This window comes from Fukomys damarensis, unplaced genomic scaffold (genome assembly GCF_012274545.1).
Source record: "Fukomys damarensis isolate Sample0158 unplaced genomic scaffold, DMR_v1.0_HiC HiC_scaffold_1, whole genome shotgun sequence".
NCBI classification, from domain to species: domain Eukaryota; kingdom Metazoa; phylum Chordata; class Mammalia; order Rodentia; family Bathyergidae; genus Fukomys; species Fukomys damarensis.
Genome location: NW_022900913.1, coordinates 72,888,767 through 72,960,855, shown reverse-complemented (window position 1 = coordinate 72,960,855; position 72,089 = coordinate 72,888,767).

Genomic DNA, 72,089 nt, shown 5'->3' with positions numbered 1-72,089 from the left:
CCTAACCTCTCTTCTAGCCTGTTTAGTGTTTTTGTTTTAATATGATCTTTAATCCATTTCAATTTTAGTTTAGTGCATGGTAAGAGATATAGGTTTATGTTTAATCTTTGGCAGTTGAAAGCCAGTTTTTCCAGCACCATTTATTAAAGAGGCTATCTGTCCTCCAGTGAGGGTGTTTGCCTCCTTTGCCAAAGGTGAGGTGGCTGAGTGAGTCTGGAGCTGTGTCTGCATCTTCTAATCTGTTCCACCGATCCTCAGGTCTGTTTCTTTGCCAGTACCATGCTGTTTTTATCACAGTGGCTTTGTAGTATAGTTTCAAATTGGGGATTGTGATACCTCCTATCATGTCTCTGTTGCCTAAAACTGCTTTTGCTATTCTAGGTCTCTTCTGGTTTCAAAATGAATTTTTGGATTGTTTTCTCAAGGTCTGTGAAATATGCTGCTGGGATTTCAATTGGGATTGCATTGAATCTGTATAGCAGTTTTGGAAGTGTGGCCATTTTCACTATATTGGTTCTTCCTACCCAGGAGCAAGGGATGTCTTTCCATTTTCTGATATCCTCTTTGATCTCTTTTGTCAGAGTGCTATAATTTTTAGAGTAGGGGGTCTTTGATTTCTCTTGTTAGATTGATTCCTGAGTATTTCTTTTTCTTTTTTCCTTTCTTTCTTTGATGCTATTGTACAAGAAGTTGTTTCTCCAGTTCCTCTTTCAGTGAGTCTGTTGTTCATGAACAGAAAGGTATTGATTTTTGTGTGTTGACCTTGTATCCAACTACTCTACTGAATTTGATTATTAAGTCTAGCAGTCTTTTGGTGGAGTTCTTGGGATCTTCTATATAGAGTATCATGTTGTCTGCAAATAACGACAATTTAACTTCTTTAGGAAACTCCTTCTTACACAAGCTGCCTCACATATGACAGCCTGTCCTCCTCACACAGGCAGCCTGTCCTTGTCACACAAGTGCCTATCTTCACATACAGCAGCCCATCTCCACACACTGTAGCTGTCTTCCTCACCCCTTCCTCACCCCTCCTCCTCCCACAATCAGCTCATGATCCTTACACAAGGTGCCCATTCTCACACAGAGCCACTTGACTGCCTTCCATAGGCAACCCACCACCCTCACATAGAGAGTCCACCCTCTTCACAAATGCCATCCTATCCTCTGCACACAGGCAAGCTCCTCCTCTTTAGATGGGCTGACTCACTCTCCTCAGACAATGGGGGTGCCTATCTTCCTCACACGCTGACCTGTTCTCACACAGGAAGCCTTCCCCTCTCACACAGTGTGCCAGGTGGATGAATGATTGCCCTGCCCAATATTCTCACACAATTCTAAGATGCTTTGTCCTTGATCCTTCTATTTTAGGATCCTCAGCACTATCCAGAAGTTCTCAAAATGATTTAACACTTGTAGGCTTTTATGTCTTTTGTCTCCCTCTATTAAAGTAGTCAGTTGTTGAGCTGGGAATATAGCTCACTGATAGAGCACTTGTCTGGTGTGTGGGAGGCCTTTGATTGATCCTCAGCACAACAAAACAAAGGAACAAAAATAATGAGTTGTTTTGTTTTTGCCTTGTCCGTTGGTTTTCTTTGCTGTTGTTGTTTTGCTTTGGCTTTTATTAAAAGTAATGCATGCACATGATAAGTTTCAAACAAGACAAAAATAAGTAAAATACTTTTGAGGAAGTGTGAAAACTACCCCCAGGAATCCCTCTCCCCCAGGGTAAACTGTTAACCATTTCTGCTGGATTCTTTCAAAAATACATCCATCCAGATTTAGCACATGCACAAGTAGCATCATCCTGTCCACCCTTCACAGCCCCACTGCAGACAACCATCCTGCTAAGGTGTTACCATGTACCTCTTATACAGCAGGTGCTGAAGCAGTGCCTGGTTTCCCCCTGAAGTCCAGTTTGTGGCCCTGATAGCAACATTGAAGGATGTCTTACATATTCCAATTTTACTTGGATACACTTCTGGTAGCACAAATCAAAAGTATAAGGGTAAAAATAACTTGGGCCAAAGGGAACATGCCAGGTAGTTCCTCAGGAGATCTTGCCAAGATGCTTTGGAAAAAATTTATATATCTTGTAGCGGGGAGATATTACCAATACTTTTAAATGAAGAAAGTATCATCCTATTTTCATTTATTATGCTAAATTATGAGCAGAGTAGAGCACTTTTAAAAATATTTTTTCCCATTTTTCTACAGGTTATTTTTTTCTCATTGATGCACAAGAACTCTTAAGTCATTTTGGAAAATAAGATCTGTGTTGCAGATATTTTTCCCTGATTTGCTTGTTTGTTTTACCATATCAAAACTTTAAAGTGTTTTTCTGGGCAAATATATAAATTATTTTAAATTTTGTTTGGTGTTACTTAGAAAGTTCTTTATTTAAAAACTCACATTTACTTCTAATAAATTTATAGTTTTATGTTTTTTACTGAATTTATTTTACATCTCGGATTGATTTAGAGAAAAGTAACTTTATCCCATCAGAAACCATCCTTCCCTTTCATGTGGCTGATTTGGTATCACCTCACATGAATTGTGTGTTGTTGCTACTCAGCCCCTCTGCCTCCTGCTGAATCTCCAGGTAGACATCTAGTTCTGGACTCTGCCTTGTCCGTCTCATTTGATACCAACCCACCCTAACTGCACTCAGTGATAAAACAATAATGTACAATAGGACAGGCCTTTGCATTGCCCTCATGTTTGTTTGTTGTTGTTATTGTTGTTTCCTTAAGATGTTTCTGTCTCAGAGATAGCCATTTGGGCTCCACCCAATATATCAAAATGTTTTGTGACTGTGCTGCAGGATATACCTGCTCAGTGTACCAAAAGTGTTTTGGCCAAACAGTGTAACTGTTAGTACGTGATGTTTCTACTTAAGTTTCCCCACTTCCAGTTATGTCTCCACCCTGAAAGGTTCCTCTCAACTTCCTTTCCCCAACTGCGTATAAACAGGCTGCAACTGGGGGCTCAGAATTTGGAGTGGGCAAACTCCTCTGAGCCAGCTGGTTAATAAAAGATTTTTCTCCATCTCTTCGAGTAACTTTTCAAGTCTTCAAATTGCTGGAGCTGTAGCACTTGGCTGTGACACTGAGCTGTTTGCTTTGCCACAATAAGTGGATATATTTCACCATTTGTTTCTTTCTGTTTTTTGGTACCAGGGATCGAACTCAAGACCTTGTGCTTGCAAAGCAGGCAGTGGAACCACTGAGCTAAATCCCTGGCCCATGCTTCACCGTTTGAATGCAAGTCTTCTTGCATCCTTCTTAGGTGACCCAAAGTATCCTCATGCAGGTCCTGAACATTTAGTAAGATAGTTTCTAGATTTTAAAATTTCAGGTATTGACTTTGTGAAGGAAAATCTTATTCCATGACATATTTATCTGCAATTTATGTACTGGAGAGCCCTGATCTCTGTGTATTATTTTTATTAGTAGCAACTCCACAGAATTCCCTTATTGTAGCTGACTCCTTAGTTTCCCTTGGCAGTCAGTCACATATCTGCATGTGTGGCCACTCTGCCTTCCATGTCTCCTCTGCTCCATGTCCTCCTCTTGACTGGCTGCCTCCAGGGCAATCTCAGATCACAATGGGAGCCCTGGCCTTCTTTGCATTGCCAGTGCATTCTCAGTGGTCTTATATCTGTCTCTCTGTTGGACTGGTGCATATTTGTATGCATATCCATCTAGTCCCTGTCTAACTAAGGTTGATGGCTACTGAATTATGTCAGGGCCTTGTGGAGCACATATTAAAGCTTATGGTTTCCATTTTTCAGCAGTTAATTATGGTCATTAATGTATTTGCAGAGATTCATTGTATTTGTCTAGCTACAACCATGCTTTAATGGCAGGGATGCATTCTAGGAAATGCACCTTAGGGTGTATTCATTGTTTGAGTGTCACAGTGTCCATGCGCGGCCCAGGCTGCACGCCAGTGCTAGACCAACAGAGGCTGTGACCGTGGTGAACATGAGGCTGCATGATAGCTCTCAGTGTCCTACAGGGAACTTTTTTGACCAGTAGAATAAATACTGCTTAAAAGAATAATAATGTAATAAGCTATGACTATAGTGGCTGGCTATGATTTTCAAGCATTGTGCACTGTGTTTAGTTGTACATGATATACTTTAATGTGACCAGAAGCACAGTAGGTTTGGCTACAGGAGCATCACACATGCTTCAGTGTTGCATTGCACTATTACACCATGGTTGTGACATCCCAGGCAACAGGAACTGCTCTGTTCTGCTACAGTCTTATGGACAGGCACCCCCATGGATGATGAGCTACCCACTGATGACTAAATGCCCTATGCTATGCATGGCTGTGTTCGACTTTATTGGCAGATTAGGCCTGGTGGTGTCATCTTTATTTCTTTATATCTTCATTGACACTGTGCTCATGTTCACTTGTCCATTTCTACTGTTCCTTCCCACCCCACTGCCACTGACCTTCTCTTCTTGTCCTATGTAACAGTTGCTTCCCTGTCTGGGCTGATTTCTTCCAGGGCTCTAGTGGTAGGGGATGGTAACCTGGCCACGTGTGATGATGGCTCATCGCCTCACCCCAGGGGCAGGGACTCAAAGACTCCTTGGGTCTGAAGGGACTGAAAAAACTGTTATCCCAAGGAGACTGGGGAGCACCCTGCCATCTGCATGGGGTCTGAGGAGCATCTTCTTATCCATGTGTCATCCTCCTTGTTAACTTTTCATTAACTTTACTATGCAGAATTCCAAACATACACAACTGCAGGCAGAATAGAACAACACTATCAGCAGAATAGGACATCTGCACTTGGCAGGTTAGGTGCTAATTCAACATGCTCCTCTATCTTATATAGTTTTGCCCATGAGTCAGAGGACTTCAAGCCTATCACACTGTGTGTCTCAGTAGAGGTGTTTTAGTGTATCTGTAAAAACATAGATCAGTCTTCTAATCCAGGACCTCGTTTCTGTAGCTGGACAGCTGTAGGCTTTCTTCATTATCTTGTTGAATTGTTCCTCGGAGATGTAGGTGCTGCCTAGCCATCAGTACTCTTGCTCTTAACTATGCAGCCACTTAATCACAGCAGCTAAAATAAGTTCATTGAATAAGCCACACCTGGCCCCATCCTAACCCTGAAGGCATAGTTTTCACCCAGGAAATTTCAGATCTCACCAGGAGATGTGTGGTCTTGAGTGATACCGTGGGTGGGAAGTGGGCACAGTGGGCCTCATTGGGTAGGAAGCCCGGTGTGACACTTTGATCTCATCTCACAGTGACGACAGGTAGCATTAGTGGAAGTCAGACCCTCTGTGACCTGCCACTGGTCATCCAGGAGTTGCCCTGATGTGACAGCTGTTCTTGTGGCTGCTGTGGGCCTCCATCATGACTGCAGTTCCCATAAACACAGGCAGCTCAGTGCAGAGGAGAAGGCTCTGGGCTTCCTGGGAAGGAGGACTCAGTCCAACCTAGTCAGAGGACTGATATCAGCGCAGTTAGTGCCACAGCTGCACATCACACACATCCAAACATCACAGTCCACACACCATATACCAGAGACACTACATTTACCACACACCACATGCCACACATCCACACATCAAGACACCATGCATCCACACATCACATATCCCTTACATACATACATCACATCCACACACCACACACAGGATACATTCACACATCACAATACACATACCACATGCACCACACATCCACACAACACAAACACCTTACATTCATACACCACACATCCACACACCACACACATCACACACCTATACACATATACTTACCACAGACATATATACATTGCACACAACACAAAATATACCACACAGTAGGTGATATGAAGAGCATGTGGCTGTTTTAAGATCAATCCCCACATAGGTGAGTAGCTATTCAGCTTTCCAGGTTGTGGCAGAGACGGGGACACTCAGCTGTGTCCTGCAGGCCCACGGATGGGCTGAGGACTTCCTCCAGGGCAGGTGAAGGACAACAACAGGGCCTCCAGTGGCAGTGAGGACTCACCTGGCTGAGAAGGAGGGCGGCATCTCAGCATGTCCCTCCCTGGTAGTCCTGTGATTCTGGGCAGCCCCTGGGCCTTGGAGGTACTCCTCTGGCCAGAAGGAGCAGGGCTGGGGCTGAAGGCTATGGGCTGCACCCATTCCCAGGATGGCTACCTCCGCTGACCCTTGGGACAACCCACACAAGAACTGCTCCTATTGTCTCCACACTGTGAAGGGAGCCAGGCTCAGGGGTCCTGAGGGCTCTGCTTCTGAATGACTGCTGACCCGGGTGGGTTCCTGGCCTGTTAGGATCTGGCTTCTTCCACCTGACCTGCATCAGATCAAGTGTGAAGGGAAGGGAACCCTAAAGTGGATACCCTCAACACCCTCATGAGCTGAAGGACTTGAGGTGACAGGGCACTTCCCGTCATTTCAGGAGCCTGTGCCTGGATGCCTGGCCAGGTATCCTGGTTCACTTGGTGCCGGGGTCTGGGACACTAACTCCTTTTTCAGAAAACTGCTGTCCTTCAGCAAGGAGGACTGGACATTATCAAGCGACATCTTTTCAGAGCATATTTGATTTTCTCAACATGAAAAATATTCTCACATAGGTGACTCTATTGCTGTGGGTCCTCCAGGTGCTGTTCTGGGCTGGGGCCAGCAGCCATGACCACTGTCCTCTCTTGTGGGACCAGAGGCTTCAGGGAAAGAAGGAGGCCAACTGGGGGGCATGGCTGGTCCACAAGCACCCATGGCTCCAGAAAACCCCACAGAGGTCATCCTGAGGCTACCCAAGCAAGGAGGAAAGAGGGATATGAGTGACCCCAGGGCATGGGGTATCCAGAGTAGGGCTGAGGCAGACCAGTACAGTCACACAGCCTAGGGAAGAGATAGAAGCTCCCAAAAGGGAGCAGATAGAGGACTAGTCCTGGCTGGCTGCCCGTGTCAGTGTCCTCTGTCCCTGGAAGGCCTGACAGAAGCCTCCAGAGCCAACCTGGATCACAGCAACCCAGCCACCCCTAGCAGGTGTGGCCAGACACACACAGTTCATGGTGATCTGGTGAAAGGTAAAGGGGACATCTAATGGGAAAGGATGGGACCCTGCCATGGGGTGCCCCAACCCTGTCTGGCGTGCTCACAGGGACCCCCATGGCAGGGGAGTAAGAGAGCATGGACCAGGCAGAACATAACAAGCAGAGACCACAGGATGATGACAGATCTGGGGTGGCACCCACCTGGCCCAGGCTAGAAGAGGAGGGGCTCTAGCTGGGGACAGGCAAGTATGTGTTCTTGGAGGAGAGCCCATGACTGGCCCAGGCTGGTGCTTCTGTACCCACTGTTTATCCTGAAAACTATCAGGTTGGAAGTTGGAAGAATCGTTCTAGTGGGCTTGGGATATTAAAATGTGAATACCAGCTGCCTTTTCCTTGCCATGTCTTTGCACACAGGTGCACACATCTACAAAGTTGAAAATATCGTGGCCCTTTATCCCTCAGCACCTCAGCTACCTCATGCAAAGATGAGCACATTTCCTTGTAGAACTTTAATTCCATTATTATACCTGAGAAAATCAAGAAGCATCCCAAAACATCGTGTAATCTCTTTGAGGCTCGGGTCTCCAAGAAGACTTTAGAATAGTTTTCATAGTCCTTTTAAAAGCCAGAATGCAGTCTGTGCCCACACTGGCAGCCAATGTTGACATTGCCATTTGTGGATGGCAGACTGTGCCCCCTTTTCCACCCCTCCTCTGTCCTGCACACTGGAAGTTAGGACTAGAGGCGTGGATAGATTCTTTATGACCTTGGGGAAACCTCCCATAGGCAGGGGCCTCCTTGCTGTTACAGAGGGCTCTGTAGACCCCCTGCCCTAGCCTCAAGGTTAATGAGGTACTGACTCCCCACGGTAAATAACTGTTTCCTTGCAGGAAAATCTTTGTTTGTGGGATTGAGAGAGCAGAGCCCAGCAGGAGTTACAAAGGAGAGATGTAAGGATGCCTGGCCAACTAGGGAATCAGGGCACCTGTGGGCAATTGTACAGAGAGATCTGCAGTGGACAAGTGGAGGCTGAAACCCAGCCTGTGCCACACACCATGACAGCACCTAGCTCAAAGCTGGTGAGATCCAGGCAAAGCCAGCTCTAGCCCTAGAAGTCCTAGTGAGGGAGACCTTATTGCTGGGGCTGTACTCTGCTCAGTTTTTCCCTGGGGAACTGGGACAGGTGCCCCAAATCCTCTATTCCCAGAATCCAGGTCCTACACAGTGGCTCACAGGGTCCAGCAGATCACACTTTGCAGGGGAGAGATGGATGCCTTTCCCCAGGATGAAGTGCAGGCAAGAAGGCAGTCAGGATTTATCACTGCTCCACCCCAGCCATGGGGACACCTTTGTGGAAGTATACTGTATTGGTCAGCTTCCCTATCCCTGGGACAAATACTTGACACAATTCAGGGGAGGAAAATTTTAAGTCCCTGACTGGATGGCTCTAAGGCAGAAACATCATGGCACAGAGGTAAGGTAGAACAAAACTGCTTGCTTCATGGTGGCCATGAAGCAGAACACACAGGCCACACAGCAGAAGCAGAGTGCCATCAAGAGATACACTGTCCAAAGTCACATCTCCAGTGACCTGTCTCCTCCAAATGGGCCCCACCTCCTAATAGCACATTCAGCTGTTGACTCATCAATAGTCAAATCGACTTAGGAGGACATAGCCCCCATGAGCCAATTAGTTCTCCAGGAGTCTCAATCCAGTCACACTGGCAATAAAGATTAACTCGCACAAGTCTACCCCTTGTCAACTTGATACCTAATTGTGCCTCCTTAAACCACATTCAATATCCAAATAAATACAATAATAAGATCATAATTCTGCCTAAAAGGATGAACTATCCTGCATACAACTGAAAATGCATCAATCCTTTCCCCAACAATTTTAGCCTTGCTCAAAAATCTAAGAAAAAGTTTCCTCTGAGACTCAAGCAAACTCTTTGCTGTGAATCTCTGTAAAATTCAAAAAGCAAATTACTTAATCCCAAGATACAATGCATAGGGTAAACTTCAAATTCCAAAAGTGAGGAATGGGTTAGAAAAGAATCAGACCAAAGCAAGACCAAAACCCAGCAAGGCAAAAACTTAGTCCTGTAGCTCCATGTCTAGAATCCAGGGCATGTCATAGTGAGAGGTCATTTCCAAAGGCAATCTCGCCTCTATGGCCTTGATGATTGCAACCAACATGGCCTTTCTCTTGTGCTGGCTTCACTCACTGCCTGCAGCTTTCCTTGGGAGACAGACATTACATGTCCCTGACATCTCCATCTTCCTGAAGTCTCCACTACAACTCCAGCCTAACTCCCACAGTCTCATGCACTGCCTTGTCAAGGGTTCCTGGGAGGAACTACAACACTGTCATACATGTTTGCCAAGCCTCCCAGATCTTCCTTTGAAAATTTGGGTAGAAGCCTCCATAACTGCACAACTCTTGCATTCTGCATGCCTGAAAAATCAGTACCTCATAGATGAGGCCAAAATCTGCTTCTAGCAAAAGCTATAGTCAGATCTCCTTTGACCATGGCAGCCATGGATTTATCTCAGCGTTTCTGCCACCTGCCTTGTGAGCTCAAGGGCCTGAGTTTGATCCCTGGTACCAAAAAAAAAAAAAAAATCCAGCTTTAAATTTTTTGTGCCCTTAAACCTGAAGCGGGTGGAATCTGACTGATTCCTGAGATGCTCTGAAGGCATCTTCTTGTCATGTTGCCCATTTCTTCAGCAACCATGCCTCCTTTGGCCCTAACTTTATACATGCTTCCTTTTGGGCCCAAATTTGTTTTTCAAATCTTTCTGCCTTGCTTTTTGCTCCTGATTTTCACTGTGCATCTGGCTAAAATCACCCATCAGTACCCATACCACAGCCTGAACCCTAAGCTGCTTGAAATTTTCCCCACCAGATCAATTAGTCCATTGTCCTTTAATTCAGCCTCCTGCAAATTCTCAGGAAATGGACAAAATGTAAACAAGTTCTTTGTAGGAATGTAAAACACATGGCCTCTGGCCCAATTCCTGATAGAGTCCTTATTCCCAACTGAAACCTTGTGAGTCTGGCCTTTACTGTCCACATTCCTATAGACATTCTGTTCTTCTGAGCCTCGACCAGAACCACCCATCAGACTCTGCTCAAAGCACTTTAGGCTTACATCAGCCTATTTCTTCAAATTTATACAAATCCTACTGCAAGCTAGTTCCATATTCTTCTAAGCTGCAGGATCAGTTATAGTCATAGTAATGACCCCACTTCTCTGGTACCAATTTTCTGTATTTGTTAGCACAGGGCTGAGGGAAGGGAAAGGCCTCAGAGTCTGCAATGTACTCTGTGGGTCTCTTTCCTGTTCCTACTCTACCTCACCACTCTGCTAGAGGCAGCAGGGCCACCCAGATCTTGATACCTGTCTCTCTCACACTGGCAATATGCACACATGTGTGTGCACACACACACACATTGTACCATTCCCTTTATACACACACTGTGTACACCATGCATCCATGTTCTTGGGGATAGTTGCTGGCACAGGTGGGAGTGGTTAGCAAGAACAAGGACAGGTGGGGCAGGGGAGAGTAGTTGTAGCTCCTGTCCCTAGGCGAGGGCCAGAAGCAGCAGCAGACAGACTGTTTCAGAGACTTGGGAAGACGCTAGGACTAGAGAAGGAAGGGCTCTGAGAAGCATAGCATGGAGGGTTGAGAGGAATGGGAGCCCGGTTTCATGTTCTCTGACCTTAACATGCTCATCCATGAAATAGGGCTATGATGGGAAGGAGAGAGTTTCCAGAGGAGGGAGCAGTCAGGAGGGCTAAGGTCAAAGGGCATGGCAAAAGGCTTGGTCCCTGCCAGCCACGGCACATCAGGAGGTGGGGCCTCATGGGAGGTAGTGGGTCACTGGGGGTGTGACCTTGGAGGGGACAGGGACCTGGCCTCCTCCTGTGTCTAATTCTGGGACACTGTGCATGAGCAGCCTCCTCCACACACCCCTCTTTCCTGCATGACATGCTGTGATGAGTAAGGAGAGGACAGGACAGCCATGGGGCCCAGAACTGGACATACTGAACCATGAGCAGCACGAACCCTCTCTTCTTTCAGGTCCCTCATCTCAGGTACCTTGCCACAGTGATAGAAAGCTCAGACAGAGGGACACTAAGAAGGATTTAATAGTGGAAATACCAGGTATTTGGCCATAATCATCAGAGACCCCAAGAGGTCAGGTGACAGCCTACAGGGTCGTATGGGGTCACAGAGGGGGTGGTGGTGGGCAGGTGTCCTGAGCACCAGAGAGCAGAGCCAGACTCAGAGCCATAGCAAGGAACACAGCAGAGGAGAGGAGGGGAGGGGACAGTCAGGTGTCCTGAGCACTGAAGAAGAGGGGACAGAGAATTATCAGGGCTCTCAGAATGGAGTTTCTTCCTTCCTTCCTTATTTCATTAGCATTTAAAAAGTTGAAATAATCTGTACCCACACCACCCTGAATGTACTGATCTCATCTAAAAAGTTGACATGAGTTGGTTTTTATTTGCTTTTGTTTCGTTTACAAATTTTTATCCATTTTTCCTCATTAGTACTTCTTTATCTGTTTTTATATTAGCCCCTTTAAGCGAAAGTATGCACAGAAGGCAATGTACATTTCCTCTAAATGCCACTTCTTTGCATGAGACAAGTGTGTTCCCTTGTGTTTCCTCACTGTCATACTGAATGACTTGAAGTATCCCTGTTGATTTTAGTCATTTAGGGGAATGCTAGTAAATTTCCAAGCATACTATGTAAATGTTTCTGAATTCTCAGCTTCCAGTTCAATGCATTACAGTGAGAGAGAGTGAATAGTACGGTAACCTCCCTTGAGATTTTCTAAGACTGTCTTTCCTGTGACTTACTATTTTTCACGTAGCTAGAGTGTCCCTTTCTGACATTAACAGCTAACGCTGAGAGGGCAAATCAGTCAGTTTCTTCCTGCTCCTGACTGCATCATCCCATGAGCACCCACTCCTGGTCCGTGCATCTTAGTGGAGAGGTAATGTCAGTGCCCTCTTTGTCCTCACTGATGTGTGTAACCTCTCATTCTGTTCTATCTGCTGTGAGATCATGTCAGCCTTTTCACACCTTGATCTGGCACATTCCAGAAACATCTTTTATTCCTGGACCTTTCTCTCTGATCTGGTTTTTCATTCAAGGGGAATCCAGTTCCACTTTGCACAAGAGGAGAGTGGCTGGGAGTATGTGTGCTTGTGTGCTTGCAACTGCCTTCACACACATTCTTACACTCACACCAGTGACATTCATACATACCACTCACAGTTAGTGTGCACATACTTGTGCACACCCTATCACACACTCAGGCATTGTACAACGTGCAGGAGATGAAGGTGATGACCACAATTAACGTGGCTTTTGGTACCCAGGAGTCAGTGGGCTTGGGGAGCCCCTTCTAGGGCATGGTTTCCTCTGTCCTCCTGGGGTGCTCTCTGGGTTCGGCGCAGGGTATAAAATGCTGGGGTGACCTTTCCTTCCCTCCTCCCTGCTAGGAAAATGCCAGCCCTGGGGCAGGTGCAGCCAGCTCCTCAGCCCCACACCCAGGACACCCAGTTCCACCTCCGGTGTCAAACCAGACAATTTAATTAAGCAGAAATTGAGCGGCCAGCAATGTGACATCATAGTTCCTGGAAACTGAATTGAAGCCATAACTCTACAAGCTCATTATGTCCTTCAAGAGTTTTAAAATTTTAAAAACAGCATCTCCTTCCAGTGCTGTGTGTGGCATCTGATCGCCTTCCGGGGCACGGGCTCTGGCCACCTGCTGGTGAGCAGCCCCTCCCAGTCCACAGTGATCCCACTGGTCATTAAGCCTGTTAAGGGGGGAGCTTCGATATCAGTAATTCAATCTCCCCTGTTTACTGATCTCTGCCATTAGCTGACTTGAAAGCAAAATGTTTTAATTAAAAAGATTGGCAATAAGTTGGTGTAATGCCATAATTTGCACAGGGCCCCTTCTAGAAAATGACTTAGCCGGGTCTCAGTTGCTATGACAACTAATGGATATGCTTGTTCCAGTGTGAGAAGCTGGTGTGGAGGGGACAAGGAGGGGACTGGGTTCTGCAGGGGACAGAGGCACTGGGGGTGGGGTGGGAAGGCCAGGCCTCCATGAGCTCCAGAGGGTATTTTCAGAGAGAGAGCGAAGGAAGAAAATAGAGTTGGGGGGGTATCTCATATGATCCCTCAGTGCCATGGGGCCTCAGTCCAGCTGGAGCACAGGGGGACTGGCATCCCTCACCTTGGAGCACATGGGCATGCATCCTGTCTTTGAGCAGGGTGGTGGGCAGGGCCGGTGCAGGCTTCAGGGAAATTGGGAAGGGACCTCACCCCCACCATGTAGGGATGGCCAATTCTACAGCCCGAGGAATGGACTCTGTCCCTGTCTCCCTGCTCCATGTCCTTGGAGACACTCAGGGGGCTGGATACTGGCTGACGGGTGGATGTGGGAGTCCTATGCACTGCAGTTCTCCTAGAAATGTCCCCAGCTGCGGTGGGAAGGCCACAGCCCTTGGGGTCCCTGAGCAAACCCACTGTCCTGATGTGGGTGGGTCTCTTGGGAAGAGGGACCCCATGGAGACAGAGGTCTCAGAAAAAACCCAGAGGCTCTGAATTCTCCTGCTCCCATCAGACACGGGAACGAAAGTGTCCTTCTCTTGGAGTCACTCCAAGGCCTGGAAGAGACCCTGGCTGGTCCAAGAGTTCCCTGGACCTTCTGGTGGAGAGCATTGAGTAGCGAAGTAGTTTAAGAGAGGTCTGGCGAGAGCTGAGACGGGGTGAGCGTCCTGACTCGGCGCAGCTATGGGCCCCATTGTGCCAGGCTGCCAATACCAGGTCTCTCCTCAGGCACCGGTGGCAGGACTCTATCCTGCAGGGCCTGAGGGTGGTGAGCTCAGGTGTGGGCCCAACAACACTGAGGACACAGGGCAGCAATGGCTTGAGGTGACCTCTGCACCCTGCTTAGCTGGGGAAGCCCAGGGTGATGGACAGGGAATCACAGCTGGCCTGGCTGGCCCCCGCCCTAACCTGGACTGCAGGGACCTGAGCTGCTCATGACATCATCTCCTCCTTCCTGAGAGTCCAGGCATGGGTAACAGGACGTCTGTGGTGGGACAGGGCGCTGCTGCCCCAGGGCCTGTCTGACCTGGCCACACTCCTTATCAGCAGGGAGGCTATCGATCACCACACTCACACACGGGTGTGGAGGACAATGAAGCTGGATCGACCCACTGCTAATCAGTAGCAGAGCGCTGGGTTGCAGAGCCAGGCATGGAGCAGGCACTCTGAGATAAGGACAGGCTGGTTCTGCAGCTCAGGACACTGTGCCATGAGCCCACTATCACTGGGGCTTGGTGCCTGGGGCCCAGGTCAGGGTGCAGCTTTCTTCTGGCTAACAGGTGGGCACGGGGCCACCTTACTGGGACAGATGGGCACATGCAGCTTGGCTTCCCAGCAGTGGACAGGCAGGACAAGAGGAAGCTTCAGCCTGTCAAGGGGGAACAGGGACAGGCGAGTGGTCCAGAGCCTGCTGTAGATGGCAGCACCAGGAACTTCTGCTCTCTACACATGGTCTTGCACCTTAGCTGGGGACACTGCTGCTCTCCAGTCCTGTCCTTCCTGCTCAAGTTCTCCCTGCCTTGCCCTTCCCTACCCCTTTCCCTAACCCCGGGCTCCACTCCCACCCATGCCTACTCCACACCCTCTTGACTCAGAAGCCCTGGTCAAAGCCAGGAGGCGCCTGGACAATGAAAGATGTGCCTGCATGAACTGAGTTCACTGGCACTCAAGTCAAGACCCTTGGGGGACTGGCTAGGTTCTCAGACACAAGGACCTGAGAAGGCTTTGCTGTTTATTTTCACAAACAAAGGCATCTCACAGCAGGAAGAACCTTAGCTGGACCCTGCTCACCAGATCCCTCCTCACATGGGCCTTGCTCACCTGATTCTTCCTCACCTAGACTCTTCTCGCCAGATCTCTTTCTCACCTGACCCCTCCTCACCTGGACCCTGCTCACCTGATCCCTCCTCAACTAGACCCTTCTCACCTGATCCTTCCGTCCCAGGACCTCAGCCTGCCCCCTTGTGTACTGCTTCTCCTCTGCTGCACTGTTCCAGCCTCTACCTCCCTGTGTCCCACAGTGGTGCACTGGGTCCCAAGGGCTGGAGCCTGGCTGACACACTCTCTTTGCTGTCCTCACAGATCCTGCAGCCTCCAGCACCACACTGGCCCAGGTTGGATGCTAGCTCCAGGATGGACTTCCCTACCCAGCGCATCTTAGCAGGGCCTCCAGCTGCCTCCACCCCTTGCTGGCTATACTCACCCTCATCCTCCCTTCCTGCAGGATCTACTTATCCCTCATTCTACCTCACTGCATAATCTACTTCCCCTCATCCTTTCCTCTTGCAGATGCCTCCTGTCCACTGCACATGCCCTCAGCAACCCCCTCCAAGCTCTTGTGAAGAGAGTGGCTGTACAGGAACTGCCACCTTAGCAGATGTGGGTGTCCATCTCCATGCCCAGGTCAGCCTCCCATCTGCCCCAACACCCAGCCTCTCACTCATCTTTGCACCTCGTGCCCACCCCAGAGATCTGCACCCCATCATGCCCTAAACGCTCTCCCTGCCTTGGTTTCCTCGTCTATAAAATAAGGCAAACAAAGGACCCCTACAAGCTGTGATAAGGAGTGGAATGCACGCACATGCTCCAGCCCATGGGATGGGATTGGAATGGATTTCACAGAGGTTGGACTGGTGGATCTGCTGGGATGCTGCTGCTGGGGCAGATGGTGACTGCCTGAGCAACACAGTCCATGCAAAGTAGAGCATGCTGGGAGTAACTGTGCTCTTTCTCACCCCATGCTCAGCCCGGTTCCTCACCCCTTGAGATGGGGCAACACTGAGGGCCTTGAGGGACCGCTCACAATCCCACCCTGAAGGCCCAGGCCCAGATCGGGCTCATGTGGGCCAGCCCCTGAGCGGACCCACACCTAGCCTATCTCTTCAGGAGTAACTGTAGAGAGCAGTGCTGTTGTTGGGAAAGAGTTGCTCAGCAATCCGTGGCTCTTTATATCCCTGTATCCTGAGGACACGTTTACCCAAGCACATGAGTCCTTGGGGAAAGGACTCATCTCCATCAAGGCCCAGACAAGTTAACAGTCATTGTGGGGGCAGGGCCAGGGGGTCACCATGTCACAGTTCTCTAGGACTGCATGCAGGGCAGGGGCTCTGCACATCCCATCTGACCTACACCCACCTGGGGAAGGGCTGTGTTGGTCCATTTTACAGAGGACACAGAGAGGGGCACCAGGGCATGCCCAAGCCCACATGCAGGGGATAAGGGTAGCTGGGGCCTCCCAGGAAACTCTCACATGCACTCAACTTCTGCGTCCCCCACTGGCTAACAGCCCATTCTGCTCATGGCTGCACTGTCCTGGTGTCCTGTTTCCCCAGCAGCCTAAACCTCTGAACTAGAAGGCAACACAGGCTCCCCTCTTCCAGATCCTAACCCTGTGTCTGAGGTGCTGCAGTGCTGTCCCTGCCCTAGTGAGACCCTGCCTGGCCTTGCCAGCCCTCTGCGCCCGCTGCATGTCCTGCTCTCCTAAGAGAAGGTGTCCATGTGCCCCAGTCACAGCCGCTCCTCTTGGACAACTCTTCCTTGCCACCCATTCCTGGGGCTGCACCTCCCATGGCACCTGTTGTGTTCTATAGAAGTTCTTGCTTCTTGTGAGCTCCACAACTGGGCTGGGGGGGCCTCTCCAGGCAAGACAGAGTGGGTATAAAGGGTCAGAGTATGACCCTCACAGCCTTGCTTCATACCTACTCAACCATCTCCTTTATTCATTCCACAAAAGTCTGTGGAGGCCACAGAGGTGGGGTAGCCATGTGGGGTTCTGCCTGAGGTCCCAGGGGATCGCTGAGGCTCCTGGAGAGGGCAAGGTAACCACAGCAGGCAGAAAGAGCACACAGGACACAGGGCCTGCTGGGGAGAAGGACAGGAGAGCAGAGGTCAGATTCTGGGCATTTGCAGAGACAAAACAAGACCTTCAGGGTATGGGTGGTACGGGATGAGGGTCCTGGCCCTTAGAGTGGAGCCCAGACCAAGTCCTGCTATCTGGAGCCAGAGCTGCTGCCAGCAGGGTATGGACTGTGCCTTTTAGCAAGAAATGTGTGATGAGACCCTGAGTCTTGAGCCTGGCATGGCATGCCTGCCCTGGCCCTGCCCCTGGCCTCCTCAGGGCCCATGTGCCATAATACCCAGGTCAGCCCATGCATAGCCCTATTCCTGGGAGGCATAGGTAAGGGTGTCTCCTGGCCTTGGTGGTGCCCCAAGGGCTGGCCATTCCCTTTCCCTGTCAGCACTTGTCCCAGGACCTGCAGGAGCGGGCATCCTGGAGGCCGAGGCCCTGGACCCCCCACCCAGCCCTCAAAGTTCAGCAGGACTCCCTGCTGGGCACTGCTCATGAAGGATTACTTTCCTCTCTCCACAGCCTGTGGGTTAATTCTCGACATTTATTTCTCAACTTGGATCAAAGGTTGTTGAATTCCTCACCCACTTAATGATCTGTGTTACAGCCTCTCATTTCCTGACTGGCTGTCAGGTGAAACAGGATTCATAATGGCCTCAATCATGCAGGGAGCACCCAGGGCAGAGAGCCAGGGGCCGCTGGCAGAAGGCTTCTGCTGTGAACTAGGTCCAGCTGCATGGTACTCTGCTGCCCAGCAGACCTCACCGTCAACTTGAGGCTGGAAAGAGTTGATGCAGGTGCCTCATACCCTTGTCATGTCCCTGGCACACAGATTAATCACATACTCCTCCCTGCTGAGACCCCCATGGCCATCAAAGAATCACAGGATGGCTTGGATGCAGATGCTCTCAGCCAGCCACCCTGAGAGCAGCTGCTGGTGTCTCTCACCACCCAGACTATCCTGTCTGCAGTGTGTTCATGAACACTGCTACAGTGTGTATAAAGGAGGGGACTGGAGCCACCCACCTGCCCAGCCTATAATCCTGTACCAGGAAGATAAGTGACCCAGCCTCCCATCACACAGCCATTGTGCAGACAGCTTAGGCTCCAGGGACAGCTAGGCCTGCAGGTCCACTCTGCTTCCATCCGCAGCAATTGCCAAGAACAGGACATCCAGGAGCAAGGTTGGCCACGTTGTCCTGTGTTCTTCCCCATGGCGTGATGCCTGCTTGGATGTCATCTCCCAACTGTTCCTGAATTGAGGTCAGTGCAGGACCTGCTTGGGTCATGGGGCCACCTGTCCCATCCTCTTTGTTCTGGCCACGGAGTGGCCATGCGTGGGGAGCCAAGGTGTCCGCATACCCAGGTAGTGGGACAAGGGAGAAGCCACCCAGGAAGCCAGGACCTCAGGGTCAGCCCAGCTCGCCGAGACACTGCCAGGAGAGGGAGCCAGGTCCAAAGTGATGCTCAGGGCCATGAACAGGATGCCACTGGCTGCCCACTGTCCCGTCAGCAGGGGCATACACATGGCTGCCTGGACCTCAGCTCCCTGGAGCGGCAAGGATCCCTCCCTCACCCCTGCCTCCTCGACCTGAGCCTTTTAAGCAAATCAGCAATGTAATTATTGATCTGTAAAAGAAAAGGAATTAATATGGCCGCCCACATCCTTTGAACATAAGAGTATTTAACAATGAACTCTGCTTAAACTTCATAAAAGCCTCTTCAGCAAATCACCGCACATGCATCGATCTGGACTCTGCCACGAAGCCCGGCTCTTGGCCCCTCTGCGGAGGACCATTAGTGTCTTGCTGGACGCGCCCTCTACGTTGATGGGCTGGCCTCACCCCCCGGGACGCCTGCCTGGGTGGAGGGGCGAACCGCCCAGTTTTGCTGAGACTGGCTTTCCTGGAGCCAGTATTGACTGTCATGGACGCCAGGCGGGCGCTCACAGGCTGGGGTCCTCTGCACTCAGATACTGGCTGCCCTGAGGCCCCAAACCCACCATGCATGGAGCCAGAGCTCGGTGTTTGATGCAACACCCTCTTCCCTCTCCTTCAATTCTAGTGGGGGCACCCTGCTATACCTGGAAAAGAAGGAACAGGTCACCAAGTTTCACAAATGGGAGGCCCAAGCCTATGTCCTGAGCAACTTCTCTCTGGAGATGTGAGTCCGGGGGCACAGCCACAAGGGCAAGTGTGACCCCACCCAACCCCTGAGCTCCAGGGCTAGACCACCCTCAAGAGGCCTGAGCAGGCCCCGGAGAAAGCCAAGCTGCAGTTGGCAGAGCTTGAGTGACGTTTGCCCTGGGCCCTGCTGTGGTCTCCTCTATCCCTTCCTGCTGGTATCTTCCTCTCACCACACCTGACCTCTCTATGGATACCCTGTCTCTGGCTCCATTCACAACCACCAGCATGTGACGTTCTCTGGTCCAGGATGAGTGGAGTCCACATGCAGGTGTCAGGCACTCAATTGTGGCTGGTGGCCTGCCTGTGTGACAGCTCTGGACCCTCTGCTCCCTGACACTTCTGTCATGGCAACTGGCTGAACCCTCCCAGGGGGTACTACAGAGGCTTCCAGCTCCTCCAGGGCCAGCACTGCAGGGCCCCCAGCTCTCCTTGCACGGGCACCCATGGCAGGGAGCAGGTAGAGGCACCTGTGCTGGAGACAATTCCAGGGAAATTGAAGCTGGGTGGTGCTGCACGTCCCAGTGTCCCTTCACACCTGCTCTGCCCTGGTTTGGAGGGAAGGTCAGGATCCAGCTAGCAGGGACAGCTTCCTGGACTTTGCCTCTGTGAAGTGCTGACCTGGGAGGGCCCAAGGCAGGTCAGGGAACAGTCAGAGATGACAGAAAGAGGCAGCATCCCCGGGCCTCAGCCGTGGCCTTGAGGACTTACAACATTAAGGACAAGCACAGACACTGGCTCCTGGGGGTATCTTCACTAGGCCAAGAGGGAGAGGGATGCCAGGGACACCAAGGCTGGTGCTAGGACCCAAGCTCACCCAGCCACTACCAGCTGGGGCCTCTCCCAACTCAGGCTGCAGGATGGCATGCAGTCACAGGCAAGGGCAAGGCCTTGGTCCCAAGGAAGAAGCAGAGTGGGCTGTTGAGGGGCTCGGGGTCCCACGGTGATGGGGAGACCTCAGGAGTCTTAGGCCTGGCTGACACACACTGAGGTTAAGTAAGTTCCTTAGACACCTCCACAGATGCCCAGCCTGTATCTTTCCAAGACCTGACCCTGCAGCCCTGGCCTCTGCCCCTGGCTCTGAGAGAGGAGCTACGCCACTACTGCTGGGAAGGGGTCACCCCTCTTCTTGACCCTCTGCTTCCTGCAGCCTGAGATCAAAGGCAGTTCCTGTTCTGACCTTAATGGGCCTCAGGTCAGAGCCCCAGGGGATCAGGGAGTGGAGGGGGTCCAGGGAAAAGGGATGGGGAGCACTCATACAACCACTGGCCTGCCCCCACCTGCTGGACTCAGAGCTTCCTGAGGGGAGAATGCCAGAGGCCCAATGTGCTGCTGTTTTGTGCCATGAGCTCCCCATATCCCTCCTGGTAATAGCACCCAGATCTGTGACACTGGAGACACACTTGCTAAAGAGCCAACCAGGTCCCTGGCCAGGGAAGGGAGCCAAGGCCAGCATGGAGACAGCCACTGTGACTCTGACTCCTGCCGGCCCGGTCCAGCCTGGCCCAGTCCCACAGCAGGGCAGCAGGTCTGGGTGGCACCAGGCCCAGGCCAGACTCTGCACACCAGGAGGCTCCTGTCTGTCAGCTCCCAGCACTCAGCCCTCTCTGGCCAGGCCCTGGGACTCTCACCATGGGAAATGGATCTGCTGTTGTTGGCAGGGATCCTGTCTGGACAGCCATGGCCCAGGCACCCTGAGCGGTGCTGGTAGAAGCACCAGGGCGGTATGTTCCTGAGCAAGCAGGGTGGCGGGGGGGCTCTGTTCCCAGACTCCAGATTCATGCAGGCAGCTCAGAATCTGGGCTGGCAGGAAGGGCTGCACACTGAGTCCAGGGTGAAGTCCAAGGTGACCACTAGGAGCCTTGGAGAAGAAGGGGCTATGCTGTCCCAGGAGGAGCTGGTCCAGGCCAACTGCAGGGGCACCAGAGGCACCAAGGGCACAGCTGAAAAGGGCTTCTGAACCTCACATCTGCCCTCCACACCACCGCTCTGGACCACAGGGCATAGCTCCAGAAAAGGCCTGAATCCTACATGTCACAGAAGTGGCCTGGAGAGACCAGCCAAGGGGATGATCCCCAAAAGGCTGGTTCAGACCGCCTCGGGTAAGGGATCCACCACCAAAAAGAAGGAGCCATTGCCACGAACCTAGCCAGAGAGAAGGTCCAGAGGGGAGAAAGGTGGGGTCCCTATGAGGTTTCCACAGCCCTAAGGATCCTCTCTATCTGGGCTTCCACAGTCCTGAGGATCCTCTCTATCCTTTGCAACTGAGGACTCCTCTGCCCAGCTCCCACTCTGGGCAACTCCAAGGAGTAAGCTGAAGGCAGATCGGGCACCCTTCATATCCAAAGACCCCAAACACTGTCACATCTTCACCTGATTTCCCCTCACTTTGTCCTTGTCTCTATGGCCATGGCTCCGCTGCCACTGGAGATACAGCTGGGCAGGACAGGGCTACTGTCCATGGTGATCACCATGGAACCTACAGCTCAGAGCCAACCCTCCTCCCTCTGTTCCTTGTTCTGTGAGTGTCACTTGCCCATGAGAAAGTTGTGACATGCTGTCTGAGGTTTCTCAGCAGAGTGAGCCCAGTGGGGAAAAAGCTGGAGACTGTGGAGTGGCCACTTATCCTGGGGTGTGGTCCCAGGTAGGGCAGGTGTCACTAGGCAGGGCAGGTCTGGGTAGGTGGTGGTGGGCTACATACATCAAAGTCCTCCTGGGTACAGGGACACAGGATTGTTTCACCCCCATGGGCTGCAGGGCACAGGTCCATTGTACTCCTCCTGAAGGCAGGGGCACAGGGCTGTCCCACCCCTCCTGGGAGCAGGGACACAGGGCTCAAGACCACCATCCCATTTGCCTGCTCAACTTTCAGGCATATGAACTGTTCTTTGCCTCCCAGAGCTGCCAGAGCTGCCCCCTCCCACACCTCCCACACTCTCCTTCTCCCTCCCTGGCTCTTGAGATGCCTATTGACCTGTGAGTGGGCAGATAGGATCCACCAGGCACCGGGTCAGGTGGGCTACTGTGTGTAGGAATGGCCATGCTTCGTCAGCAGCTGCCTCATGCAATATGCAGCAGTGTGTTAACTCACCCCCCAAGACAATGGCCCCGCCAAGCCCACCTGCTTAGCTGGGCTAAGCAGAGACACTTGGCTGAGTGAGACAGGATGCCTTCTGTTGAAACAAGGCAGACACCACCATGTACTAGCCTCCCCGGTGGGCACCAAAAGCCACATGCAGCCCCTGCCCACTGAGGCCAGAATGATTCATAGGATCCCCTAACATAGGACTCCAGGCCACCCTGTGGGGATCAAGGTCAAAGCAAATGCCACTCCCAGCATCCCAGCCCTCAGTGCTGGAGGTTCGCAATAGTGACTGTACCCAAAACCTACTCTCTAGCCTCCCCCTCCCTCCAATATCCCCAGCTCTGCCCTGACACCTGCCCAGTGGCAGGAAAACAAAGCCAGGTGGGCGTGGCCATAGGGGATGACACAGGACAGGCCGAGGGACCCTGTCCACACTCCAGGGCACAAGCCAGAGTGGGATCTGGCATTGCGTATGCCATCTAGATGGCTGGAGGCATCTTTCTAACCTTTAGATTCCCTGCTCAGCTTGCCAGGACCCAAATCCCCAGCCTGAGAGGCACCTGCAGCTTCTGACGCCTCTATGGGTGGAGACGGCCCCTCAGCCTCTCAGAGCTGACCTGTGACCATCGCTCACAAGACTGAGGCTCACTTCAGAGCAGACCCTGATGGGAAGCCACCAGCTCCCCTCGTGCTGTCCCCTGCTAGGGTGTGAGACATGGACACTCATTGCCACGGAGACTGCCAGGTGGAAAATGGGACAGTGGATGGCAGTCCACCTCTGCTGCTGACTGACCAGGTGAGGGCAGGCAAGTGGCTTTGTAGCTTTGAGCCTTGGTGGTCTTGTGTATGACAGCACCCGTGATATGGGCATCCCAGCTATGGGGTCCCCAGATGTGTGTGCTGCAGATACCAGGAGCCACACACTGATGTTGTTAACATCCCCAACCCCCAAACCCCAAGCTGTGATGAACACAGCTAACCCTCCTGAAGATCCTTATTTCCCAGCATGGGCACGCTATTTTCTGAGGAGATACAACTACTGTCAATCAAACAGCTGGTGTCTTCCCTAGCTTTTGTTTAAATGTTGCCACGACAGCTGGGGCTATAGATCAATGTGAAGGCCCTGGGTTCCACCCAGTACTGAAACAAACAAACGAACAAAATGAATTCAACGAGATTGCAAGATAAAAGATGAATAAATAAAAATCAACTGCAGTTCTATATACTTGAAGTAAACAATTTGAAAATGAAATTTTAAAAACTTCCACTTACAATAGCATCACAAAAACAAAATACTTCAGGATAGATTTAACAAAGGATGTACAAGACTTGTTCACTGAAAACTATGAAACATCAAAAAACTATAAAAAAATTAAAGACCTACATAAATGCAAAATGATCCCACATTCACAGACAGAAGACTCAGTACTGTTTAGATATAAGTTCTACCCAAATGATGTACACAGTCCTTTGAAAAATTCCAACAGTTTTTCTTAAGAAATGGGAAAAAAGAACCTCAGATTCATTTGGAATAGCAAGGATCCTCAAGTAGCAAAACTATTTTGATAATGAAGAGCAAAATAAGTTTCACCCTTCTTGATTTCAAAATTTCCTAGAGCTACTCTACCCAGAGGAGTGTCAAACTAACACCAGGATAGATGTAAACCTGTGAGGTAAAACCAAGTCTTTCTATGGTCATTGGGTGTCGGCAGGGGTGCTGAGTCCATTCAAGGAGGAAAATATGGGCTATTCAACACAACAGGGCTGAGAAAACCAGGTTTCTGCATGTGAAAGATGAAAATGGACAAACTCCTACCTCACACCTTAGGTGAAAATTAACTCAGCATGGACCAATAACCTAAAGGACATGAAAAGGAAAACCTAAATATAAGAGCTAAAACTATAAAACTCTGACGGAAGCACAGAGATAAGTCTTCATGACTTCAGCCTAACAATGGACATAATAGCGTGTAGGTCAGCTTTCCATCCCTGTCACAAATACCTGAGATGATCAACTTACAACAAGAAAAGATCTGCTTCAGTTCACAATTTGGGAGAGGTTTCAGCCGTGTTCAGTTGGCTCTGTTGCTCTTGGGCCTGTGGCAAGGGAATATACTATGATGGGAGCACTTGGTAGAGAAAAGCTACTCTCTTCAGGGAAGCCAGAATGCAGAGGGGAGAGAAAGAAACAGAGAATAGCACAGAGAGCAAGGCCAGGGTCCCAGGGTCCCCTCTAGGTCACCTCCTCCCACTAGGCCCCACCCCATTAAAGTTCCCCCACTTTTCAAACGTTCCTATATAGTGACCAAGCCTTCAGAACAGGGGTTTTTAGGGGACATTAAGACCCAAACCCTAACAGACACCAAAAGCACAAGCAGCAGTAACTATGGCAACAGAGAAATTGGGCCCTATTAACTTTCAAGGTTGGAATCCTCCTAGATTGCCGTTGGGGTTGTCTGGTGGTGTCTGGTATGTAAGACAGTGTGGCTGCTCCTAGAGAGCCAAAATGCAGTCTCCATGTGACCCAGGGAGTCCGATCCTAAGTTTGCACTCAAGGGAACTGAAAAGAAGGACACAGAAAGCACTTTACACACAGCGTGCAGCAGCAGTACCCACAAGATCCAGAATGTGGAAACAGCTGAGGCCCATCAATAGACAGAAGATGAACAGGCCAACTATGCTCCACACGGACCACAGTTACCAGCAAACAAAGGGACGTGTAGCATAACACAGATGCACCTTGAGAACCCATGCTAAGTAGGACAAGCTGGTCCAGAAGTATGAAAATTGAAGTGTCTAAAATAGATAAATTTATAGTGATAAAATAGGTTAGACCTACCGATGGCTCAGAGTTGGATACAGGAAGCTACTGTTTAAGGGGCACAGAACTTCTATTTGGGGCTACAAAAAGATTTGAAAACAGCAATTATGTTGTACAATGTCATGAATATCATTAATGTCACTGAATTATGAATTTAAAGTTGCTAGAATGGCCATTTTTATGTTTTAGTGCAATAAGAAAAATTTAAATAGACAGTGTCAAGCAAAAGCATTGGTAAATCTGAAGGTAGAGCTACGATAGCACTCATGGTTCCAAGGAAAATAACAATGATAATTTTCACCAGTGAGAACAAGAACCAGCAACCAAGAGTGGAGCATTAGATCCTGGGTCCCAGGTGGGGAGCAGGACAAAGTTGCCAGCTGAGTTCAGCAAAGACTGAGCATACTAAAATTTTAGGGATATTTATTAGAGTCTTAGAAATAGAAAGTCTAACTTCTATGTTGGCTTTCTATGGCTACTAACCCCAGCTACTGTGAGTCTCAAGTCTGCAGCAGGAGCCTGAGCTCCCCAGTCTGGAGCCACAGGACTAGAAACTGGGTGGCAGTGAGCCGTGTCCCAAGTACAGCCACACCAGTCTCCATAGGCCCTGTCCCATGGTCTAGGGAGAGCCCCGCTGCTTCTCCATCCTGGGCTGGGTCATGGCGTGGGTCAGCTGAGGTCCCATTCATGGGTTCCTGGGATCAAGATGTGCATAGACCTTTGTGACACATTATTAGGCAGTAACAAATTCCCAACCATTAGGAGGAAGAAAGAGAGTACTGAAAACCCCATCACCCTGACAGAAATGAGGAAAGGAAAGGGAAAATAGATGTCTAGAAAAGCCAGGACAGAAGACTGAGTGGTAGAGATAAATCTTAGTAGATCAATAAAAACAATAATCATAAATGTTCTGTACAGAGACGGTCAGAGTGGATGCAGAAGCATAACCTGGCCAAGGTGCCTGGCAAGGTCCCAGTGCAGAACAGAGGCAGTGGCTGTGTCCGTTCAGGAGAAGAGGCTGGGTTGCCATGTCATCCCCAGATACACACTAGGATGCACAAAATGTCCCTGGGGTAGAGTGGCGATAAAATGGAGATGTAGGATGGTGAGGTGGTCAGAGCTTCTAAAGAAGACAGTGTTTCCCTGACACTGCCTTCGGGCCCCATCTATCCCCCTGTGGTGGCACCCAGGACATTGTCTCCAAGGGCCTGTGTCCAGAGGGAGGAAGCCCAGGCACATCAAGAGCCCACCACTGCATTAGGATAAGGCCAGGTGTTGGAGATTTCAGGGAAAGCAGTGAAAGCCACAGCCCTGTGTGGTAAGGTAGGTGAAAACAAGGACAGGAGGCCAGAGACTGGCTGGCCCTGCAGCCTGGGCCAGGAGCAGGGAGTCTTGACTTCCCTTGGGGTGCCTGGGGATCATCTGTGCCAGAGGCCTGGGCCATGTGAGCTGCCCCTTCCCTGCCAGGGTGCCTCAGACCACATCCTCCAGCCTGCAGGGCCACATGGGATCTCTCGTACTCAGAAGGTGACTGAGGCTGGAGTCTCTCTCCAGGGTCCCACAGCCTCACCCACCCCACCCTGCACACTCACCTGTGCACCCACACACATGTGAACACTCACATACATACACACACACACATACCAGGCATTTGAACCAAGTCCCACAAACTTCAGCATGTCCAAGAACCACTCAGAAAGTTAAGAGTTTCTGTTGAATCCAGGAGCTATTTTGAGACTGCCCTGTCTGGAGTCTTGTGCTGACTTGGAAGTCTCCACAGTGGCTCCAGGGAGCCTCTTTCCTCTGTGGCTACCCTCTCCCCATGAGGGCCCAACTTGGCTTTGGCCTCCTATTGCCAAGTCCGCCAGATGCAGAATCCACTGTGAGCCTGGGCAGTGAGGGGGGCACTCAACCCTGCAACTTTGGTGGGCAGTGTGACCATCCAGCTCAGGTCCCAGGGGCACCTCTGCCTGGCTATAGAGCCCCAGGTGGCCAGCCACCCCCCAGGCCTAGGACCCTTGTCTGGTCACAGTTGGCAGGTGGCCATGTGAGGCAGGGCTTGGTGTGTCTGGGGCAGCTGAAGCCAGGGGCCAGAGCTCACTGGCCACAGACAGTGTACAGAGTACAGAGGACATGCCACTGAGTGGCTCTGTCCCCATTATTTTCCTTTTCTCATATATTTTCCTTCCCCTTCTTTCCTTTTCCCTACCCTTCACACTTCTGCTACCCCATTTATAAATTTTCTTCCTAGTTACTTGCTGCTTTTACTTCTTTGTCTTAGAAATGTCTGTTCAGCTGTCATGTCTCTGTTGCCCAGAATTGCTTTTGCTATTCTAGGTCTCTTCTGGTTCCAAATGAGTTTGTAGATTGTTGTCTCTAGTTCTGTGAAATATACAGTTAGGATTTCAAGTGGAATTGCACTGAATCTCTATAGCAGTTTTGGAAGTATGGCCATTTTCACTATATTGATTCTTCCTACCCAGGAGCAAGGGATATCTTTCCATTTCCCTATATCCTCTTCGAACTCTTTTTTCAGAGTGCTGTAGTTTTCAATGTAGAGGGTTTTTGCTTCCTTTGTTAGATTGATTCCTAGTTATTTCTCTTTCTTTGGATGTTATTGTGAAAGGAATTGTTTCCATAATTTCTTTCAGTAAGTCTGTTATTTGTGTATAAGAAAGCTATTGATTTTTGAGTGTTGACCTTATATATCCAGCTACTCTGCTGAATCTGTCAATTAAGTCTAGAAATCCTTTGGTAGAGTTTTTTTGGGTCTTCTATGTAAAGTATTGTGTCACCAGCAAATAATGACAGTTTAACTTCTTCCTTCTTATTTTTATTACTTTCATTTTTTTCTCTTGTCTAATTGCTGTAGCTAATATTTCCGGAACTATATTCAAGAGGAGTGGCAATAGTGGACATCCTTGTCTCGTTCCTGATTTTAGCATGAAGATTTTCAGTTTCTGACCATTTAGTGTGATGTTGGCTGTTACTTTTTCATAGACTTTATCAAGTAAAGTCCATCTATTCCAATTTTCTGTAAGATTTTTATCATGAATGGGTGTTGGATTTTGTTGAATGCTTTCTCTGCATCTATTGAGATGATCATAAGGTTTTCGTCCTTTGCTCTGTTAATATAGTGTGTTACATTTATTGATTTCCATATGTTGATCCATCCTTGCATCCCTGGGATAAATCCAACTTGGTCAGGGTGGTGGTCTTCTTGATGACCCTCTGTAATCTATTTGTCAGCATCTTATTGAAGATTTTTGCATCTATGTTCATTAGAGAGATTGGCCTGTAGTTCTCCTTTTTGGTTGGATCTTTCCCTTCATTTGAATCAAAGTGACACTTGCTTCCAGAAATGAATTTGGAAGTACTGCTTCCCTTTCAATTTCATTGAAGAGTTTCAAGACGAATGGCAATAGTTCTTCTCTAAATGTTTTGTAGAATTCAGCAGTGAAGCCATTAGGATGTGCGTTTTTCTTTGTTGGTGAATTTTTAATTTTGTCTTCAACTTCACGGATTGTAATCGGGGTGTTTAGAATTTTTATATCTTCTTCATTCAATTTTTGTAATTCATGTGTATCTAGGAATCTGTCCATTTATTCTGTCTTTTCCACTTTATTAGAGTACAGGTTCTCAAAGTAGACATTGATAATCCTCTGGGTTTTTGCTGAATCTGTTGTGACTTCACCTTTTCATTCCTAATTGTATGGATATGAGCCTTTTCTTTCCTTTGCTTGATGAGGTTGGCTAAGGGTTTATCAATTTTATTTATTCTTTTGAAAAACCAACTCTTAAATTCATTGATTTTTTTGTATCATTCTCTTAGTCTCTATTGCATTGATTTCTGCTCTGATCTTTATAATTTCCTCCCTTGTACAAGCTTTGGGTTTGTCTTGTTCTTCTTTTTCTAGGAGCTCGAGGTTCAGCATTAGGTTGTTTATTTGAGCTTGCTTTGTTTTCCTAATATGGGTATTCACTGCTATGAATTTCACTCATAGAACTGCATTCACTGTGTCCCATAGATTCCTGTATGTTATATTGGCATTATTATTTAATTGTAGAAACTTTATAATTTCTTCTTTAATTTTCTCTGTGAACCAGGACAGTGTTATTCCATTTCCATGTATTTGCAGAGTTCTTGCAGTTTATTATGCTATTGATCTCCAATTTAACTTTACTATGGTCTAATAATATGCAGGGGATAACTTCAATTCTTTTGCATTTACTTAGACATGTTCTATGAGCTAGTGTGTGGTCTACTTTGAAGAATGGCCCATATGCAGCTAAAAAGAATGTATATTCTGGTTTGGTGGGGTGGAACAATCTGTAGACATCTATTAAGTCCATTTGTTCAAAGGCTTGGTGCAGTTCTAGTATTTCATTGTTGATTTTTGTTTTTTTTGGTCTAGATGATTTGTCTATTTGTGATAGTGGGGTGTTGAGGTCCCCCACTACAATTATATTATTGCTTATTTGTATTAGTACTAGTTTCATGTCCATTAATATTTGTTTTGTATAGGTGGGGGCATTAGTATTTGGTGCATATATATTTATGATTGTCATCTTTTCCTCTGGAATTTGTTCCATTTACAAGGATGTAGTGACCTTCTTTGTCTCACTTAATTAGTTTTGGTTTGAAATCTACTTTGTCTGCAAATAAGAGAGTTACCCCTGCTTTTTTCCAGGTTCCTATCACATGGAGAATTGTTTTCTATCCTTTTACTTTCAATCTATCAATTTCTTTTGACTTGTGAACTGAGGCCATTAACATTGATGGTTATAACTGATATGTTTTGACTTATCCTTGTCATGTTATTTTCCTGATGTTGGCTCTGTTGTTTTTTATTTTCCCCCCTCTCCCTTTAATTTCTTGCCTTGCCTGATGGCTTTGCTCTGTTGGGCCTCATGGAGTTGTGACCTTCATTGTCTTTTTCTAGGATATTGTTTAGAATTACTTGGAGGGCTGGTTTGGTATTTATGAAGTTTCTCAGGTGTTCTTTGTCATAGAGGTATCTTATTTCTCTATCAATTTTGCAAGATATTTGGAGGTTGTTTTCTTTTAGGGCTTGAAATACCTCACTCCCGGCTCTCCTTGACTTGAGAATATGTGTTGAAAAGTCTGCTGTGATTCTGATGGACTTTCCTTTCTATATTCTTTCTTTTCTCTAACTGCTTGTAGTGTTTTGTTCTTCTGTTGGGTTCTTTCTGTTGGGATCTTGACTACTATATGTCTAGATGTAGATATTTTTTATCATGGCTAGTTGGAGTCTATATCCCTCACTTATCTGTATGTCAAATTATTTTTCTGTTTGGGAAGCTTCTCTAAATTCTATGAACAGTTTTTTATGTCATTTGTACTTTCTCCTGCTTTTTCATGGACCCCTATCGGTCTTACCTTATTCTTCTTTGTATCATCTAGGAGCTGCTGGATTTATTTCTCATCGTCCCTTACTGCTTTCAAGAGACCTCTCCTTTCATGGTCCCTAATCACAATCCTGTCTTCTGTGTCTGATATTCTGTTTTCACATTGGCTCATTCTGCTGTGAATACTTTTAATAGAATCTTTAATCTCCTGGATATCTTTTTGAATCTGTTTCATGGATTCTATTTCTTTCCTGTGTTGGATATTCATGGTTTTCATTTCTTTCCTTCATTGCTTCCTGGGCTTATCTTTTTTTTTTTTTTTTTTTTTTTTTTTTTCTTTTTTTTTTTTACTAATCATGTCTTTCATTCTGCTCACCATCTCTATAGTTATCTAGGAAATTACTTCTGCTTTGAATCTTTCTAGAGCCTCTTTCATCTGTTTTGCTACTTCCTGTGCTATCAGTTCAGGGTGTCTAGGTGGTTGGTTATCAAATTTTTCCACCTTGTTTTCCTAAGAATTTGCCTTTGGTGAGATGGAAGTCTGGGTTTGTGTCTTGCTTAGGTATCTTCTCATTTCTATTTTTATTGTTGGTGATGTATTGGGTTTAATTCCTGGGTTGATACTTCAATATTGCTTACTGTAAGTACCTTAGTTGCTTGTATTTAGAAGCTTTATGGAATGATTGCTCCTCAGAGGTGTCTTCTAGATACAGCTGTCTTTAGTTTTTGAGTCTCTAATGACTCTTAGGCAATCTTGTTTTCAGTATACCAGGAAGGACAACTGATTAGATCAATCCCAACACCCTAGCCCAAGTGATACAATCAGCAACAATAGCAAGGGCAGCTTAGAAAATGACAATTTGTGGTAGTTATTAATCTGTCACCTTTAACCATGTGAATTGTATCAAAATTGAGGGCCAGCCCAAAATATGTTTATAGTGAATAAACTCTTTAATATAGCAACTCTACCCTTCTGAATGAGGACATAGAAGGAGTTGAGCGGGGTGGGGAAGCAGATAGGTAGAAGGAAATAACAAAGACAAGAACAGAACAAACTAACAGCAATAGGGAAGGTAGACACTGTATTCACTTTCCTATTAAATTAATGACAATCAAGAGAAGGAAAAAGAGGAAAAAAAAAGAAAAAGAAGAAAAAAGAAATCTGAATTAGGACAAGAACAGGAACAAAAAGGAAGACAGATGAAGAACAAAGTGAGAGAGAAAGAGAGAGAGAGAGGAGAAAAAAGATGAAAAAAGATTAAAAAATTGAAAAGAATAAAAATTTAAAATGAGAGAAAAAAACTAAAAACAATTTTTTAAAGGGTCTCCAGGGTGTGTCTCTGCTGTCACAATAGAAAATGTAGGCAGGACTACCTAGGGACTGCCAGTTGCCAGTGACCGCATTGTCATGCAACAACAGCAAACACAATATTTATTCCAGAGATCACAAGGATCTTAGAATGTGGGTGCCAAGCAGGAAATGCAAATGAACAGTTCATGTTATCACTCCCACAGCACACCCCTGTTCTCCAGGCAGGCCAGCATGGGCTCCAGAGCTGCTTCCCATCTGCAGCATGCCCACAGGTGCCTTTGAGTGTTGTCCCTCCTGATACTGAAAAAAAGCAGAAAAGAACATCGAACTTCTAAGCTTTATGGGACAAGGCTGCAATCTACAATTATTTTAAAGTGGTTTTTCCTTCCATCCATCACTCATCTTTCCTTGAATAAAGAAATACGTTGGTCAAGGATGTATTTTGTACCTTAAGGCTAACAGTTATACAATAGATCTGTCCAAAATGCTTATTGTTGCTTTACTTAAAGAGTAACATTAGTCTTCAAAGAAAATACAGCAAGTGGAAACCTACTGCTTCAAGAACATGCTCTGTGTTTGAAGCCAAGAGCACAGTCAAGTATGCTTTGTCAGTTCTTTGGATCCAGTAGGTCCCGGCTTCTTAATTGTTGGCTAACTTTCAGTAAAGTAAGAATCAGGGCAGCTTCTGAGGTCTCTAACCTTACCCCAGAATGCTCTGTTCACACCTTTGCTGCTGAAAGCTAAATCCTCAAAACCGAAGAAGTGGACTAGTGATTCAGTAAAGTAAATTGATGGCTTTGCTACCGGTGCTTATGCCACCCATCTGATACAAAAGAATTGGTGATGAATGGATCAGTAGCAGCCATGAATACATGAATTCAAACTGTTAGACAAGTGTGCTGCAGTTGCCTATGAATATGAGTTTCAAACATAAAGTCTTAATTTAGACTATTATTGTTTTAGAATTGTCACTGCCTTAACATTCAGACATCTATTTAAGTCATCCTGATAGAGGAGGAATGAATGTTTGTTTATGGTTTGTTGTAAATATAAATGCAGTGATCCATAACTTTAAACACTTTTGTGTGTGTTTGTGAAAATGTTTGTTTATCCAGCCAATAGTTATTTACAAAAAAATTGAGCTTGTAATTTTTCTTCATGTGCAAGTACTGTTTTCTCCAAAAACTTTAGTCAGGTGAATTGTCTTAAGATTATTTGTAAAAACTGAAATCCAGTGATTAAATAGAAACTAGTATTCTAAAAACAACAAAAAAGAAAAGAAAAAAAGAAAATGTGGGCAGCAGGGTGCCCATACAAGTCAGTTAGTCCCAGCAATCCAGCAGCAGTCCACTGAGATTCAGGCTGATTTCTGGCTGACCCAAGGTGAGCTCCCTGCCCTCCTGCAGGGTTGAACTCTGAATGGTTCTACTGAAGTTTCCAGCTGCCCTTCCCCTGAAAATAGACCAGATTCCAATGGGAGGTGTTGATCCCTCTAACTTACCAACTATGGTGGCCTGGTGTGCCTTAATTGCAAGAGATTTTCTTCACTTTTTCCAGTGGGCTTCAATTTTCATCAAGGAGCCTCAGAGAGGCCCTCTTTCTGTTGTTCACTTCTGCTCTATCTTCTAGATCTCAGAACAATGACCTTTCTGACTCCCTTTCCCTCTGCTGTGAGGATCCAGGTACTGGCTGTGGGCGGCCCTCAAAGCTCAGCTCCTCACGGCTCCTCCTAAATTATCTTTGTAATTAACGTGTGCTTGTGCTGTAAAGTTCTGTGGACTTAGACAAATGTTTCAAATCTCAATTCACCTTTACAGTATCAGAATAGTTTCACTGCAGTAAAATATCCCAAGTGCTTTACTGACTCAACAACCCCAGTCCCAAGCTGCCAATCTGTTTACTCTCCCTATCTATAGTTTTGAATTTCTTCAGATTGTGTAATTGGAATCATGCCACATGCATGTTTTCAGACTAGCAATATGCATTCACTCAATGCTCATTCATGTCTGCATGGCTTGATGGTTCGTTTCTTTTTATCACTGAGTAGTATTTTATTGTACCGATGTTTGTTTACTCATCCTCCTGTTGAAGATGTCTTGATTGCTTCCGGTTTTGACAATCATAAATAAAAGTGCTGTATACATTCTTGTGCAGATTTTTATGTAGGCACATTTTTAATCATTTGGGGGAATATTTAGAAGTGTGATTGCTGGATTATTTGACAAAACCATGTTTAGCTTTGTAAGAAACTGCCAAGCTATCTTCCACAATGACTGCCATTTATGTCCCCAGCCAAGGGTAACAGTCCTGCTATTTGATTCTCACCAGCAGCCAACATTGCCAAGTTTGTGGATGTCAGCTACTGTGACAGGTGTGTAGTGGTATCTCATTATTCTTTAATTTGCAATTTCTCAATTATAAATGATGGTGACAATGCTTTTATATATTTATTTACTATTTATGTAACTTTTGCATTTATTTTTTGTTTTGGTTTTTTGAGATGGGATCTTGCTATGCAGCCCCGGCTGGCCTTGAACTCACCATCCTCCTGCCTCACCTTCCCAGTTCTGGGATTATAGGTGTGCACCACCAAACCCAGCTCGTTAAAGAATTTTAAACCTATGTCCATATTGGTCTGGATATTTTTTCTGTAAGGTGCATTTATTTTCAATATTAGGGTCATGCTGACCTCATAGAATGAGTTAGGAAATCTTCCTTCTGTTTTCTGAAAGAGATGGTGAGGGATTCCTTAAATATCTGATAGGGATCACAGGTGAAAATACCTGGGTCTGGTGCATTCTTTTATCTTTTCAAAGTCCTTAACTGTGGAGTCATTGTCTCTAATAGACACAGGCTGAGTCCCCCACCTGTGGGTCTTGGTGGTCTGTTCTTTCTAAGTATGCCATGCCAGGGTTGTTAACCTGGTACCCAGAGAGCTGTTTGCAGAGCTCTTTTAAATGTCCATGGACAGCAGATGCCTCTCTAGTTTCTAATATTGGGGATTTCTACCTTCTCCCTAGCCTGGCTACGTCCGGATAACCTTTGTCGGTCTCTTTAAGCTCTAGCTTCATTCTTTCTATTATGTTCATCAATTTCATTTATTTTTGTTCTAATTTTTTGTTTATTTGTTTGTTTTTGTGTTTTGTTTTGGTACCAGGGATCAAACTTGGGCCTTTGCGCTTTCGAGGCAGGCACCGGAACCACTGAGCTAAATCCCTGGTCCTGTTCTAATTTTTATTATTTCATTTTTTCCTCCATGATACAGGCTTCAATTTGCTTTTTTATCTAATTTCTGAAGGTGGACTTAGGTTATCAACTTCACGTCCATTTTTTGTTTAATGTTTTGCATCTGATACTTTGAGTTTCCTTCTATTCTCACACTGCAATTTAGCACAACCATTTTAAAGATTTCTACTGAAAATTCTTTGGTTTGTGCAATTTACATGTCTTGTTTAATTTCTAGTATTCGGGGGATTCTCAGCTCCTTTTCCCTTGCTGGTTTCTGATTTTTAGGGGATATCCACTGTGGTCTGAGGGTACTCTCTGTAGGATTTCTGCCCCTTGTTTGCTTGCTTGCTTGCTTATTTTTGCAGTGCTAGGGACCAAAGCCAGGGCTCCCCTGTGATCCACACTGCTTGCACCCTCTCTCCTGTCAGATTTTCTGATGTGTGTTTCCTGGCACAGCATTCCACACAGACTGGAAACAAACTTGAACCACTGCATGCTGTTACTGTTACTGCTTTAAGTCCTTGTCTGTTAGATCTAAGAATAAGGGAAATGAATCACTTTCACCTCACTTCTTAGATGCCTTTGATGTTCTGTGGACTGAGTCTCTGACTCCTTCAACATCCCCTCTGCTTGAAGGAGCTTTTAAAATATTTCTTGCAAGGCAGGTCTGGTGCTACACCCTGCCTGTTTTGTTGTTGTTGTTTTCTGAATAGTCATCCTTTATGTCTTCCTCTTCCTTGAAAGCCCCATCCCAGAGTCTCACCCATCACCTCTGGGTGGTACACTCATCCTGTCACTCATCTTATTTGAGCTGAAGCAGAGCTTACCACAGACAGCACTGTGCCCAAGGGTGTTTGCACTGAGCAGCAGTGCTTCCCTAGTGTCCAGTGAGGGCAGTGCTGCCAGCTAACCATAGACCACAGAACCTAAAATAAAAAGCTAGGGATGAGGCATCTAGCACAGGGCCAGCATGCAGGAAGGACCTGTGTGGCCCTGATCTCTCTGTGAGGCGCTGCACATGCAACAGCCAGGCAGAGGACGCTGGGCACACGGGGCCTGGGAGTCACATTGGGGGCTCTCTGCCCAGGCATCAGCTGACCTTGTGCTCACCAGGGAAAGACATTAGGGACTGTGCATGACAGAGAAGATGGACTTCACAGACTCAATCCTGGAAAAACATGAAATTGAGAAACAGCAACAGCAATAAAAGCAAACTCTGTGAGAGAGGTTCGGTTTCTTACCATTTTATGAAAACTACCCAGTTTCAACAAAATATATTATGAAGTAGGCAAAGAAATAGGAAAGTGGCCCCTACTCAGGAAATACAGGCAGCTGATATAGGAACAGTCCCCAAAGCAGACCAGATGTTGGACCTACTGGACAAAGACCTCAAACTGGTTCCTGTGAATATACGTAAAGAATTAATGAAGAATTAAAGGAACATACGATAGTGATGTCTTGCCATACAGAGAATATCAGAGAAGCCAAACAGACATTCCATGGTGGGAAATCATATAACTGAAGTGAGAAACTCAATGAAAGGACTCAGCAGCATATTTCACCTTACAGAAAAGAGAATCAGTAAGCTGGGAGACAGAGGAATAACAATTTCCCAGGCTATACAACAGAAAGAAAAAATAAGAAAACTACACACCTGTAATTCCACCACTCCGGAGGATTGCAAATTTGAGCTCAGCCTCAGCAACTTAGTGACTGACTATATTAGTCAGTTTTCCCATCACTGAGACACACTATCAGAGACCCACAACATAAATGAGAAAAACTTTAATGTGACTCATGGTTTTATGAGATTTAGTCCATGGTCAGCTGCCTCCAAGGCAGAAATGTTATGATGGCAGGGCATTATGGAGGAAAGCTGCTTAGTATGTGGCAGTCAGGAGGAAGTGCGGGTAACAGTGTCAGAGAGGAAGGGGTGAGGACCAGACAGAGTATCCAAGGTCACACCTTCACAACCTACTCACTCAGAAGCATGCTTTCCTAATCCCCTGAGCATACATTAATACCAGCAAGTTGATTTATTAATTCAATAAGGTTGTATATCAAATGGTCACAGCAATTTAGTGAAACCCTATCTCAAAATAAAAACAACAACAAAAAAAAGATAAGAGGATATAGCTTATCTCAAGTCCCCTGGGTTCAAGCCACAGTACTGGGGGAAAAAAAGGATGAATGGAGCCTTATAAATCTGCAGGATGACATCAAGTGTACCAACATATAGGTAAAAAGAGTCAAGCAAAGAAAAGAAAAGGGAAAAATGTTTTGATGAAATAATAGCCTAAAATGCCTCAAATTTTATAAAACATTAATCTACACATGCAAGAAACTTAACTCCACATAGGGTAAATTTTTAAAACTCACACCCAGGCTTATCATAGATGAACTGACAATATGACAAAGAGAGTCTTGAAAGTAACAAAAGAAAAATAATTAATTGCATACATAGCATTCTCTGTAGGACTAACCACTCACTGCTCATTAGAAATCATAGACACCAGAAGCAGGGGGATGGTGTGTTCAACACACTGGAAGAAAACAACTTTCAAGTAAGGATTTTATAACCAGCAAAGATACCCTTCAAAACAATGAATACAAATTAAAACCTTCCCAGGTAAATAAAAACCACCAGAATTTACTATTAGCAAACCTGTACTGATGGGATATTGGAGAATAACTTGATTTTCACCAAGAAATTAAGGTCCCAGTAAGGTCTTCATAAAGGTAAATGTATGTGACAGATTTTGCTTTTATTTATAACTTTTTGTTCATTTATCTGATTTTAAAATAGTTCATAAAGTAATAATTGTACTGTATAAAGGTACAATGCATAAAGATGAAATTTGTATGACAACAGCAGTAAGGGAGCAAGGGAACAGACATATATTGGAGCAAGGATTTTTTTGCACAATGTTGAAATAAAATTGGTGTTAATTCAAACTATGTTCTTTTAATTAGGGATGCTGATTTTAATCCCAAAGGTCCCACTAAGAAAAATAACTAAATATACACATAGTAAAAGAAACAAAAACACTAATCTATTCATTTAACACAAAAGAAGGCAACAATGGAGGAACAGAGAAAGAAAAATGACACATAGAGAAACCCAATAGTAAAATGACAAACATAAATCCAACTTTGTCAGGAATTGTATTAAATGTAAATGGATTAAACATTCAATCAAAAGACAATGATTGCAAAATGAATTATTTAAAACATAAGAGTCAACAGAGGCTGCAGCAAGAGGGGCTCTTTACATTCAGAGACATAGTTGGCTGAAACAGAAAGGATAGGTTTATCTTTATCTTTTGATAAATCACTCATATAGGATAACCAGAGAGCTGGGGTGGCTATGGCTATGTACAAGAAACCTCAAGGAAAAACAGGAAAAATGCCTTTTTATCACAATAAGAGTCTGCCCACCAGAAAGGCAGAACCATTATAAATATGTGTTGCACAAAACAACAGAGTCAGGAGATACATAAAGTGACAGAAACGAGGGAAAAGTAGCCCATTCGACCATAACAAGAGGTGGCAAAGATGTTGGGGCCCTGGAATGGCATGTGAACTTGCAGGGTCCTTTGGACAATGGTTTTGAAGTTCCCACCCAGGCATTTCCTGTGAGCCAGCAGCTCCCTCCTGGCTGGAGCAGAAATGCACCAAAAGATTTTACAAGAAAGCTCTGCCAGTGCTCTCCATATGGAGAAGCAGTAGTTACCACCAAGAAGAGCAGAGTGGTGAGAGGGGAGGCAAGAGAGTTTGGGGCTTGTGCTTATGCTCCATTTCTTGGAGCATTGCTTCTGCTCCTTTACATTTACAATTAATTGATTTTCCATGAGGCTATCAAGATCAGTCAATGGAAAAGAATAATGTTTTCAACAATGATGCTGCTATAAAGATATTCATATGCAAAGGCATGAATTTTGGTTTATACTTCACAGCATGTTAAAGGCTAATGGATTTCATATCTAAAAGTAAAGACTGAGACTATAAACTTTTTGGAAAAACATAAGGGTAAATTTTCCTAGTGGCCACATTGCATTTTCTCAATGCGATGACTTCTTAGCTCTGACACCTAAAGCATGTGACAAAAGACATGAATTTCCTTAAAATTAAAATATTTTGGGCTTCAAAACATATAATGAAGAAAGTACAAAGTTAATCCACAGGATGGGAAATAATATTTGCAAATCACATATCCCGGTAGGGACTTATATCTTGAACATACCTTGAAGAACTTTGATAGTACAATAAATAAAAAGTCAACCCTATTAAAAATGGCAAAGGAAAAAATGGCAAAGAATCTGAACAAACATTTCTCCAAAAATATGTACAAATGACTGATAAACATTGAAAGGGTGCTTGTCCTCCTCAGTCACCAGGGAAATACCAGTCAAAGCCCCAGCGAGACACAACATCATGCCTATGAGATTGGCTAGGACCAAATAGCCAGGCACCCAGTGCTGGCCAGGGTGTGGAGCAACCAAACCCTCCTGCCCAAAACCACCTGCAGTTCCTCAGAAGGTCGGCACAGTTGTGACTGGTGACTCCAAGGCTAGGAATCCACTTTGGAAATGATATCCACTAACAGCGCTGTCACAATAGCCACACAATGGGAATGACTTAGACGTCCTCCAGCAGATAAGTAGATGGCAGATGCAGCCTCCCCACACACAGGAGCATTGCACAACAGTGAAAGGGAATGAGGTGCTGATGCATGGCAACCATGGCTGAACCCTGAAAGCTGGCTCTGAGTGGAGGGACTGTTAAGAAAGGAAGGGCAGGGCCGGGGATTTAGCTCAGCGGTTCAGTGGCCTGCCTAGCAAGCGCAAGGACCTGAGTTCAATCCCCAGTACCAAAAAAAACAAAAAAACAAAAAAGGAAGGGCACCGTTTGTGCAGTGCCTGGTGTATATAGAGCCTCTGGAATGGGACATCTGTGAAGACAGAGTACATCTCTGTGATCAGGGCCACGGGAGAGAAACCTGAGTTCTCCCCAGTACCAAAAAAAACAAAAAAACAAAAAAGGAAGGGCACCGTTTGTGCAGTGCCTGGTGTATATAGAGCCTCTGGAATGGGACATCTGTGAAGACAGAGTACATCTCTGTGATCAGGGCCACGGGAGAGAGGTGAAGAGCAGCTGCTGCCAGCTCCAGGATTCTCTGGGGACAATGGTGATCATGATGGTCCCATTCTGCGACCCATAGAACTGTTATACTCTGAGTGGTGAATTCTATGCTCTGTGTATCATACCTCAATAAAGACATTATTTTAAAAGACCATGTCTTTCTACAATTAATTTAACATTATGTGGTATTTTGAGATTTTTTTGTTTTGTTTTAGTGGTTTTCCTCGGAATCTGGCTGGAGCCTAGTAGAAGCCTGACTCAGCCTCCCCTCTACCCTTGCTGGGTTCTGGCCAGGTCACTGCTGACTCCAAAGGCCCGTGCAGAAAAGTAGGTGGTGGAGACCTCAGCTAGGCCTTGCCCCACAGCCCCTGAACCTGTGCCCATTCAGCTGCTCAGCCCAAGTGCCTCTGTTCCTCCTCCTGAAGGCACCAGAGCAGCTCAGCTTCCTAAGACATAAGCCCTCACATACACAACCTCAGAACTTCTGGACTCCATGGATTCATTTTAAGACATTTTTCAGAAATCTTTCTGAGGCTCCCTTCCCCCTAAACAACAGTCTTGGCATCTGCCCATGGCTGTAGGCACCTGCTCTGGCCATCTACTGGGCCAATTGATGGCCTTGGGGAGGCTTCCATGGGGCCTGGGTCTGCCCAGCCCTGCCCAAGATCTGGGGACTTGGCCTTGCTGCCCACTCTGCAGGACAAGAACTGGGAATGTGCATCTTCCCAGCTCTTCAGCTTTGTCCTCCAGGGCCCCAGCCTGGAACAAGCGCCTCTTTCTTTCCTACAAGGCTCATATTTCCAAGGGGACCCTGGGGACACTGAATCAGCTCCCTGGGGACACTGAATCAGCTCCCCAGAGCTCCATCTGGGACCAGCTTGCACATTCCCAAGTGTTGGTGTCCCCTAGGGGATGCTGCCAGGGACTGGGGAGGACCTGTAACAGGGGCAGAACAGGGCAGGGCACAGGGTGCTTCTCAAACTGTTGCAGCTGTGGGTCCATCACTGCCGGTGTGGCCTTTAATCATCCTGCTTTCAAGTGGATGACAGTGATTCCCCAGACTGGAGAGGCAATGGTGTCCCTCAAGCACAAAGCAGACTGAAGAGTAAAAAGAGAGAGCAGTGAGCCTGTGAGCCACATGGGTGAGTCCTTCCTCACAGACACCAGGCAGGGGCATGGGATGCTGAGAGCAGTGATCTGCCCCTTCTTTGAGGAACTCTAGGCAGAGGGTAGCAGGGGCTTCACAGGAAACTGCCTCTCTTTCTTTGATTCTCTATTGTGTGTGGTGTTTTCATTTGCTATTTAATATTGATTTAAAATCAAGAAAATTAAAAATTTACATTACCAGAAGAGTTTTACCATTCATCTGTATATTGCTCTGTGCTGGTTTTAAGTCAAAATGTAAGAGTCTTCAAACATGTCTGGGATCTCCATTATTCTTGCAGTTCACCCAAGCACGTGGGCTTTTGTCCTTGTCAGAATTGTGCGAGCATTTGACAGGGCTCACCTCCCCTAGTTGGCTCCCCTCTTGGTGCAGATACCTCTACCCACAGGAGACCCAGGAACTTGGAGAAGGAGCCAGTGGCTCTGGATCAACTCCACCCTCCCACACCCAGGGCTGCTGGGTACAAGTCCCCCCGCCCCCAGGGGCTTCCCTGCTAGCAGCTGACCCCTCCTCCTGTGCATGCATTGATTTTCAATTGACCTCTGCCTTCCACTTTACACTTCATAGCACTCTGGGCCTCTGACACCTTAGGAGGCCATCAGGGCACAGGTCATAGGGCCAAGCCTCCTTCCCAAGGGTCCTCAGCCTTGGTCTCCCCTCCTCTCCTCCTTCTTTGTAAATCTCACCAACAGCATGGTCAAGACCAGTTTGGTTTTTCAACTTTTTGCTTTGAAAATAATCTCAAACCTACAAGTTGCAAGAACAGCCTGACAAGCTCCATGTGCCCTTTGTGTGATGCCTCAACTGTCAGAACCATCTTTCAGGGACACAGCAGAGCCATATAAATCAGGGAACATAACCATGAAGCAGTTCTGCTTTCTAATATTTGATTCATATTTCGATTTTTCCAATTTTCCCACCTTGTAACTTTTTTTAGTGTTTTTACTTTTTCCTAATATGGGGTCCAAGGGCAGGCCATTCCTCCTGAGAGATACAGCCTCCAAATCATGTACCCCATGACTGTTTCTTCATTAGGGACATTTTCAGAGGAGGGAGGGCCACTGCACTGCAATGATGCAGGGTACTATGGCCTGGGTTGCTGCACAGGCTTGGCACACCATGCTCATGCATGGATGTACACACATACACATGCAGGCACATGCATGGGTGTAGACACATGTACACACCAGCCTTGTGGGGCCTGGAGGGCCCCTTGCCACACCCTCTGCACAAGTGACTAGTCAGGCTGCCCAGCTCTCCATCGCTCCTCTGGTGACTCACTGCACCCTGTCCCCACAATAAACAGACCTTCAGCTCTTTCTAGGTTTTTGCAGAGAAGAGGGGTATCCCACTGCTGTCTGTCATGGGCTCCTTTGTGTGGCCTCCCCTGAGTCAGTAGCAGGCCCTGCATGGTACACAGCCAGGCTTGTTTGGGCTGGGGCCACTGACAACACTTTGGGGATCCCCAGACCTATGAGATGGCGAGACACAGGAGAACTGATCACCCAGAGATCTGCACCTCTCAGCTCTGTGACCTCACACAACTGTCCTCCTCTGGAAAATGGAAAAAATGATGTTCACTGAAACATGAACATTAAGTAGTACAATTCCCAAAATTCTCTTTGTTGGGGAGCTGGGATGTAATAGTTTGTTCTTAGCGCATACACGGCCTTAGGTTCCATCCATCCCTAGTGCCAAAAGAAAAAAATTTCTTTGTTTTTTGAATGGACGAAGTGTTCAGTAAACAGAGTCCATTACCATCCTTTGCCTCCTCTTTTCTCCTCAGGAGAATCACAGAGCCTGCTGGGGGTGGAAGCTGCCTGAGGTCATGCTTTTGTTCTAAAATGTCCCCTAGAGTCTCATGTGTTCAGAAGATGACAGGATGGGGCGTACTGTGCTCATCAGTGGATTATTCCAGCTGAATGTGCTGCTCAGAGGCGGCTGGTTAGAGGAAGTGGGTCATGGGGTACACGGATGCTGTATCTCTCATGCTGGCTCTTACCAGTTTTTGTTTCTGGCTTCCATAGCTTGAGTAGCTGCTTTCTGCCAGGCCTTTCCATCGTGATGTTTCTGCCTTAGAGTCAACCAACTATGGACTGAACCCCTGAAACTGTGAGCAAAAAACAAAACAAAGCTCTCTTCCTTTAGGTTTTAGATGTCGGGTACTTTTTCCCCAAAATGGGAAGGCGACTAATGAAGAAAATTGATACCAGAGGCTGCACCACAGTACATACGCATCAAGTGTCAGAGCCGGGACCGACTGTGACGCCACAGGCCCCGCCCCGCGCCCACCATAGGCCCCACCCCCTCAAGCAGAAGAAGCAGGCTTTCTCCTGGCTCGGGCTCTGTTAGATTCCTGCAAACCCGCCGGGTGTTCTCCCTGAGAACGCCCGAGGAGCCTCCCGGCCCTGTGTCCCGCCGTGGTCGAGCCAGTGCTGCCGACCGCCTGCCCACTCGGCAGCTGGGCGCTACATGCCGCAGCCGCAGTCCTGACTGCAGCGTTGGGAAAATAGAGATCCAGAGAGTCCCCAGAGTGCGACCCCTCGCCTGGCTCGGCGAAGCCGGGCTTGAGCCGAGCTGCGGAAGGATGGCAGCCTCTGGAATGGAAAAGAGCAGTAAGAAGAAGACCGAGAAGAAACTTGCTGCTGGAGATGAAGCTGAATTGTTGGCAGGGTTCATGGGCGTCATGAACAACATGCAGAAATAGAACACACTATGTGATGTGATCCTCATGGTCCAGGAAAGAAAGATACCTGCTCATCGTATTGTCCTTGATGCAGCCAGTCATTTTTTTTTTAACTTAATATTCACAACTAACATGCTTGAATCAAAGTCTTTTGAAGTAGAACTCAAGGATGCTGAACCAGATATTATTGAACAACTTGTGGAATTTGCTTATACTGCTAGAATTTCTGTGAATAGCAACAACGTTCAGTCTTTGTTAGACGCATCAAACCAGTATCAGATTGAACCTATGAAGAAAACGTGTGTTGATTTTTTGAAAGAACAAGTTGATGCTTCAAATTATCTTGGTACAAGTGTGCTTGCAGAGTGTCTGGATTGTCCTGAACTGAAAGCAACAGCAGATGACTTTATTCATCAGCATTTTACTGAAGTTTTAAAAACCGATGAATTTCTACAACCTGATGTCAAGCGAGTAACACATCTTCTTAACTGGGACCCTCTGATTGTGAGAGCAAATTACTGTATAACTAAAAAGTACCAATAAACTTAATGAAAAAAAATATCTCCTGAAAGTCTCATGTGTTCAGAGCTGGTCCTTTTGAGAGACATTGGATCATGGGGTGATTATACAAACACACACACACACACACACACACACACACACACATGTATCAGTGGATCATGCATTGAAGGGGTTGGTTGGTGGAGGTGGGTCACTGGAGGTGTACCTTTGAAGGCTGGATTTCTCACACTGGCTCTTCTCAGTTTCTCTGCTTCTGAGTGCCATGGATTGAGGAGCTTTTCTCCACCACCTCGTGTCATTTCTGCCTTAGAGCCTGTCAGTCATGGACTAAACCCTCTGAAACCAGGGACTAAATAAATCTGTCCTCCAAGTTGCAGAGGTCCAGTGTCTTGTCCTAGCAATGGGAAAGTGACAAATACATCCTTGCTTTTTGGAGCCCTCTGCAACTAGAAGTTAACTCCACCCTGGCAAAAAACCAAAAAACATTCTTGTTGCTCATTTGAGCACCGTGTCTTCCTATGCAAATCCTGCCCTATTCCATGCACCCACATACATGTAGCAGTCACAGAGCTCAGCATCTGGCCTGGCAGAGAGCAGCATGCTATCCACCCAGCATAGAGGAAGGCTGGGGCTCTCTTTTCCCTTCCTTTTTAAAATTTTTCAGTACTGAGGATTGAACCCAGGTTTTTGCACTGAGTACATCCCCAGAACTTTTAAAGTTACTTTTATTTTCTGAGACAGGGTCACACTAAATCCCTAAGTTGCCCAGGCTGAGCTCAAACTTGTGACCCTCTTGCCTCAGCCTCCCAGAGTACTAGAATCACAAGTGTGTGCCACTCTGCCAGGCTTCCCTGCCCCTTCTTGGTAGCACAAAGAGCAGAGACAGTGCCTGTTAGAGACACGGCCCTACCCTGATCCTGCCCAGTGGAGCTCCAAGTCCTGCAGGTCCTTCAGGCTGACTCCATGTTGAGCTGTCTGCTTTTCCTGTCATAGATTTTAGGCACCCCCATCCCTCCCAAAGTGATTGAAACTAATTCTAAAATATCATTACAACGTGCTTTTTAAGTCTGCTCCCAACTTTGTGTCAAGACCCAAAGATCAGTAGATGAGATGCCAGCTATGGCAGTGGGGACAGCCTTTGCCTGGGAACAGGGAGTGACCACAGTGTGAAGCGAGGATGAGCCTGTGGTCTAGGAAATCTAACCCAGTCAGTGGAACCAAGGCAGCACAGACAGATGGGGCAGGATCCAAGTGGGCCTCATGAGGGTGGCCTTCAGTCACAGCCATGTTGTGGTCCTGAGGCAGGAGTCCCACACCAAGGCTGATGGTGAGGTGATGGTGGTGCCACCCTCCAGGGTCCCCCGCTGGGCACAGTGGTCCAGAGCCTCTCCAGGGCTGTGTGGCATGTGCCATGGCCAGCTTCCCAGAAGGCAGGTGGGAACTAAACCTACCTGGGGTTTATTAAACCTCTGGGGCAGAGCATAGCCTCAGTGTGTTGTCGCTGCAGCTCTCATATTAACAGTGATGGCCACAGCAGGATGAGCAGGAGGTACCTCAGGATCCTTGGGTCAAGAGTCCATGCCCCAGGAAGGGCAGTACAGGGCTATGCTGTCTTCCTTCAGAAAGCGGCTCGTCCCCATCATTGGGGCTAGCCCAGGGCTAACTTGGAAGGACCCCAGTGGAGGGATGGCCCTGGCCAGGAACCCTGCCCCTTCCTCTCCTTGGCCTTCCATGGTGGGTAGAGTTGCTCTGGATGAACGATTTTTTTTTTCTTCCCTCCCTCCCCCCGCCAATGGCTAAATATTTCAAACTATTGAAAAGGACAGAGAACAGGGTAACAGACACCAGCAAAACTTACAAATGTTGAGATCAGAAATTTGAAGCTGGGCCAGAGATGTAGCTCAGTGGCAACGTGCCTGACTGGTAAGCACAAGGTCCTGAGTTAGATTCCCAATACCAAAAAAAAAAAGTCTGAAGCTCACATAGGAGCGGTGTAATTTTCAGACAGTGTCCTGTTCTGACTCCAGCTCAAGCCAAGTTCCTCCTCCCTGAAGCAGAGGCTGCTGTCTACAATCCACACAGCATGCATGTCCATGTTCATGATACATATGAGGACACGTGTGTGGTTGCATGCACACATGGGTGCTGGTAGCCCAGGTGTCCCTGGCTGCAAACCAACAGATTTTGGAGCTTAACCACACTGATACACCAGCTCTAACTCATGCATGTCAGCCTCTCCAAGAGTATCTGAGCTCAGACACCTCATGGTGAGTCCACCCATTTCCCTAACAACTACATATGCTTCCAACTTTGTACCGTGAGAAACTCCATCCCAAAGCACATCCTGACTCAGCTTCTTAGCTGTACCCAAGGCCTGTGTCCAGAGAGGAATTTCAATGTCTTTAGAAATGCACTTTTCAAATTCACACATTTCTGTTCTCTGCTCCCCAAGTGGCTGGGTTAATTCACACCCCTGCCCTTGGGTCCCCAGGCTCGCTTCTCTCCATCATGAGGTCATCAGATGCACATGTCATGGGCAAGGCATGCCATTGTTCTAACTTGTATTTGCTCTCTGATTAGTGATGCTGAGCCTGGTTCCTGTTTTTATTGGCCATACACACTTCCCAGGGAATTATGCTTTGTATCCTTCGCCCACTTTTTCTATAGGTTTTCTGTATTTATCTCATGGATCCTTCTGTCATTAATCCTTGGTTGGTTCCAGGGAAGGCAAACCTCTTTCCCCACAACAGTCACTGCCTTTATCTTTGTTTAAAAGATGACACCTTGTAGAGGCTATGTGTCCTAAAGGTCATCTCCACAAAGTCCCCAAAGTGCAAATGTCCATATCACCCCTCAGATCAGAAAGTGAAGCCCAGCAGCCCCAAGATCCCTCTGTGAACTCTGACCTCCAACCCTGTGGTCCAACCCTGTAACTGATGCCCTGTTGTCACTATGAATGACTTATCAGCAGGACTCTTGGCTGTGGAAGCTGTGTGTCCTCCCTCAGTGGACAGCTCATACCTTCACTAATTTGATCAGATCTGTATCTGCAGAATGGATCCCAGAACCTCCTTTGGGTACCAAGACCCTAGGCTGCTCAAGTCTACTGTGTGAAACGCAGTGTTCTGATTACCTAGGAACACCTCCCTAGCTGTAGATTAGTTATAACCTCATACAATGTAAACATTATGTAAATAGTTGTTGCACTGTATCATTTAGGGAGTAATGAAAGGAAAACAAATCTTTTCTTCTTGCAGTCAGACATAATTTTCCCAAAATATTTTCAGTCCACAGCTGTTGAGTATGAGGATCAGAGACCACAGACACAGGGGCCACTGGACTCTATTTCAGATTTTGCATCCACTGTGGCAAAACATGCTTGAACACCCCTTCCTGCTCCTTACTGAGCTGTGGCATTTGCCACACCAGCTTTGTGATAACTCAGTTTATTCTGAGTCCTGGAAGCTGGGTTAGGGTTAATAGAAAGCAACAAAGAAATGAGGTTCTGAGGGATCTTTGGGGATCTCTGACCCTAGGTCTGATGGCAAGGATGGGCTTTCCTCTGGTGAGAACAGACTCTAGTGCTGCCTGGGGCTGATCTGTGGCTGGTAACAGCTCTGGGCCTCCCCTAGGCTGTCGAAAGTGCCAGGTGTTACACAGCTATGGCTTCCATTCCTGAGTGGGGTCTATAGTTCAGAATTCCGTAGACTCATATTCCCTAGGAGAGAGTCAGCAATGGTGCCCAGGTGCCAGGCAGCACCCTGCCTGCCCTGCCCAGCCCTCCCAGGATCCCAGAAGTTGGACCCTGCCACATCAGACTGAGCAGAATGGCTGATTCACACCTTGGGCAGAAGCCTGTGGTCAGCGTCCAGCTGGGAGCTCAGGGCCCAGGACTGTGCTAGAGTGGAGGGAGGCTATTCTTGGGCCCTGCCCGTGGTCTCCTGCATTACCAGCTCTGCCTTGCTCCTGACCTGACCCTACTCTCTCCTTTATTAGGGCCATGAGCACCCTTGAGCTCAGTGTGTGAGCTGTGATTCTGATCCCTTCCCCTGGTCTCCATCTAGCAGCAGCCGGCTCAGCATGGAGAAAGACAGAGATCTGGCTGTGATTCACTCATTGCTCACCCGGAGCAAGGGCTTGAGGGAACAGGAGGACAGGCCAGGGTTGAGCTTGGAGCTCAGATGAAGGAAACTCTTGAGGAAGGCAGAGAACATGGGAAGCTCCCGAAAGGAACAACTGTGGATGCAGAGATGACCATGGTGGGAACAGAGGATGCAGAACAGAGAAGGCTCAGTGCCTGACGAATAGGGTGCCAAGAGGTGCAGGATGGGTCTGGGTTATGGGCTGGCCTTGAGGTGGGCACTCTGTTTTCCAGGGAGCTGGTGGTCTTTTCAATGGCCATGCTCCTCTTGGGTGCTCCGAAATAGGGACAGGCAGGAGAGCGGTAGGGAGTCCGGTTCCTACAGACACAGGGTGGGACATGAGGGTGCAGAGCTGGCTCATCACTGACAGTGAAGGGCAAAGGGCAGAGGGGTGGCTCGCATCCAGGACAGTGGGTACCTCCAAAGTGAAAGGGTCCACACTCTGCCTAGGGAAAGGCATGGGGGAAGGTGAGAAAAACACTGAGAAGCAGAGAGTTTCCAGGCCAGCACCAGCTTTCTCAGGAGAGGAAGGAACATGGGAAGTAGGGGTGCACAGCCCAGCTGGGCAAGGGACCCTGGGTGCAGACAGGGAGCTGGCTCATGTCTGGTCTGTGGCAGGGAACAAGCTGCCCCTGTCTCATCACGCAGAGCTATGGAGTGAGCTCACCAGGATGCCAAGGGCAAAACAATTATGTGGGCTCATGGGCTGATTGTTTTCATAATTTTATTGCTTCAATCCTTTCACTCTGCTGCCCAGACCCTGAGGTGGCCCCAGGGGCAGCTGAGACTAAGGGGGAACCTAAGGATCCACACATGAGATAGGCAAGGGCCACTGCCACTCAGAGCCTGCAGGGCCCCCACGGCACTGAATGTCCTCTGCCCAGCAGGCCTGGCCAGCGCACAGCCCGTGAGGGCTGGGTCCTCTCCAGCCTTGGGTCCCCGTTGGCCCATGCAGGGTGAAAGGGCAGGTCCCCCAGTGCCACCCTCAGCACTTGGCCTATACAGAGCTCAGAACAGCAGGACAGCAAGTGATCCTCCCATCCTCCTCTGGGCAGGCCTCTCTGCCCAGGTCATACTGTGGAGGACACCTCAGGGGTCCCCAGCTGCTGAGTGGGTGCTTCTTCTGCACACAGCGGTCTTTCCTGACTTCATGTGCTATTGAGGGGAAACCTTGCTCACCCCTGTTCCCTCCACCTGAGTCTTGCAGACCCCACATGACTCAGGGCCCAGCAGCTGGACCCCAGCCCCCCTCCCAGCCCATGCGTCCCTCATTGTCACTGCCTCTTTGCTCTGGAGGACTGCCTTCCTCCCAGGGAGCAGAGAACAGGGCCAGCCCCTCTCTGCTTCACAGTAGGGGCCATGCCTCAGCAGTGGGGCCTGAAGTCTCCCAGCTCAGCAACTCTTGACCCCATCCCTTTAATTAGCAGAGGTGCCTGAGAGTCCCAGAGGAGCTGTCGCTGCTCGGCAGGGACCCCGGCCAGCTGTGAGAGCTCACGACATGCAGCACTGAAAGATCCCCAGCAGAGAGCCCGCTGAGCACCTGGGCAAGCTGCGGGCCAGGCCCAGCTGCGGCAGATGTCAGCACAGCTGGAGGAGGGCCAGGTGTGAGGTCAGGGCTGGACAAAGGCTCTGGTGGATTGCTCTCTAGCTGAACCGTCTTCCCAGCAGACCCAGCCTCCCAATAGCGCCTTCAACTCTGGCACCTTCCTGACCACTCACCTGCCCCTCACCCATGAGTCAGCTTGATCTGAACCATAACAAACTCCTCAAGTAAAACCAAAGGCCAGAGTTGTCCCCTGTTCCTGCTTGATGTTCTGTTCCCCCCTGGGAACACTGGGTCCAGGGATCACACTCTAAGAACCCTATAGTGGCTGGTGGTAACCCAAAGATGTTGAGGTCAACAGAGGAGCAGGGGCAGCTCCAGCCCCCACCACCTCTCTGACTTGGAGCTGATACCTCCCTCTGCTTGTCATTCCCATACATCTAGGACAGTGAGGCCCCTGATCCACACCAAGTGAGGTGACCCTGCCTGACAGTTTATTCTGAGGCTGTAAGACTTGAATAGGCTAAAGTGACTCCATGCTAATAGGCCAGACTGTGCTTCTTCATCAGGGGCAGCTCCAGCCCCCACCACCTCTCTGACTTGGAGCTGATACCTCCCTCTGCTTGTCATTCCCATACATCTAGGACAGTGAGGCCCCTGATCCACACCAAGTGAGGTGACCCTGCCTGACAGTTTATTCTGAGGCTGTAAGACTTGAATAGGCTAAAGTGACTCCATGCTAATAGGCCAGACTGTGCTTCTTCATATGCTAATTGCTACCTTGGTTAACAGCCCACCCAGGGGCAAATGGTTTGACAAAAGGTGACCCTAGAACATTTCCTGCATAAGATAAGCAATGTGTTTGCAGTCTTGTTCTGTGAATTCCCTGACTCTTTGTTTAGAAAAACCTTATAAAAAGTACCTCAGGCCCTGAGCAGTTGCCTCTCTGAGCCACCTGGCTCCGGGAGTGCCGTCTGGCCAGACTAATAAAGGTCTCTTTACCATCTAGGCTGGTGTGTTCCTTCCTGGGTTTCTCGGTTCTCTGTCGTGTTCCCGGAGCCTCGCTGGGTGTTAGGGCCCAGCATCGTGGAGGCCTTTCGGCTGTTCACGCTCCGTGGAGTGGAAGTGAGACTTTAGGTCTTACAGAGGCCACGCAGTAGGAGAGTTGCAGGATGGCCCCACAGCAGAGGTGGTAGGGTCAGACCAGGCTGTGGAGCAGAGGACCCCGTGGATGGAACCCTGGCAACTGTGTGTATGCCACCCGGGGCCAGGGACCTTCTGGCTGCCCCCACATGAGCACTCCAGAACCCACATTCTGACAACATGCATCCTGGGGCACTCAGAGGCTTGCCAGAGTGAGGGCTGCACCCCCAGAGTACCTGGGACACAGTGAGGTGAAACTGCCAGCAACAAGCTCCTGCCTCTAGAACCCCTGGCATCCTCTGCAAGCAACTGAGAGATATTTCCCAGCACTGCACCTCACTCCAGCAATGCACTCCATAGAAAAGAGTCTGAGCAGTGCTAGCCACTGTGGGTGAGGATCCCACCATCTCCCAGTGTGGTCTCTATACTTCCTGGAGTCTGGATGGGGCAGAAATAATGGGGTCATCTTGCCAGGTCATGGGTACAGGGTCCCTGAGTCTGAGAACAAACTGTATCTGGAGTCAGGCAGCTCATGACTGCTCCAGATGGCTTTGGTATGCATCGGGTCCTTGACTCATACTGGGGACCCCTCAGCCCACCATGACCTCCCCTGATAATAATGCACCTCAGAAAAAATCCAGGTCCAAAACTAGCTTGGTCCTCTCTGCTGTCCCCATCATACCAAGGGCCTGCCAGGACCCCATGGCCTGTGCCCTCCTGGGAGCCCTGGCTGTGTAACTCTCAACCACGGATGTCTTCATCCCCCTGCCTGGAGGCCAGGTTCCACCTGGTTCTTGAAGGAGGAGCTTCAGGGCACAGAGACTGCAGATAGGAAGCCTCCACAAGTCTGGGGCTTGGGCCCCTCCCTTCAGCCCCACCCTGGCCTTCACCCAGAGGCCCAAGGTGCTGAGGGTCAGGGCTCCAGCATCAATCTCTCCACAGCCCACTTCTCTGAGTCCAGACTACAGCGGGCCACAGGGCAGGTGGTGGTTTCAGTTATGGCCAAGTCAGCCTCAGTCTCTGGCTGACCAGGCTGGGGCTACACTGGAAGAGGCTGCACAGTGGCCTCTGTGCTTCCCCAGTGTCCCAGTTCCCCAGGTTAGGCCACCCTCGGAGCACCTGAGCCCCGGCCACAGTGGGAGATGGGGACACAAACAGGCTTCCCTGGGCAGGATTCCCCCACATCATGTGCACTAGGGCTTTCAGCACATGGACCACAGTCTTCACCATACCCTCTACCCTCAAGGTACTCACAGAGCACAGCAGAATAGAGTGCTTTCCCAGTCATTCCACCAGCACCTGGCAATGCTCAACCCACAGCCAGGACCTTTGAGGGGACAACGCAATCTGGTGCTTGGAAGATGTGGCTGTGGGCGAAAGCCTGAGTGGAATCATCACTCCTCAGAGAGCCCATGTGAGGACCAAGTATGAAGCCTCAGGTAACCCTGGCAGGAAATGCTGCAGGCCAAATGTGGCTGTTGAGATGGACCCAACGCATAATTAAGATCACAAGTCCTAGACAAGGTCCACCATCACACCCTGTCCCAGCTGAGGCCAATGCAGTGGTGACCAGGGAGGAAGTTGCCAGCACACTGAAGCCTGAGAGGGGCTGGTGTCCCCAGAGAGGCTAGGAGCCCAGGGTGGGGCCACAAAGGGACCCAGAGCCTGCCTGTGGCTTGTTGCACCGATGGTGCTGCTGCTCGTGTGCAGGCCTCTCCCAGGGGCTCTGCTGAGCTGCAGCTCTGGAGCCCTGGGGCCAGAGGCAGAGGGCATAAGCGCTGCGCAAACATCCTGCCTTCCCCCCAGGATATTTTCTTTAATAAAAGAGCGTGGAAATGTCAGCCAGTTTAAACAAACAGCCAGGTTTATGGAGGACGAGCAAGCACTGTACAAAGCCTCCCCAGGTCCACTTTCTGAGCTGGCTTGGGAAGCTGCACCAGGAAGTGTATTCCTTCCCTGTAGGGGAGCATTTAGGGTCACAATGACCTTGACAGGCAGGGAAAGAAAGGGCAAGTGGGCCCAGCTGGGTCTCAGGATGACCCTACCATCCCCACAATGCCAGAGAAAGAGACAGAGTATGCAGCCTCAGGGACAAAGCCATCTGGTCTTTCAGCACACAGGAATGGAGTGGCTTGTGACACAGTGGGCAATGGCCAACCATCAGCATGTGGGGCTCAGCCTCACTTTCCTGGACCCTGAGCTGGGGCTGAACAGAAGGAAACAGAGCCCCATTGTACCCATTGTCATCCCTGTGAAGGTCAAGCTTGATTGTCAATCTGACCTACTAAGGAGACCCAGGAAAGCTGACTTACCAGTGGATGAGTCCCTGCTGTTGACCACTGAGTGTGCTGTTAGGAGTTGAGGTGCAATGGAGAGGGATCCTGGGGTTGCCTTTGGGTTGCACCTTGTGCTGGTGCTCTTCATCCTGGCCACCATGATGTGAGCAGCCTTCCTCTTCCAAGCTCTCCCACCATGATGTTCCTGCCTTGGCTCCAGTCAGGAAGTTTTGACTTCTCCAAAACCATAAGCCAAATTTAACCCTTCCCCTTAGAGTTCTGGGTATCAGGTATTTGGTCTCAGCAACAAGCAGCTAAGCAATGGACCCCCAAGTCAGACTACCTGGGAGTGCCCCACCCAGAGAGTCTCATGCAAGAGATTGGGCCCCACAACCACTCTGTCCCTCCTAAACTGAGGGACAAGGCTGGATCTGGAACCACAATTCCACCCCCTCAGGAATACAGGCCAGGTGCTAAGCCCCTTGCCATCAGACTATGAAGTCCACCAAGAGCCCAGGATGCAAGGACTATAACTGCACAGGCAGGGAAAGCTGGCTCCAGCTTCCAGATCAGCTGCACCCTTGCCTCCTGCGTCCCTGTGTGACCTTGGAGGTGGCATTTGGAATGATTTAAAAGCCCCTGGTCCAGATCTTCCCCCACAGCCACGTGGCAGCCACAGCCCACTCACTGAAGTTCCGCCTTCAGTCCTCAGCCAGGCTGCCTATCAATCAATATTTTTAATTACCTACATGATTGACTAATAAAACTCTCTACCACTAATTGATTTTTTGATGGGGCAAAGCCTCTGTTCTTATGAAAAGCCTACTTAGATGAATTTTTTTTTTTTTTACTTAAATGGGAAGTTGTATTTCTTTTGGTCATTTTGGAAAAAGAAAGATGGAAAGGAGCAGGAACAAGGGGAGACGAGGGCCGAGAAGGTTACGACGCAGCTATGAGACCATGTGATGAATTAGCAGGCAGCAGGTACCCACATGCTACCAGGCACCAGAGGCTCTGAGGGGTCCAGAGCAGCCATAGAAATGGATGCCTGGGCTGGCAGCAGCCTGGAACATGTGTGCTCAGTGTCAGCTGCTCTGCTTTCCGATCGTAAACTACAAAATTCACTTTTAAAATGTATTTATTTGTTTGCCCTTGTGTTGCTGGACATGAGCCCAGGGCTTCAGACACACTGGACAGGCCCAGCCCTTCCTTGGCCTTCTAAGAGCACTGAGTTTTAAATTAGAAAAGTTACTCATCTGTTGCAAGCAATTTGGGAAAGATTGGCAATTCTAACACAACCATCAAATCCCGCTGTGGGCAGGAAACAATGCTGGGGCTGCCGCTGAAGCCCTGCATCAGAAGAGGGACTGTGACTCCCAGAGGCTGCATGCTCGCTCTGAAATGACTGCCACATTTGGTCCAGGCCAGAGGCTACTTCCCAGAGCTGCCTGGGGTTTCAAACTGTGGGTTCCTTGGCTGGAATCTACCCAGGCCTCCACAGGCCTAGAATTCTGCCTTTATCGAGGGAGTTCGCTGGGTTTTGGGTCTTACACGAAATCTGTTCAAAGCAGAACAATGAGAAATAGAAAGCCATAAAAAATAAATCACTGCTCCTTTTCCTGAGAGCTAATGATGGGGGGTAGGGACACCGGAGGGACCCAAGTCCCAGGGGCCTGCCAGCCACATGCCTGAGGTCTTTGTCCCCCGGGGCTGCTCTCACCCACACCTTGCACCCAGGCCCCTTGCTGAATCCTCTCTCTGTAGGCCTCCGGGCCATGTAGGTGGTCTGTACTTTCTCACCTGCACCCCAGAGCCTCCTCTACTCCGACTCTGGAAGTCCAGGAGCCCCAGCCTCCTCCTCCGTCTAGGGGGTCTCATGAAAACCTGGAGCCCCACTTTGTGAGCTCATGTGGCCTATGCCCATCATTCAAACCTTCTCAGAGGCTCCTAAGGTACCCTGATTGTCCCCAACTCATATGCACCCCCAGGCCACCCTCCTCACCCTCTCAGGCTCACCCCAAGTCACTGGAAGACTACACTGTCCTGCCCATCCCCACCCTGCTGGTATCCTCCAGCCCGTGGTTTCCAGTACAGTGAAGCTGAGTTTGTGGAAGCCGATCCTCTGGCCACCCTACTCCTCTCCTGGACCACCATATCTTCTAAGGCAGGGTACTCAAAGTCTCCTTCCCACCCACCTGTCCCCTCCCGCTACTCCTCCAAGTCACCAGGCACACTGTCCCCAAAGCAGAGCCTCAGTATGGTGCAGGCTGGGGCAGGTGATTGGGACATGATGTCAGCCAGCAGGGTTAGAGGGAGGCAGCCAATGTGGGGTGTGTGAGCACTGGGCTGGAGGGTTCGGGGAGCCTGAGAAGCTTCCAGAATTGTCCCAGGCCCAGCCAGGAATGTCCTTCCCCTGGTGAGTGGCTCAGGGTCTCTTCCTTCAGATTCCAGCTCCCTAGTCCTGTCCACAGCATGATGAGCCCCATCACTGCCTGAACCTCATCCGTCACGAAAGATGAGGGGACTGCCTTCTTGTCACCTCCTGGCAACAGGTCTCTTTATGGTCTCACAGCAGCCTCACCCACTGGCTGCCTGGCATGAGTACCTGGCACAGGTGCCTGGCATGAGCACCAAGTAACACTCTCCTGTGACTAGGAGGGAACCCATTCCAGAAAATGCATCCAGTGGAAAAACAGACGGAGAGAAGCAGTATTGGCCAAGCTACACAATGCAAATATTCATCATGGAAAACTCTGACACACAGAAAGTAAACAAAAGAGCAAAATGAGCCCTCGATGCCATCACCAGCTTTGACGGCCACCAACCTGTCCTTACAAACATCCTCACCTCCACTCAGTTCTTGCAACTCTTTGAGGGAGGAAATTCCCTTATGCTGGGCTCAGGGTGTGACTCAAGGGCAGAGCCCTTATCTACCCTGCACAAGGCCTGGCAGTGTTAGATCCACGGCCCTGAAAAAAGCAATCGCTGTACACATGTTGGGTGGAAATGAAAGTCCAGCTGCAGGGGCAGCACAGCTGTGCATTCTGCCTGCCATGCCAGGGCATTGGCCACCTCAGTCTGCTTTCTGGCTAGGCTCAGAGGCAGTCAGAGGAGTGGATGGGGGCACTGGGGCCCTAATCAGAAGCTGAGGCAGGCAAGGCTGGAGGGGCCTGGCAGGTGCAGGCATCCTGTGTGACCTTTGCTGGGTACCAGTCTGGCCTGGTGACATGGGGCCCAACATTACAGGAGCCACTGTTTGGTTCCTGAGACTACACCCAGAGGCAGCAGCAAGGCTCCCCAAGAGGCTAAGGGACAGCAGGGTAAGGCAGGTTTCCTGGCAGCACTGTGGCCACAGGGCAAAGTTCTGTTCTCACTCACACCAGCCCTCCTCTTTGTGTGCTCAGCCTCTCCGTGGAGATGTGCAAATATTAGCTGTACAATTTCAATAAATGGGTGCACCCGGGTATTGCACAGCTCTGACATAATGGTGAGCGAGGCCTAAGTCATTTTTAATTGCTGTAAACCCAGGAGATGTTCTTTAAACCTGGTTAAACGTAAGGAAGAATGAATGAGTGCTGAAATTGAAGTCCCAGGTCAGTGTGGCACGGAATGAATTCATGCAAGAGAGACACAGAGGGTGAAGCAGGCTATGGTCTTCATTTGCTATATCATGGTAAACATGGCTTATTATATGTATTGGTAGAAAAGTATTTGTATTTAAAATTTAAGAGTAACTACCAGAAAAATAAACATAGACCAGTACCTTTCTAAGGAATCATTCAAACAAAAGCCTTGGTCACCTCTTTATCTGAGCAGGTTCGAAGGTTCCTAGGTCTTTGGCCCAGTGCTAGGGGTGCAACCATGAACAAAGTCCCTACCCACACAAGTGGCCCTTCTAAGGGAAACAGAAAGTCATCAAAGCAATAGTTGCATCCTGAGCTGGTTGTCAGTGGTTTGTGGCTTTAAGCAGAGTGGTCAATGGCCTCCATGAAGCAGGACTACAGGAGCTAAGGATCAAATACTGTTGGTTAGAGCAAGAGTGTCCCAGACAGCAGGGCAGGACAGCAAACACCTGCTGGCCAGCAGGAGCCACTGGCCAGTGTGGCCAGGGCTGTGGCAAAACGAGGCCAAGGGGACACAGGTCAGGGCCGTGTGAGAGGAGGATGGTCTGTGTCCTGGGTTCGCATCTCTGTCCCCAATGTGGTGACACCTTCTAAAACACTGAGCAGTGGATGTGGTGACCAGCCTCCTCCAAGATCCACTGATGAGAAGACTGTGCTCTCTATTTTAGGCACGCTCACTCTGTCTCAACCTCTGGGATCTGCCTGTCACCAGGACTCTGGGTGGTGAAGAGAAGTCTCTGGCCACCATCTGTGAGGAACTGAGACCTTCCTCTGGGAGTGAGCTAGGAGTGGGCCCCTCCCCAGCTACACCTCCATCAGGTGAGACTGAGGCCCAGATCCCACTTAGCTACTTCTTACAGAGAACCTGGGGCTGAACCCCATAGTCAAGCCACTGCCGGCCCTGGGCAGGGCCAGATGATGTTGGTGCTTTTGGGTGGCTCACTAGGGGTCTGTGTCACCTCAAAGTCAGCAATGAGGTTGCACAAGGACAGGAATCAGGATTGGACAGGAGGGGTCAAACATAGACAGCTTCATGTTTACGGAGGTGGGGGATGAAGGACCCACCTTGGGGAGAATGCTAAGCATTCAGCTTCGAATCTGCTAATTCTCAACACCTGCAGGACCTCAGACAAACAGGCAATGAGCAGGGGAGCCTGGGGTTTAGGGAAAATCTGGGCTGAAACTCACCTTTGGGAATCATCAGTGTGCACGGTCACCCGTGGGTGTCCACTCTCGGGGACACCAAGTCCCTCCCACTATGATGTGGTGTCTGTATGGAACCTATGTGTCCTGCTGTGTGCTGAAGTCATCCCTAGTACCCTGACCCCAACACTCTGTCACTGCATTTAGGGACTGATGAAAGGATCCCACATGGTTCAGCACAGACCCAATGCCTTAGTTACTTTTCTTGTTGTTGAGACAAAATACCTGACACCCAAAGTTAAGAGAGGAAAGGTTATTTAGCTCACAGTTTGTAGAGGTTTCAGTCAATAGTTGGCTGGCTCCAAGGCAGGGTGGCAGGGCAGACAAGCATCACAGAAGAGAAATAGTCTATGGTAGGAAGAAGGTAGCCAAAGCAAGCAAGGCCCTTAGAAGCTTCTTTCTGGATTTAATGAGGTACCAAACCAATCAGTGGTCTTTTTGAGTAATCACTCACCCCTAATCTTAGTACCCTTAATCTTAGCATTGCAACATGAATCAATCACGCACTCTGATTCAGCTACCTCTGAACAAGCCCCACCTACGACTGTATGAGGCTTTGGGGGGCCATCTAGACACAAGCCGTAACTCCCAACATTCTCTGAATTCCTGCTTCCTAGACCTTCATATGGTGCATGTGGAGAGGGAGGCTGATGAAGTCTTCACCTCAAACCTCCAGAGCAGGTAGACTCATGAGGAGAAGGTGCAGAGAGAAGAGAGAAGACGCTGGCCCTGGGCACATCACTTTAGGAGGTGAGTTCCATGCACGGATCCAAGGAAAACACCTGGCAAAGTAGACTGTGAGATATGACCCAATATATGCTTTCTGCAGGAAAGTTGCTTCAAAAATAAAGATTTGGGAAATGTTTAAAGGAAAAGAATGGTGACAGGTGCATCATGGTAGCACTGTCAAAGGGAAGCAGGAATGGCTAGGTTAACAAATGGACTTCAGAATGAAGAAAGTTAACGAGACAGAGCCATCACACATGGCTGAACAGTCCATCTGCCAAGAGATGTTACAACCTAAGCATGCCAGGCAAGGGACTGCAAAACATGCAGGCGAAATATGACAGAACCAAGGAGGGGGATAAACTCACATGTTGCCAAAGACTTCATCCCAGCTCTTCCAACAGCCCCTAGAAGTGTGAGATGGAAAGACTGAAACAGCACTGTGCATCAGCGGGACCTCATCACCGCAGACATCACTGCAGCAACTGCTGAGCACGGATCCTTTTGGGAACACACAGAGCCCACAGACTGCAAGACTGTTCCACAAGTGTAAAGGAATTGAGAAGAGACAGTGTTTCCTCTGACTACAAAGGAACAAAACTAGGAAGAGAGCTGGGAAATTGCCAAACACTTGGAAATGAAACAACACAACTTCTAAATAATCCATGGGTCGGGAAACAAAGGAAACATCAAAATTTATGGTCCATAGCTGTGGTACTGATGGAGGAAAATTCATAGCACCATACACATGTAACAGAAGGGCAGAAAAGGCAAGAATAGAATATCAAACTCCTTTCTCAGTAGCCTATGAGAACAGCCAAATAACTGCAAAGCAAGCAAAAAATAATGAAAATAGTAATCAGTGAAAGTGAATGTAGAAACATATCAGAGAAAATCAATAAAACAAAGAATTAGTTTGAAAAGATCAACAAAATTGACAAACCATAAATAAGGCTGACAAGCCATGCATAGTACAGCATGCATATAATCCCAGCACGTAGGAGGCTGAGGCAGGTAGATTGCAATGAGTTCAAAGTCAGCCTGAGCTATATAGCAAGACCCTGCCTCAAAGAAAGAAAGAAAGACAAAAACCTTAACCAGAGTCACAAGAAAACAAAAGGTACAAATTATAATATTATTAATGAAAAAAGGGCTATAATTATACATCCTGTAGTCATCGAAAAGATGGTAAGGGGATACTACAAATAAATTTGATGAATTAGACAAAATTGACCAATTTGTTAAAAAACACAAACTACCACTATTAATCAAATATGAAATAGGTAATTTTGGTGGGCCTATGACTACTAAGGAACTTGAGTTTATAATTTTTAAAACTCTCAAAAAGAAATATACAGGCCCAGACACTTTTTTTTATCTTATTGAGTTTATTGGCACTTTTAAAGTATATGGCACAGTTACATTCATCATTGAAATCTTGTACCTTTACATGACAGATCTTGGTCCTTATTTTTTCCCCATACCCCTGCCCTCCCTTCACCCCCTCCACCCTCCCCTATTTACAAAGACTTTGTTTCCATTTTTTCCTTTTCTCATATGTTTTGTCCTTTATTTCCTTTCCCCTACCCTTCCCACTTCCCCTACATCTTTAGCCCTTTTCTTCCTATTTCACACTATCAGTTAGGCCCACACACTTAAAAAATAACTAACAATGACTCTACAAATCTTTTCTAAGAAATAGAAAGAGGGGAGTTACTCCCAACTCATTCTACAAATCTAGCATCACTCTGATGACCAAAATGCTACCAAAAAAGCAAAAGAACTAGACCAATAATCTTCTTGAACATAAATACAAAAATACTTAACAAAATAACAGCTAAAAAAAACTCAGTGGCACAAAAAATAATTACAAACCATGACTGAGTGTGATTTATTCCAGGAAGGTAAGAGCAGTTCCAGTAATCAATGGAATCCTCCATATAAATGAGACAAGGAAGAAAAATTATATGGCCTTATTAGTTTATATACAAAATGCATTTCACAAATTCAACATTCACTCCCCATTTTAGAAACTTACAGAAAATAATAATACAGAGTACTTCCTCAATTTAATTAATATAAAGCATCTGCCAAAAAAGAAAAAAGCTGGACATGGTACACACATCTATAACCCAGGGTTCTGGGAGGCTGAGGCAGGAAGATCACAAGTTAGAGTCCAACCTGGGCAAATTAACGACTTTGCCAGACCTGTCTCAAAATGAAAAGGGCTGGGGATGTAGCTCATTGCAAAGGCCCCAGGCTCACGACCCAATGATGCAAAGAAAGAAAAAGAAAGGAAAGGAGGGACCGAAGGAGGGAGGGAGGGAAGGAGGAGAAAAGGAAAGAAGAGCACTGAAAAAGAAGATGTCTACAGCCAACATGGTGCTCAGTACTGAAAGACTGAATATGCTCCAAGATCAGGGCCCAGGCAAAAAAAGACCACAGCCCTCTACTACTCCACAGTCTTAGCCATGCTGCAAGAGAACGAAATGGAGGTAAAGACACAGAGTGAAAAGTAAGAAACAAAAGTGAGTTCTCATAGACTAGAGGCAAAAAACACTAGGGACTTGATTTAAAAACTATTAAACAATCTTAAAACTAATAAACAATCCAGTAAGCTTGCAGAATGAGAGGTAAACATACAAAGATCCACTGTGTTTCATTGTAAAGCATATGTGAACATTGAAGTTAAAAATGCAGTAACATTTACAGTCCCTCAAGACAATGAGCACACAGTCCCGCAAACCTTGCTGGGACGTGGAGAGAAATCCCACTGACAAGAGGAAGAACCGACATAGAAAAGGTGCTAGTTCTTCCCACATTGTCCTGCAAGTACAACACAGTCCTGTAAAAATGCCAGGAAGCTCTTTGGCTAGTGCAGACAAGACTGTTTTAGCATGTATACGGAAAGGCAAAGACTAGAAGAGCTAAAATACGCTCTTGAAAAAAGAGAAACTGGAATGGAGCAGCCCACCTGCTGTTTACATCGCCAGGAGAGGGAAGACTGTGTGTCAAGGGCTGAGGGGCCCAGGTCTGTGCAGGAAGGGGCTCAGAAGCCAATGCACACACATGCTGCCCAAGGGGTTTCTGCAAAGGCACAAAAGCCGGGAGTGATGGGAGGATCATCCTGACAAGTGTTGCTGTAGCATCGGACAACTGCGGTCAGAACATGGACTTCCAGCCAAGCGCTCTCCTCTCACAGGAATCCACTCCATGTGGTTGTGGAACTAAATGCAAAACATGAAACTAATTTTTTAGAAAAAAATTATATAATATTTGAGATTCAGGGGTAGACAAGATTAAAGCACGGCCATGGATCTGACAGCCAAAGGAAATATTAGTAAGATGGCCCTATCTAAATTCAAAGCCTCCACTACATGAAAGACCCTGTTATGAGGTCATAGGTGGCACACAGTGAGAGGGAAAATGAGGAGGAAAGGGTGGTCAGTGCCAACAATGGACACCACCACAGGCTCGAGACCAAAGGTGGACAGGAGGGAAACTCACAGTGTGCAAAGCAGAAAAGCTTAATGCAATTTGGGAAAGCATCTTGTTTCACAAAACAAAAACTAATTTTAAAAATGAGTCAAGGTTATGAGAAGACACAATTTACAAAAGAACTAGGTGCAGCTGCTGTATGAGAACATGCTCAAGGTGTCCAGGGGTGAGGCCAAGGCACAGTGAAACACCTGCAAGGTGCCTGTTCCTAACTCACCCAAACTTACAAAAAGGTTAGAGAGCAGTGCAAAAAAGCTATATCTCACTTCCTGATTTGCCTTTATCGCCCTTTCCCTCCCCTCTTTGTACACACACGCACACACACACGCACACACACACACACTCACAAATTTCTACACATGGATATGTGTATGTAATTTCTTTCCTGAGCCACTTGGTGATACGTTGCATTCGTCTGTCCGTGTCTCCTAACCCCAGATATTTCAACCTTCATCTTCAGTAGACAAGATCTTGCTGCTACCCTACCATGGTGCTTGTACTGTTGTGGGAAGATGGCACTGATAAAACACTACCATACATTCTGCACTGGTCCCTGCTTCTCTTTAACAAGAAGCTGCATCGGGTTTCAGAGCTGTCCGGTCTTTGCCCCTCATGGTGACATTCGCTGCCCAGGACCACGTGCTGTGCTGGACCATCCTGAAGACCCTTTCCATCTGAGGCAGCCTCCGCCCTCCTCTGTCTTCATGAGGTGGCTGTTTGGATGAGAGCTCTCTGCATAGGTTGGAGAACACACCTCAACGGGAGTTGGAGTGTTCCTCAGGGTCAGATCCAAGTCCTGAGTTTTAGCATGCTCCTCCCGATGCTGAACAGACAGCTTTGGTCAGTAGGGTAGCAGCTCTCACCAGGCTGCTTGGTGGCCCAGGCACCATTCCCCCACTGATGTGCATGTGTGCTTTCGTGGGTAGACACTTTGTGCTATGATCCATGTTCCTGTTCAGACTCACACACCCCACTCACAAATTCAGAACTTGAAGCTGGGTGAGGTGGTGCACACCTGTAATCCCAGCACTCGGGATGCTGAGGCAGGAGGATTTCTGTGAGTTTGAGACCAGCCTGGGCTACATAGTGAGTTCCAGGTCAGTCGCAACTACATAGTGAGTCTCAAAAAACAAAACAAACAAACAAAAAATTCAGAACCTGCTGATAATCTTGCCTGAACTGACTGTTGTAGTTGCTGTCAAATGACATGTTGGGGCTCCCATGTACATTTATCATCTGCCACTCCACTACAAGCACAGCTCTCCCTGTCTTCATATTTCCTTCGTGTCACTATAGACACAAGGGAGTTTATTCCGTTCCACAGCTGTAATTCATAATCACCTTCACCGAGCTGCTCCAATGTCCCCCAGGTCAGGCTTCTGCCCCTGTGGTATCCACTCCCACCCCAGGACCACTTCCCTCCTCCATTAACAGCAAGGTGCTCAGCCTCATTTTTTCCCCTTGCCCATCCTGGAATCTCTTCTCTGAGGATCCAGACTCCTTTCAGTGGAGATGGAACCATAATGGGCATCAACCTGGCATCATCAAAGCACCGGAGAGCAAAGCCCTGCAGAGGGTGTGGTGCAGGGCTCTGTCCTTGAATTTCAGGGGTCCTGCACAGCACCATGAGGGATCCTGACCCGGCACAGAGCTGCCTGCCTGGAGGAACCAGCTTCACAAGACCCAGCTGGCATCATGCACAGGGCCCCAGGCTGAGCCCTGCAGCATTGTCAACGCTGTGCACTCACAGATGAGAGTGGGGTTCAAACCATGAGCTGCTATCAGGTAAGCAGTAGTTCAGAGCTTCAAATGCATCCTGAAGGAGACACTTGGGATGGAGACGCAGGGAAGGCTGTGTCATTGCTGTACATGGGGATGGGGTCCTTGTCATGCTCACCTGGGGGCCAATGGCCTCATGGGGTCCCCTTCCTCCCACTCCTGACTCTGATCCCAGTCCCTTGGGTGTGCACATGAATGGAGTGTGGAGGACACATGAGCACCCATGTGATTAAGGGGATGTCTTGGGCCAGAGATTTAGCTCAGTGGTGCCACTGCCTGCCTCACAAACACAAGGACCCGAGTTTGATCCCCGGTACCAAAAAAAGAGGATGTCTCAGCACCCAGCTCTGCCTGAGTCCTGCCTTGGTGCTCCCCAGCCTGGAAACATACCTGAACCTCCGTTTCATCTTCTACACAGTGTCCCCAAAGGACAGCAAGAAGAAGATCAAGGCCTAGCTTGCAGGACAGCAGTGGCATGCGGCAGACATGCAGGAAACATGCTTGGATTTCCCATTCTGGCAGTCACAGCTTGTGTACCCTTGTCTCTCTCCAAATGTCAGGTCCTGGGACAAAGGTCCAGTCCTCCGCTGGGGGTGCTGTAGCTGAAAACCTGCCTTGGGCTGTATGCAACACTGGGAAGGCCCTGATCCACAGGAATTCCAAGCACTACAGCTTCCACACCCTGACTCCGCCTCCACCCACAACAGTAGAAGATTTGCCTCCGGCCCAGATTTGACAGATCACCACAAGCACATCAGGGATTTGCCTCAGCAAGTGCTTTCCTCTCTTTTACGTGTTCTGTCTCAGGTTTGCGCTGTGCTGCCCTGGCTCCTGGCATCACATCCACCTTCATTGTAGAAAGAATGGAACCAAGAGAAAACTGGAAATACCAGCCACATGTGCTCCTTTATTAAGAGAACAAGCCTTACCCAAATCTCTCTGTTGAGTGCCACCTGAATCTCATTTGCCAGAACTGAGCCATTGGCCCACACTTAGTTCCAGAGTGGCGGGAACCACATTGAGCATTTGGTGTCATGGTGCTGACAGCAGAGGGTGTGAGAAACCCTCACAGGACCGCCCTCTGCACCCCATTAAGAAACCCTTGGGCCTGCATTTCAGTGGGTTAGGGTGGATGGCAGAGCTCCCCAAGAGTTCCTTCTGTCCTAGGCCCTGGAGCCCATCTGGGTAGGACCAGCTGGGGATATGGGAAGGGAGTCCAGGTATGGGCAGGAACCTATGAACTGGGGAGGGACTGGCCCCTGCGTTGGGGACCTGTGACTTGTGAGCTGTTCTCTGTCTTCAGGCTCCACCAGCTCAGGCACCTGGCCAGCAGGCAGCTGATGCACCCATGGCCCAAGGGCAGGAGTCTCCCCAGAGTGGTTGCTCTTCCAGCAATACCAGCCCTGGCCAAGCACCGGCACTGCTTCCCAGCAGCAGCGGGCTGTGAGGACGCTGGGAAGGAGGGCTCAGTGCCATAGCATAGTGCCCAAATCCTCAGAGGAAAAGAGACAGGTGCAGCTCGGCACTTGCCACCACTGCAGGATTACCTTCTTCTATCACAAACAGCCCCTCTCCAGGTGGGTGAGCTCTCTGACCTTTCCAGTCTGGGAGTTGCGTCTCAGTGGCCCTGTGTGGGTGGAGGATGCCATGCCTCTCCTAAAAGGCCAGAAAGGAAAGAGAATTCAATTTGTCAGATTCCAACCCAGGGCTGGCTGTCACCACCAGGGCTCCTGGCCATTGAGAGGCTGCAGATCCCCGGCTGACGGCAAGGAAACAAGCCAAGTCCAATGCTGCTGGCACACTTTTGGGACACCTGTGTCCTCTGGAACCCTGCTTCTGAGAAACAGCATCACCCTGCTCAGCTTTGGTGGGCCCTCTCAGCTACCTGTCTCCTGCCTCATCAAGAGCCTCTCAGAGAGATGTACTGATGTCCCCATCCCTACATGTCCCACTGTGTGATCTGCCTTGGCTTCACTGGCCCTGTTTTTTGCCCCTCTGATGATAAAGCAGCTCCCAAAACAGGAGCCTCAGGATTCATGTCCACCCTCCACCCAAGTCAGCTCTGGCAGGGTGGTCCCACAGCTCCTCCTCTTCCCCCTCTTCCACTATCCTGCATTCCATGTCCCCGCCTGGAAAGGGGGGACGGGCCTCCCCTTTGTCCATACCCCCAGGGACTCAGACCTTCCAGCCACCTCCATCCTCAAAGTATGTGTCACCCCTCAGCTCTCCCAGGCTGCCCACCCACCTGACCACCCAGTTCCCCCTGGCAAGTGGATGCCAGGCCCCATCCCTCTCCACCTGTCCCTAGCCAGAGCCTGTGCCCCGAGGACATCATCCAGCCACCACACCAACTGAGCAGGCAGCTGGACAAGATCTGCAAGTGTGGGCGTGGGATCCACCTCATGGTGGTCGTCTGCTGAAGGAGACCCGGCTGGTAGCCTGAGGCCATCCTGCACTGGCACTGTGCAGCCAGAGCTGAGAAGCTCTGTTGCCTCCAAGCTTGGTGCTCCTCAGCCCCAGGTCAGGGAGGACACTCAGACTCTGGGTGGTTCATGTGAGCCTTGGGTATCTTGGACCTTGTCCCTGACCCCTGCTAAGGACTGCTATGCTTTCCCTCAAGGCCATCTGCCCACAGTGCTACCCCAAAGACCACATTTTCCACAGACAACTGTGACAGAGACACCTAGGGGGTAGGGACCTTTGGAGATTTAGGGAGATTTGATCTGATTGCAGAAATCTACCAAGCCCTTGACTGTAGATCCCCAGGAGCCAGGTTTGAGGCCACAGTGAAGCCAGGATTGCAGCTCAAGACAGGGGGATGCATGCTGCAACCCCAGGGTGCCCCAAAGAGTAGAGGCTGTGGGCAACTGAGACTCTGGCTGGCTGGTGATCAGGCCAAGGGAGTCACCCCAAAATGCACCTCCAGGCCCTCCACAGGTGGAGCCTAAAGCCCTGCAACCAGTAATGAGTTCACCCACCCTGCACAGACCTGAAGACTGACAACATCCTGCTGTAGGAACAAAGGGAACTCCAGAGATAAGACACCAGGCTGCGCCCCAGGCCTCCTTCCTAGAGTGACCCCTTCATCCTCTCCTTCTGAAGGTAGTCACTTTAGGATCTGAGAATGCTGACAAATGACAAAGGCCAGGGGAGACCAGGCAACACCCACACCCCACCAGCCCCAGGAATTGGGACATTTTCACCATGCATACCACATATAGGTCAGGACAGCCCAGAGATGACTCCTGGGGTGTGGAGCTGTGGTTGATCTGCTGGAAACTGCATCCAAGATTCTGTGACAAAGCCAGGGAAAGTTGTGAGCACGACTAAGAAATGAGCTGTCCACGACAGCTCTTTGGGGACACAAAGGATGGGGCTGGGACTGTGTCCTCCACACTGTCCCCATGCACCCATTATGTCCTCCGAATGAGGTTCCTGGCAGGTCCCAGGGACAGAGCAGGTGAGCTCAGGGGTCCAGGTCGTTCTGCTAGCTCAGTGTTCACACCTGCAGCACCCATGTACATGGCCTCGCAAAATCCCTCGGAGGGGCTAGGCCAGAGGGCAGATGTCCCAGAGATGGCAAAAGCCACAGCTGCATGCTTAGACCATGCCAGCAACTCTGAGCCACCTGCCCTCCTCTCAGGGTGCCCCGATCTGTCCTGCCCACTGTGCTGCAGAGCTGAAGCACCATGGGCCAGTCCAGCCGGGACAGGCCCCCAACCCCCACATCCCTTCCAAGTGGCACCAGCCAGACAGACACCCTGGTTCAGCTGGATCTGAGGTGGGCACCTGCCCTCCTCAGCCCAGACCCCAGAGGCAGTGAGCTGAAGGCAGCTGCAGGCCTGGCAGAGCCTAGGAAGCCAGGTGGGGGCCCATCCATGGGCCGGAAGGAGCACCTTCCAGACATGACTACATCCGACCTTCTCCTCAGTCTCCAGCTCTGGCTTGGGGCCCACAGTGAGCTCAGCTCCTTCCCACTCCTGGGCTCTGCTCCACGTGGACTCTGCAGAGCAAGGCCACCTCTGGAGACTGGGACCCACCTCCACGTCCCTGAGGACCACATAACGAGTAGAGCCCGAGTGGCTGAGCTTATAACCAGGTTTCCACAGAACCCTGTAGCAGCTGCTGCCTGGACCCCTAAAGCCCACAGAACCTTTTTGAATGTGGCTCAGACCTCAGACCAGCTGGATCCTGGGACCTGGAGGATGCCCCTCCCCCCTATACCCCAGATCCTCAGCTCCTGGGACAACAGGGAAGAACACGTTCCTGAGCTTTCTGAGTCTCTCCACAAAGCATTTCCTGGTGCCTGTCTGAGACTGAAAACCTATTAAAGTCATAAACTTCTCCTGTGGACTCTTCTCAAAATGTATTTATCTAAAGGGCATCTGTGTTTGATCTCTAGCACAAGTGTTCCAAATGCAGCGCCCCAAGTGATTTATTTGGGGCACCTTGCTCTCTCCTGGCTCAGCCCTGCTGTCTCCTTTGACTGCTGTGTGTAGACCCCAACCCCTGAAGGGTGAGGGGTGCAAAGGGTGTGGGGGCAATGGGAGCTGCCACACCTCTCACCACCTGCCGAGCACCTACGCTCTCCCTACCCTGCCCAGGCACTGCTCACAAGGGCCCCACCTGCTTACTATAGGTGTTGGCAGTCACACCAATGAGCTGCTGTCCCCAGGCAAACCATGCCTGGGGACAACCATGACGATGCGGTGTGATGACAGTGGGGACAGGAGCCACCAAGCTGCAGGCACCCCAGGACTACAGAGAAGTCCAGCACCTGGGACCAGGAGGCAGAGGGGTTCTGAGGGTGAGAAGAGGGTGATTTTGATGGATGGGATGCAGAGCTGAGTGATAGATGCCAGGAGGAGGTGGAGAGGGGCAGATACTAAGGTCCTGGCCTTAGCCACAGGCCCCAGTCCCTGCACAACCCTTCAACACCGCATCACAATATATATGAGCCCCTGGGCTCTTCCAAAGAGGCCTGGAGGGCACCTCTGCCAGCTGCACAGGAAAAGACATCAGGAGACCATGAGCTGGGCCTGAACCCAAGGGGCCGGGTCCCCTGGGAGTGGGTGCCACCCTCCCCTCAGGGCTGTGGCAGCCTTAAGCCACCACCAACCCCTGGGCCTGGCCTGGTCAGGACTCTATAGAGAGCTGTGGCCCACTACCTCTCCACTGGGAGAGTTGCGGATCCCTCACCCAGGCACCCAGGGAGAGGCCAGGAGCTCATTTCCAGAGCTGCACTTCCCACTGTGTATGCCATGCATGGCTGCCTGATTTTACATGATTTTAAATTCAGCAAAAGTTAAATTTCAGTTCCTGTGTCACACTAAGGCTCTGACGGCACTGGTGGGAATGTGTTCATCTGGTTGGAGCATTCTGGGGGATATGGTCAGCAGGATTCCAGTTCCAGGGAGTGAGGAGGGTCTGCAGGTGTGGGAGGCCCAGCAAGACTCCAAGCAGGTACATGGAGGGAGGGGTGCTGAAGGCTCTGAAATCCCTAGGGACCCCAGGACCAGGCTCACGGCCCTGCAAACAGAGGCCAGGCTGGGGTGGGAGCTACCAGGATGCCCCCTTGCCCAGAACCCCCAGAAGCCTGCAGCCCTCCTGCTTCTGCTCTTGGCCATGTCCAGCAGAACCAGCTGGGCCACCAAGATCAGGCAGGTGAGGGTGGCACCAGGCCATGCATGTCGGCTCATGAGTGCTCCCAAGACAGTGGAGTATGTGCTCTAATAAGGTACATTCTGCTGGGACATGGCTGAGGGTGCCCAACCTTGCTGGGGCAGCATGGGGCTCCAAGCCTGTGGGCCTCTGTTTCCTGGTGTCCTCAGGTGGCTTTCTGCCCAACTCCATGCCGTGTCCAGAACCAACTTCCTGGGTTGGGGTCGAGGCCACATAGGCCCACATGTCCCTCCCTGGGCAGGTGTGAGTGTGGCCTTGTGTTCAGGGAGTCATTCAAGGGCTTGTGTTTTAGTCACATCATCCCCCCTTCTGGAAATGGTCCTTGAATACAGTAAGTGCCCAGGATATAAATGGATTGTTTGAGAAGGTGAAATGGAAAATACTGTATCTAGAGTGGGGAAATATGTCATGTGTGAGTTTTTGAGCAAAAACATGACTCTGCTGATCATTTTAGGTTCCATGCGTAGCAAGGAGAAACCTCATGGGGACCCCATGAGTAGCCTCTCTCCATGGTCCTCTGTGACTGCCCTCCCTGCACTGCTGCCCAATCACTCTTTTTTGTCCACTGCACTGGAAAACAAATTGGGAAGCATCATCTATCTTACCTGAAGGCCTTGCTGTTTTAGTCTGGAAACCTGAGGAGAAGTCATAAATAGGCTTCTTGATGACAATGTAAGCTTAATTTTTCATTTACCTGCAGTTAATAATGGATGGGTAGGCCTCCCTGGCTGCCAGAAGCCAAAAGGAAGAGAAAGGGTTTTCCAGTGACAGCATAATTTGTCAGAAAGTTATGAGTGTGTCCAGCAGGGCTGTATAGGAAGTGTATATTGAACAATATGACACACCGGCTCCTAATTGCTGCTGCCTTTCTGATCAATAATACATGTTTTCAAAAAGCCTTCTGTTTGCATTTACACAATGGACTGTAACTACTGCAAAGCATCCATTAAGACCTATTTTAAAAAGTGCATTCGTAAAAAGTTGTCTAAATCTGCATTACAAGGCAGATTATGAAGCTGCCTTGGGAGCTGTTTTTTCTGAGACGCGTTCAGGCCCCATCTGCCAACCCAGCCTGCAACTGAGCTCCAGGCTCTAGGCCGGCGCAGAGGCACTAGCAGGCCAGGGCCTCCGCTGTGGCCCACAGGCCTGGGGACATGGTGCGGGTAGAGCCCAGGACACTGCCACTCCCGTGGGTGTGACTTCAAGATCACTAGGAGATCTGTGGCTGCAGACAACTCTGAGGTCCTGGGGCTCTCTACCCTAGCAGGGCTGAGCCAGGGCTGTTAGTTGTGGCAGCTGGGCTTGTGTTTCACACACAGGTGTGAGTTGTTATCTGGACAGGTGGGAAACCCAGACAAGAGGAAAGTAGGCCAATAGAGATTAAGGCCACCTGGCCTTCTGTGCTGCCCTAGCAACATCCTCCAGCATCAGCCTGCACAGTTTCCAGGTAAGGTACTTACTATCTAGGGTGGCCCTGCCTGGGGCTCCGTGTGGACTGGCCAGCTTGACCTCAGGCAGCCTCAGGGAGGCAAGACTTGCCTTCCCACAGAAGCCCCAAAGCAGGAAACTTCTCCAGACTACCACCCCACACTGCACCCCTGCTGGCCACCCCCAGGGAGCCTAGGTGGAGTGTCTAGAAATCAGTCTGCTGAGCCCATCCCCTGCAGTCACCCTGAACTGTCCCCATAGTGCAGAGCAGGAAACCAGGCTGCAGAAGTAGCCTCAACAGAGCAGATTCCTCCTAGAGAAGGGGACAGGAGGATGAAGGAGTTCAGAGGAGAAATGTAGCTCAATAGGGACACATGAAGGGCAGCAGGACAGAGAGAGGATGGGGAGCATGTGGTGGCTCTACCCAGCCTTTGGGGTCTGCGGAGACAGCACGTGGTGGGTTGTTTTGACTGGGCAGTCAGGGCTGCCCAGGCACCAT